At 43.7% G+C, this 72089-nt stretch overlaps 1 long non-coding RNA gene across 1 annotated transcript; it reads right to left on the reverse strand.

The window, feature by feature from the left end:
- Nucleotides 1-17764: 17764 nt before the first annotated feature.
- Nucleotides 17765-26360, reverse strand: LOC134477519 (uncharacterized). Its single transcript, XR_010049543.1, has 3 exons — nucleotides 26128-26360; nucleotides 22928-23045; nucleotides 17765-18640 (listed from the first exon to the last, which is right to left on the reverse strand). It is a non-coding gene; the product is annotated as an uncharacterized LOC134477519 (long non-coding RNA).
- Nucleotides 26361-72089: the final 45729 nt, after the last annotated feature.

Consider the following 72089-nt stretch of genomic DNA (forward strand, 5'->3'; position numbering starts at 1 on the left):
GACAGAATTTTTTTGCCACTTTAAATTTCACTTTATTAAGCCTTTGACACCAGCTACACCACTTATCTAAATTAGAATCTAGTTTTAGATGGAGTCTGATATTGCAAGAAATTTTATGTTGAGGTACATTCAATTTAGTGTGTCCATATTTCATGATGCTCCATAAAGAGCACTGTGACTGGTAGTTGTACTCCCGTAAGGTACAAGTTGAGTAACTCTCGATAGATCATCTTAAGTCAAGTGAGACGTGTGCATCTAAGGATGAGGGTCTCTGTCAAGGTACACGTCTGCACGCCTCTTCTGTTCACTTCTAAATGAAGCATAAGCACACTTCTACCGAGAGGAGGGTCGCTGAGCACCCTGACCTCTCTGCCTTAATTTTTTCATATTTAGTCATGTTTTCTTCGCTTCCTTCCTCATCTCTGTGGCTTTACCATTTCCCAAACCTGGATTTCAAACATGTGATTTTCCCCCTCACGTATTGCTATGTCTTTCCTGCACGGGCACCTCCCTCTCAAGCTCTTTGGCTTCATGGAGACCCTTTGCTAGAGTTTGGGTATGTTTGTACCTTGAACTCATGCAAGAGTTTAACCTATGGAGTGTTAGGTTAATGATACTAAGTAGATTGGAAACCTAGTCTCACTGTAGTGTTTAGGGTGGCTCCTTTGGGAATGATTAGCATGCAATCATCAAGATTCAATCCTAGTGACTTTATAAGGAGAAAGAAAGAGGCTCAAGCCAACTAGGAGATAGGTGTATGTTCTTGCCACAATGTGAAGGGCCTATCTCATACTGGTTGGACTTCTGCCCTCCAAAACTGTGAGCAAAATAAATCTATCTTTTTTATAAGGTAGATTGCCTCAGGTATTTCATTATAGTGATACAAAGTTGACTATTACATCCTTCAAATTTTGACCTCTTTCATTTCCTGTTTTTGTTCAGCACCTGCTTAGCTTTACTTCCTGCCTATCCTGGGCTAAATTCCGAGATCTATCATTATAACGCCTTCACAAGTGACTTCATCTGCTTTGTTTCTCTCTCCTCCACTGAACTTGTCTTTTAAAATTTCTCTCAGTGCTGCTTTCATTTTCTATGCTGGCTCTCAAGCAACTAAATATTAACAGGAGAACATCCCTGAAGTATTAATTCATGGTGATACATTTCAAGTGGTTACTCATCAGTCTTGGCAACTTTATGCTGCCTTTCTAGTGCATTTACTCTTCATTTTCCAAGATAATCATTTCATGCCTCCATCTTCTTATTCCATATTTATTTCCAGTTGAAGTTCCTTTTTTGAGTGTGAACTCCTTCTCGAGCATACAAACCCACTGGCATTGGCATGGTCTTCTGCCTTGTACAGTGGAGAAAGGATCACTTCCCTATGTAAGGTCAAGTTTTAGATACTTTGGTTCTGTCTCTCTTTATTCTCAAAGATATTTCTTTGCTTGCATCATTACGTCTTTGCATCATCAATCTCTCTCACTCCACTAAATCATTCACATCATGAAAACACGCTCCTACGTCTCCCAGCTTAAGGAGCACCAAGCACAATAGCCTTTCTCTAACCCCGGTGCAGTTTAGCTGGTGTTTATGCTGGTGAGTGAGGCGGAGTTGTTTAGCCTTGCACATATTTTCTGGTCAAGTCATTCTAATCTGAATGCTGCTTCCACACGCTACTGGAATTTTCAAGGTCACTAGTAGCTTTCTGGTGGCCAAAATGCTCCTCATCGTGATTTCTCAGCAGAATTTGACACTGTTGATTTTACTTCTTTCTTGAAACATGAAACTCTTTGTGGATTCTGTGACTTTTCAACCCCTAATCGTCTTTCTAACCCTCCCGACTCCTTCTGGCTATCTTTGCTCGTTTTCCTCCTCTAAGCGCTGGACTTGTTTGAGTCTGGGCCAAATATTTGTTATTTCTCCTGTCTGTGTTCTTTTTCTAGATAGTCTCATTCTCTTAACTTTAAAATGCCATGAATGCGCTGACAGTTACCGGATTTCTCCCCAGCCCTATCCTTTGAATGCCAGCATACATATCCAGCTACCCATACCTTCACCTGAATATCCCACTGATCCCATAAGATGTCCAAAAGAGAGGTCTCTGCTCCCACCTCTTCACTGAAAGCTGGTCCCCCCTCCTCTGCTGCAGCTCAGTAAATATTACTGCCACCCGCCAGCTGCCTACATCTGAACTCCAGACTGCTCCTCATGCTTTGCTTTCTCTAACCCCAACCTATTCAGTCCTACAACAGCAATACATAGTGACCTTTTAAAAACTATTAAATCACATCGCCTGCCTGCATAAAACTTCTCAATGAGAAGTCCAACTCTTTCCCTGGGTGGCACTAGGTACCACGTTCCCATTCTGTCTGTTCTAGAGACTCAGGTATCATTTAAATATTCCATAAATTCCCCCTCCTGTGGATGTGGCCTCATGATTGGCCCTGAGCTACCTTCTGTGGTTTTATTATATAGCGGGATTTTTTCACAGCTTTCTAATAAGACTCTTCTCAGAGGTCTTCCTTACAGTGACTCAAGAACCCTCTTTCCCCTGAGGGTCTACTGTAGTCCTTGATTTCTTTGTTTCATTGTACTTAGCATAATGCTGAGAGGTTTTTTTTTTTTTTTTTTTTGGTACGGGGATCAACTTATTCTTGATTAAAATTCTGTGAGGGCAGGAGCCATGTCATCTGTATTTTTCATTGAGTCCCTATGACTGTCACAGTGCCTGATTTAGAGAAATATTTGTCGAATGAATGGATGAACAAGGAATGTTAATGAAGTTGTACACCAAACACAGCCCATGCAGTATATTTATGTATCTCACTCCACTTTCAGATCTGAGCCTCTTCCTTTCTTGGACCTAAGATAATAGCCCACACTAGAGCTGTTCAAACTGTTTTTTATGAGAGATCAGTGTCTTCCCATAGTGTTGCGTTCAGATTCGTATTGTTAAGATTTCTCTTTCCTCTTAAAAATCCAGTAAGTAACATAGTTTTGTATAGACTCTAGGGCTGGGTGGAGTCTGCACAGTGCTGCCCATGAAGTGTGTAACATGAGCAAGATACACAGCCTTTGCTAAGCCATTTTTCTCATCTGTAAAATGCAGCGTAACATCTGTTTAATCTACTTCAGTGGGCCATGGTGGTTACTAAGTGGGGAAATGCAAGTCAAAGATCTTTATAAATTGTAAAGTGTTGAACAAATTATTTCTGGAGGTTTCATCCAACTCTGCTGGTCAGAAAAACTGTGACTTTCTGACCTTTCCATGGAATGACTGGAAAGTGTCTTTCTACAGTGCTTTCTACAGCCACTGCTGGATGGGGCTTCCTGAGTCTTGTGACCTCCTCCTGCCCCACCTCCCAGGTTTTACTTGTTTCTTCCAATAGTGAACTTGTCAGCTTCCGTGAGGCACAGTGCTGTCTGTTAGGACGGCCAAAATGTGGGGTCCCCTGGCCTTTATGTCAGGATGGTCTCCGCAGCCAGTGGGCGGTATTTCCTGTTGGGTCAGCTGAGGCTGCTTGCCTGCCGCACCTGCTGTTCAGCTCACTGCCACTCCGGTCCTGGCAGAAGCGCACACAAGCTGTGGGACATAGCTCCCGCTTCCGCCAGCCTTGCCTTTTCAGTAGCTAAACACAAGCTGCATTTGGCTTTACCCATCTCAGGTTCCATGAGAAGAGATTCTCTGAGCTTGTACGAACACTGCTCAAGGCCCAGTGCTCAGGAGGACGCTGGACATAACGTGTTGACCAGCAAGTTTCCCAGCTCCCCAGCTTGGGGTCCTTTGTCCCCCAGGGTGCTTTTCTCATCCAGAGCCTTCAGAGGGCTGGCAGCATGGCTTGTGGCACACCCATTACCTCCTGTACCCAACCCTACCTTTGTTCTTTTTTCCCTTCTCTTCCAACTTCCTGTTGTCCAGAAGGTGGGGAGTGTTTGTGGGTCTCTCTATCTACTCAGGTTCTACATTCTGGTTCTCATATTCAGCTGTGGTCCGTAGCTGCTCAGGGCATGTTGATTGTCAAGGAGGTCATGATTTCTGAGTGGGTCATGATTTTCATGCCACACACTGTACTGCAGACCTGTCTCTGCTTTTTACAGCTGGAAATCCCTTCTTCCAAACTGAGCATAAGATAAACTTTACATTCCTTACCGTGGGATTTAAGCCCTTCACAATGTGTCTAAGCATTCTCTCTAGACTTTTTGCTTTCCACATCCTAAGTCCCTGTTCTGCCTGTCTGCTCACTGTTCACTAACCACATCCTACTTTCCGGCCTCAGTCTCCCCGTCCTCCCAGGCTCACTGTGAGATGCCGCCTCCCTTCATTTGGCCCACGCTGCTCTCTCATCTCTTATCAAGGCACTGGCTGTCTGCACAGCACGGAGTGGCATCTTCTCTGCAGCTTTGCTTCATTATTCTAGTGTTTTTGGTTTTTTCTGCCCTCCCTATTAGATTTTAGGCTCTTTGAGATTAGATTTAGACTCTTTGGGATTTTTGCATAAAACATGTGCATATTTGGGCACCAAGACAAACTTGAGTTCAAATTATATTACTACCAATGATCAGTTACACCATCTTTGGCAAGTTACTTAACTTCTCCCATCCTGCATTGCTTCACCTATGGAATGAAGATCATAATGGACTTACTCCTTAAGATATAAAGATGAGAAAGAAAAATAGTGATGATCTAGGAAGTTTTCTAGGTTGATTCACAGGAGGAGTTAAGAGGAAAGGACGGAGTCATGAGCAGACTTGTCCAAAGTGCCACATAGAGTGGCTGGAGCCGGTGCTCAAGTCTCCTGAATGTTAATCGAGTATTCATTCCCTAACCCAGTGCTGTAGAGCATCCCAAGAAGGATCTCCCATCAGGAGAGAGGACAGAGGCTGCAATAAGAACCTAAGCAAATAAAATTAGTAACAAATATTTTTATTTGCTATAGATAATAGAAAGGATGGGAGGTATAGGGAAATATACTTTTTTTTTTTTTCTTAATGGAAACAAAACCATTTAAACAATAAAAGCAGCCGGAAGCTGGCATCTGTTACCCTATAAAGTCACTGTTTTCCTAGCCCTGATGTCAGTCAAGTTAAGCTGAATGGTCCCTTGCTAAGGAAATCATGAAGCAAAGGTACAATCAGGTAGGAGTTTGGGCCAGTGACGCTCAGAGGTCCTTTCCAATACTTTGGCCAGGCTAGTCTAAGACATGCAATAACGCACCACTGTTTTCCTCCCGATCTCTCTGCTGCCCAGCCACGTGGGTTGAGTAAATGTTCCCCATGATGTTTCTGCCTTGAGCTGACAGTGGACCAAAAATCTCTGAAACTGTGAGCTAAAGTAACCCTTTCCTCTTAGTTTGTCTGTGTCAGGTACAGTGGCGCCTCAGTTCAGGACTGCTTGTATTTGTAAACAATTTGATTTGCAAACAGAAGTGTTCAGCAAAAGTTTGTTTTCATTTGTGTACTCTGGATGACAGAAACAACCACGGTTGTCTTTCTGCCCAAACATGAATGTGGCCATCTTTTCCAGAATTGTGGAAAAAATTGAGGTCATGAACCAAGATACCTCTGTATTTTGTTCTGTTGATGAAAGGTTGACTAATATAGGTGAATATGATCACCCTTATTTTAAAAGGAATGAAAAGAAGCATAAAGAAATTAAACAATTTGTTTATGGTCACCCAGCCAGTGAAGTGAGAGCTTGGATTTGATTCTCTCTCTGCCCTAAAGCCTACTGAAACCCCACTGGTTGTCACTGAACAGGAAGACAAAGCTATGCCCCAAAACCCATTCACTATAGCCAAAAGACATCTATGTGTGATGAACCTGATCTGGGAGATGGAGAGTGGCAGAGCTGCCTAGGGAAAGTGAGTGGGACTTGTCAATTACAAGATCCTAGGAGAGTGCCAAATAGTTTCAAGACCCTGTATACGGAGCTAACGTAAGGAGGAAGAGGTGGCCAGCAGCTACTCAGAGGGAGTCAGAGCCTGACAAATGGAGAGACTTTTGTGAAATCAGCAAAAGAGGAGACACAGACACTTGACCTGGTTTGGAATTATTGCAAATCCATCAGGCTCTGTGCAAATTGAGACCATAATTCAGATTGCTCATATCGTCACCAGCATCCCCATTTCCATTAAAGCCCGCTGTCCATTTCCCCTGGGCCTGGCTCAGTCTGGCAGCTAATTGAAGGGGTCAAGATAGTACTAAATTAATAAGCTGCTCTAGAGAGGTCAGCTCCCAACCAAGAGGCTGTGTTTAATCTTGGCCGGTTCTTGCCTCCTCATCTTCAGCCTCAGGTCCTGCCTCAGCAGAAAGATGGTCATTAGTAGGTCATCATAGATGATCACCAGATGGAGGGTCAGGGAAATGGGTTTGGACCCCAACTCTGTGCCTTACTAGCTCTGTGACCTTGGGCAAGTTGTATAAATTGAAACCTTGAGTTTCCCATCTGTGAAATGAAACAGATAAAACACACAACTGTTCTACCTACTTCAAAGGATGGAATTAAGCTAATGCTGGACATGGAGGTGCAAGTGCTTAGAGGTTTGTAAAACGCTATATACTCCATAATTATGGCTGCTATGTGGCTGATGCAGGGGCTGCGTGCCTATCAGAGCCCAACTGATGTCAGCACTGATCTAGGATGTCCTCATCTCAGGGTTGGGGCTCTGCCTTGCTCCGCAGTGGATCATGCCCCCTCAAGTGCCAGTCTCTGCTCTGAGGCTGGCCTCTCTGCCCTCTTCCTGACCCTACATCCACAAAAGAATCAGTGAAACAGAAACTTCCCTGAACAGCTGTGTGATAAGCCCTCCTCTGGCCAGTTTTCCATGTATTAATCAACTTTACTTATCCTAAACAAGCAAGCCTCTGGGGTGTACAGCATCATCTTCTTTTGCAAGGGGAAGAAAGGGAGGCATAATGTGAACAATCTGCTCCTGGCCACTCGGCCTGTCAGAGGAGGCCTGGGCTGCATTCACTCTGTCTGCTCCAAAGCCTGTCTCTTCCCAAAACACTTGCTGTATTTGAACTGACCTTTCCACACTCCAGGACTAAGTCCTGAATTTATTCCCTGTGCCTGCCTTCTCCCACCTCAGTCCCCATTTGGGAGCATTTGCCTCCCCGCCACCACCACACGCAGTGCCATGTGTCAGCTCTTCCCATCTGTGGCTCAGGGATCTGGAGTCAGGACATCACCAGCCACCGCTATGACGTGGGCTTCTTTTGTAGGCCATGAAAAGTATTCTGATTCAATATTTTGAAAATTTCTTTTTAAATTAAACTTAATGGGAGAGCAACCAAGAGGGAGCCGTTTCTTTACACTAAAACAGAAATAAGCCAGAAGGGAAAAAGTCATTCTAGGAGGTCATCATGAAGCCGTTAGACTCCTGTCCCCATGTGGACACATTTGAAGGATGGCTGGGCATGTCTACCAACTGCAAGTGTGTGCAGATGCCAAGAGAAAATGATGTCAGTTGTCACAGAGGATCCACCTGCCAACTATCAGAGTGCCTTTGCCAAGGTCACTTGATTTTCCATTTTTGTTCAAGACTGTTTTTTCAAATGTGTATTTTGACCAGGTACTAAGACACTATAAAAGCAGGCAGAGCCCCTTAGTGACACTCATCGCTCACCCTCTAATTTTGAGTACAATTGTTTGCCTCCTCTCCCAGAGAGAACAAGTAGAGTATCAGGACAATCACGGCCACAGAAAAGGCTCTCTTTACTCAGCTGGACGGGCCAGGGGCAGTTTAGCACCCACAGGACTCAGCTCTTATCTGACCAGCTGACCAGGGTGAAATTTCTAGGAGAAGTGGCACACTCTTTGCTACCAGCCAAGAAAGACATGGCTTGCACGGCTCCCTTTGCTCATCTGAGACATGTCACTGATGGTGGCATCGGCCCCAAGGCTCTACGGGAGCAACCTGCAATGCGTATCACTCTGATTTTGCTACTTTCCTCCTCCTCCCCCCTCCTCCTCTGCAGTTTGGGTGTTCCTTGGGTTCTGGTCCCAGCCTGCCTGTACTTCCTCTCTGTATTTTCCCCATTTCTTCTCCCCCAGGCTTCCCTCACAGGCTGACCGTGTGGGGGTTACTCCTCAACATTCAAAGTTTTTCCATCTGGCCACCAGAGCTCCTGGACACCATCAACCGTCCGTCCACTCAGGGATGACACCTGCTGGTCAGAGTTGAGAGGCCTAGTGCGGGTATCTTCTTCCTTCCAGGCCTGAGCTTTATAGCTCGTGAGTGTGTTTTTGGCAGGAAGGAGGCTTTGATGTGTTTACATATATAGTGGACATCTATTATGCCTGAGGGGGCTCCAAAGGCAGCTGTGGCTACAATACGGACAAAGCCATCATATCCTCTATTGGGATGACCTCAGGGGTGTAATGTTTATGTGAGGCTCTCCAAGCCCTAATTTAAGGCTTCTTAATAAACACATGATGCCATGCTGGCACTTTGAGCTTATCAAATTCTCCAGTAGCTGGAGGGGGGGCACTCCATCCTTCCTATGGGATGTTCCTTCTGACTAGTGGTTACCACCGTGGTGTGATGGCTGTAGGAACTCAGTCCACTCCTTCCTCTCCATAGGAGTACAGGGACTATTTTAGTTACTTTCCTCAATGCTGAGACAAAATATCCAAAGTTAAAGAAGGAAAAGTTTATTTTGCCTCACAGTTTGTAGAGGTTTCAGTCCATAGTCTGCTGGCTCCGAGGCAGAGTGGCACAGAGGGGCATCATGGAGGAGAAGCAGTTCAGAGAGGCAGAAAGCAGCAAAAGCGGTAAGTACCAAGTAACGAGCAGTGACCACAGCAGCCCTCTTTCTGTCTATCATAGTCTATCCACTCCCAGACTATACCAACCAGCCAGTGGACCAATTTAGTAGTCACACACTGTAATGGTTGATTGTGTCAACTGGAGAAGTCTAGGAGCTTAACTAAATTGACTTAGCAATTTTATATCCCATGGGAGCTCATCACCTGGCTGGTATAAAGGGAAAATGCGCAAGGACAGATCTGCTTTTGTTTTTCAGGGAGCTCCAGTCCTTGCCATCAGCTTGGACATCATCTCCTGGCTGTCAGCACAGACTCTTTGGCTTCTGGCACAGACTCATCAGCCTCCTGATGTAGATCTACACAGAACACTGCAGTGAGCTCCGGACCTTGAACTGAACCCTCAGTTTCCAGCGTGCAGACACCCTCTGCATGCCTCCTCATCCAATTACAAGCTGATCTTGTAATCTCTTATGTATTTTTATATCTTGTATTATGTCTGTTTCTCTAGTAAAACACTGACCAATACACTCTTAATCCTAGATCACATACTTCAGATACAGCCACCTCTGAAAGGCCCCACCTATGACTGCCTGAGTCTTTGGGGGGACATCTAGACACAAGCCATAATAAGTACCTTTAATTGAGAAGGACTTGGAACCAGCAATGATCTTACCAAACTCTAAAGCAAAGAGTTACCCCATGCAGCAAGACAATGGAGTTCATGCTTGGATAAGGAATAAACCAAAGCTTTTCTAAGAATATTGACATAGCTAGAAACTACTTTCTAAGTGTCTTCTGGGTACCAGGTATTCTCACTGAAAATCTTCTGCTAGAAAGTACTTTGCTTCCAATGTTTGAATTTTGATTTGTTAACTAATATCTGTGGGCCTTAGAAAACTACGTAACCTCAAAGCTTTAGGTCTTCCAACTAGAGGTGAGAAAACCCACTTCTCAGAAAAATCTGGACACTTACATTGACGCAGTGTTTGAAGTTCCCTTAGTAGTGCATACTGAACACCCAATAATGATCACTCTTTCATGGTATCCATTTCTTTTTCTATAAAATAAGCATGACATTGTGAAGTCAAGTGGCAACAATATAGATTAAAGAATGTAGATTCCTACACACACATTTGCAGACGCTAAAGGCTGTGTGCTGTGGTTTTTATGGATTTCCTTTTTCTCTCTGCAAATAGACTGACATGTCCCCTCACTCCTAGTCTAGAGTGAACCTCAGGCCCCCAGCGACCTCTTCTACCTTTTGAGTCTGGCTTCACTCTGGCAGATGACGGAGAAGAAAACTCCAGGCTGTGGCACAGTGTGATCCCTGCAGTTCCCTCCCAGTACCATGCAGACTGGCTTTTGACTCCTGTTGTGAGGCCTCTGGGGGGCCAGACTGATTAGCAGCATCTGAAAGTTGGCGTGATACCGAAGGTCAAAGACAACTCTCAGCACTATTCTCTGCACCCTTGTGAAAGGCAGAGCACTAGAATGGTTCGTACACAGGAAGGCTCTGCTCTCTTCCTGTCTCCTCAGATTGCTTTTCTTTTCTGTCCCCTCCAGGGTCTTGTGCACCAGCTCTGCACCCGTTCATGACAGCACAGTTTTGCAATTATTCTCTCCTTCCATTTAGTTTGTTGGTAGCTGTTATGACTTTGGCCTACCTAAATGCATGTGGTATAAAGGAAAATGTTCAGGATTTAGCATCAGAAAACTCAGTTCTGACACTTCGTTGCAGGGTGATTTGGGGGCATAATAATTTAACATCTTTTTGCCTCTGTTTTCTTCATTTGGTAAAATACAGATAGTTACATTAGATAATAGGCATAAAACTGCCTTGCAAATAATGAATGCCATATAATACCAGTTACAAACCTTTCTTTCTAGCTCAGATCTGTTTCTGCCCTGGTATTCGATACAAGAAAGGAAGAATAAAGCTAGCATTTCTTTAGAAATCACTAAGTCAGGTGTTCGTACATAACCATAGTTTTCATTTAATAAATTTTATTGTCTTATAAATATTTAACTTAATAATTTATTTATTTAATAATTTATTGTTATGGAGATAAGAAAACCTTGGCTTAGTTCAATGTTATTTGTTCAGCACCAAAGAACTATTAACCAGAAGACTGGAGTTCAAATCTGTCTGACCCTGGGGCTTTTCCATTGGTAGTACGCTCAGAGAATTCCCTCAAATATGCCTCCATCCCAGTTCCCAGGATCTGTGTATGTTACCTTTTATAGCAAAAAGGATTTTGCAGACATGATACGTTTTGGAGTTTGAGACAAAGGCATTATCCTGGGTTATTCGTACGAGATGGGTGTAATTACAAGCATCCTTATAAGAGAAATGACGATGTGAGTGTGGAGGCAGAGATCTGGAGATGCCACACTGCTAACTTTGAAGTGCAGGAAGCAGCCACAAGCCAAGGGATATCAGAGACGCTGCACTGGGAGCTTGTAAAGCAAGGAAGTGGATCCTTCTCTGGAGCCCCAGCTCTGCTGACACCTTGACTCTAGGTCAGTGAAACTGATTTTCAATCTCAGCTTCAAGAAGTATAACAGACTCATCTATTATTTGAAGTCACTAAGTTTGTGGTAATTTTTTATGACTGTCATAGGAAACTGATATGCCATTATATCATGTTGTGTCCTTAGTTCAGCATTTTGTATTCTCTTTACCACCCAAAATATCTAACTTTTAGCCTACCCAAAGCTCTTTTATTTCCTGAGCAGTTCTTCCCAGTCAAAGGAATTGTCTGATCATTATTAACATGTGTCTGGGCTGGGGTTTAGCTCAGTGGCGTAAGTGTCTGCCCGGCAAGCATGAGGTCATGAGTTCAATCCCTGGTACCAAAAAAAAAAAACCAAAGTATGTCTGTTAGGCAAGCAACCCTGTAGAAGACACTGTGAATAATGCCACAAATGATCCCCAGGGAGCTTATGGGCTCTTTGTGATATAACCTCAGTGACTTCAAATAATAAAAATTGTTATTACTTCCTACAGTTTCTGAGGGCCGGAAACGTAAGAGTTGCTTAGCAGGTATTTCTAGTTCAGAGCTCTCCTGAGGCTTCTGTGAAGATGCCCTGGTGCTTGACTGGGGCTTCAGCATCTACTGTCAGGACAGAAAAAATGTTTTAGGTTTATCATGAGAAAACGTGGTTCTTAATTTTTTTGTTTTTAATTCTCCAGGATGTGGCTTATGCCGTTGTTGGTGGACCTCAGCTGCTTGATGTTATTGGCAAGAACTTCATCTTCCCACATCAGCCTCTGAGAGTGCTGCTTGGGTGCCCTCCTGACACCACAGCTGGCTTCCCCCAGAGTTAAAGGAGAGGAAGGAGGGAGGCAGGGAGAGCAAGAGCGAGCCCGGAGACAGCCGCCAGTCCTTAGAAACCACAGGAACTCATTGCATCACATTTATGGGGCCTCTCCCTTCCCTGCAGTAAGGACCAAGACAAGGAAGGCACAGACTCTGGCCGGCGGCCTGGGGAGACCTCTGGGAGCCAAGCCTGGGAGAGCGTAGGACATTAGGGAAGACTGACACCACCTCTTTAAAACGCAAGTGGTACACCATGTAGACAATTTCGAGAATGCAGAAGAATATAAAGAAGGAAAGGACAATATCACAGGGCTAGGAAGGGGCAAAAGGAGCCCTCCATGGGGAGCCACAGCAGGAGCGCAGGCGAGGAGGCAGGGTGCCCTGTGCTGAGGACGCCTCTTGGAAGCAGCAGGTACCTAGAAGGATCTAGATTTTATTACAAACAGACGCATGTCAGAAATTATTACGGGATACGAGATGGGTGCACCCTAGCTCTGGCCACTGGAGCTGACCTGTAGCTGGGCAGGTATTTGAGAAGAGTCAGGCTTGAGGAAGGGATTCTGAAGGGGCAGCGGCCTCTGCACAGACAAGGGGTGTGTGGCGATCCGGAGAGATCTGAGGAGGGCGTGCTGCGGGGAATCAGGCAGGCAGAGCACCAGTGTTGGGAGTAAGACACACCAACTCAGGGCAGAAGGAGCAGGAGAGAGAGCCAAGAAAGTGTTGGCGTAGCAGACTGGTGAGCTGCCGGGTCTGGGGGCTGCTGTCAGGGAAGAATTCTGAAGGCACAAAGGCTTTGCAGCCTAAGTGACTAAGTAGCAAACGCCCCGTAAGGACGGATCTGACAAACAATCAATTCTTCCTTTTCTTCCTCAGAGAGTCAAAGAAACACTAACGGTAACTGTTAATCACCATAGCTACCTTTAGATGAGTTCTATGAATCAGAATGTGCTGGTTTTTACACGCATTGTCTGCTCTCATCCTGAAAAAATTCCATGAGATATTATTTTCTGCACTTGATAAAGTTTAGACTGTTTATAATATAAAGCCCCAAATAACAGTGATTAAGACGCAGAAATAATATTCTTTCCTGTAAGGGAAGTTCAGGGACAGACAGCCTGTGGCTGGTATGGAGTCTTCTTAGCATAATCAGGAACTCAGAACAACTCCTCCTCCTTGTTCCTCAACCTCACCATTTTTAAAAATCTTATTACCTCACTGTCCAAAATGGCTGCTGGAGATCCAGCAGTGACATCCAAATTATTGTATCTCAATGCTAACATTCCAAATGACATCCAATAATGACACTCAGTGAGCAGTAGAATGGAGAAAAACCAAGGGCTCATTTCCCAGTAAACTTAGGTCTTGGTTAGAGGAGCCTCCCTGGATGCTGCATGCAATATTTTTTCTTTCATTTCTGGCCAGAAATTCTTCATATTGGTCACATCTGCCTTCAAGGGAATGAGATACTAATTCTGCATATTTCTGTTCCAAGGAAAGTCAGGACCTGTTTCTAAAGATGAAAGGAGGCTGCATAGCATATAAGGTAGCACATAGCAGTTTCCCCCACATCTCTGTTACACACGAGGCTTGGAAGGGGCAACAGGTCACGTGCTGATTATTAAGAGAGCTATTTGGAGACTCTCTGTGAATTAAAGTGTTCTAAGCTTTTAATATATCTTATCTGATTTCATTCTCACAAATATTCCATGTTATTATCTTCTTCATCTGATAAGTAACATTGTCTGACTCCAGGGAAAGAGTGAGAGTGAGAAAGAGAACAAGAGAAAAACAGGGTGAATAAAAGTTTACGATCGCCTTTGACTTGGACCAAGGGGTAAGAGAGGAATGCATGGCGACAGAGGAGTCAATAGCCCAAAACTATTCCTGACACCTAATAGGTTCTCAGTACAAAGGCAGTAAGTGAAAAATACAGTCCTGCAAGTGCATGAGCAGTGCTTTAAGCCTCAGCAGAATTCCCTGAACTAGGTGAGCTGAGAGCCAGCCATATTTTCTCCTACTCAAGTTGAACAATTCCTATAGGCTGATGGAATCCCAGACTCTGTGTGACTTAGACAGGGTCTGCTATAGCCCTTTAATTTGGAGGCAAAGAAGTAGGATTTTCTTTCACTGAAATAGCTCAAGAAATAGCTGATTTTACATACCGTGTTGCTGTGGACTCTGGGGAGGGTGGAGATACTGGGGAGGAGAAGGGCCAGTGTATGTTACTCTGCTCAGGGTTCTGTAATAGCCCAGAGATTGAGTGGTTCAAACAACAGAAATTTATTTCCTGAAGCTGGAAGTCCAAACTGAAGGTATCCTGCAAGTAGGATAGGCCCTTGGTGAGACTTCTCTCCTGGACTGCAGACAGCCTCCTCCCGATCCACTCCTGCACAGCCATTCTCATCTACATGCATCCCTGGTGCGTCTCATCATATAAGAACGCCAGTCATAGTGGGCTCTATCCTTACAACTTCACTTATCCTAAGTAGCTCTTTAGGCTCTCTTTCCAAAGAGTCCCATTGAGGGTCAATGAATTTTTAGAGGACACAATTCAGTTCATAGCAGGGAAGAAAATTCAAGACAAGCCAAAGTATCAGATCTTATAACCCCAAAGGAGTTTGAAAGTAAGATATCCGTAGTCTCCAATCCCCCCAATCGTTTGCACATCCTTCCCCCAAATTCACCAGCACCTCTGATGCTTCTTTACAGAGGGTCTGGAATTCTTGGTGGTAGCATTGGAACATTAAAGGGGCAAAGTATGGTGGGATTCTTGGAAACACTGACCCGACTGGGAGATGCGTGGTAGCCTGCAGTGGACCCCGTGGAGTGATGTTTTGTCTTAGATTTCCCATGTACTTTTGACCCACAGCATCAGGGCTCCCTTGGTCTCCAGTCAGTCCTTAGACAGTAGGTGTCCTTCCATTTTTTTGCAGGATGGGAAGAGACACAGAGAACATAGGTGAAAAACACTTGGTCGTCTGATAGATCTTGCTTGAATTTCATGTTCACCACTTACTTGAAGTCAGCCAAATATCCATGCTTAAAACTAACCACTAAGAAATTGGACATGTGCATTCCATTGTACTGATGTGTTTTTCTCACCTAACTCTTCTCTGTCTTTACAAGAGAATCTACTGGATATTTTGGATGGAGAGACCAAATCCTGGAGGCTGAATAGTGGTCCCAGACACAGCCCATCTAACAACGTGATAGTGCGGGAAAGCTTACTTTTTGCCTCTGTGCCCTCTGTATTCAATCAGCCCATGTTGAGTAACTTTATATTTCTTTAGAGGATAATTTTGTACGGTTTTGACTACAGGGTTGAAACTGTATATTTTGAATCTGTACAATTTTATTTCAATGGGCAGATCTTGTTATAAAGCACTTCCTCTAATTCCTCTAATCCTTAATTATCTCTAAGACTGCAATTAACATTCAACTTACTGCAGTTCTCCATTGTTTCTGCACCAAACTACAGGAATGAGGCTGCGTGGCCTGCATTTCTTCCTTAGAGAAGTTAATAGAAATTCAGACGTGGAGCTGGTTGGAGCTACCAACCGTGATGTCTACGGCGCTGTGTTCAAGGTGAGTTTTTGTGGGGAGATACTGCTGATGGGGAAATGGATGGCAGCTTCACAGAGGTGGCATTCATTCTCCCATGCACACGCAGACCAGGCCTGTGTAAGTGGGTTGCAAGCCACTGGCAGTGCTGCTGCATAGACGGTACTCCAGGTCTTTGGGTTGGATAACATGCTCGCTCCACATGGATTTGGAAGAAAGAAAATGGAAAACATCTTTTGAATTCTTTTCCTCTCCCCACACTTCCTTTTTAAAAATCTCCTGTAGTCAACAGTACAATAAGAGCTTATGGGGAGTCCTGCAGCTCCAGAAATTGCATGGTGTTACTTTAAAGAGATTCTGCATGTCTCTGGGTTAAACACTTCGGATATGTTACTTATGTGCTTGCTCATAGTTTCTCCGTTTTCTGTTTCTTAGATGTGTGGAAGTAGCCATGTATTCTGCAAAACAGAGGGTGATGCATTCCTAAGATGCTTGACTGGGCTTTGTAGCAGATGCTGCCAAAGTCCTAGGCATATCCCTTTGGTACTTCCTTAATACCAGAAAGGCTTCTTGTCAGTTCCCAGCACACTTTCTTGTTGACTTTGTCTGGTCACCAGAGTGCACTCTGTCTGCAATTGCAACTGATTGGACATGTGGGGACGTGAGCAGACAGGGGCCCCAGCCTCTCCAGTGTAACTCTGAGCCACATGTTGTACAGTGGGTCGATTTCCCAGCAGGATTAAGGCCCTGTTGTTACAGTGGTAACTTGTACTTTACCTTACCCCACCTCCTCCCTCCTGCTGATGCTTTTGGGCACCAATTTTCCAATTACTTGCTAGAAAACTCGGACCAACCAGCTTCCCATTACTGAGTACCAGATACCATTTGGGGCTGGGCATCCACAAAATATAGTGGTCATGACTATGGGCTCTCCATTGTAGTGGGAGCCTGACACCCCAGCACTCAAAACCCCAGAGTTATCATGGTACCTCTGTGACCCTGGACAAGTTACTTATCATGCTTGGTGCCTTACTCTCCTCATTTGTAAAATGAAGTAATAGTCCCAACTCACAGAATTGCTGTAAATATTAAACTAAACTTCCCATGAGAAGCACTTGCAATGATGCCTGGAACATAGTGCTAACGTCATAATAATTACCATTATTACCTCACTCAGTACCACTGCCCTTCTCAGAGTGCTCCCGGTCGGCAGTCTCCATATTGTTCTTAGCTTGCTGTGTATTCTGCACAACAGAGGCTGATGCGTTCCTAAGATTTGTGTCTCAGCTTTGTAGCAGATACTGTCGAAGTCCTACCCATGTCCTCCCTCTGGGTGCCTCCTCTGTGAATCTACACCCATTTTCCTTCCCTGCCAGCCTCATAGGCAGGTCTGGTAAAGGCTGGCCTCTCCATACCTCGCCACAGCCTTTGCTGCTCCCTGAGCTCTTTCTTGGATGGCAGTAGTAACCTCCTAACTGATGGTTTTACTCTGTGAGTGTCCTCTGATCCCTCTTCATACGGCAGTCCAGTTCATCACCTTGTACCCATTCCCTAGCCAAATTTGCTCAAAGAATTCTCATTTTCTGCAGGAGAAATTTCAAACTCCTCCCTTGACCTAATAAGCTCTTTAATGTCTTTCCTGATTTGACCTCCATCAGTCCGCCCAACCTCACCTGTTCTTTCTCTACTTTGCACAAAGCATTTTTAATGTGACCAACATTAGATTTCTAGCTTCTTACACACACTGCAAGGTGTGACATAATCAGGCCTTTGCTTGTGCTAGTTGTGCTGTCTGCAATGCCGTCTCTCTTCATCTGAGTTGGCCCATTGATTTTTGAACTCAGTTTAGATGTCTCTTTTCCCAACAAGCCTTCCCTGGATGACCAGATTGAGTCTAGTGTTCCTCCCTCTGTGACCTGAGTGTCTTATACATCCTGAAATCACCACTCGTCCATAAAAATATTTCCTACTTTCCTCTAGGTAGATGATAAACTCTCATAAGAAATCTAACTCGTCTTCACATCTCCAGAATCCAGCACAGTTCCTGGCACATAACCTGTGTTAACATATCTTTATTAAAGAAAGCCAACACGCAAGGAGACAGAAAGGCTTGCAGAGAAGGCAGCATACAGACAAAGCTTGAAAGTGGCTGCTAAAATGGGCCTGGACCAAATCTCTGTCCAGCGCTGTGAGCTCAAACATACACATTCTCTCTTCCAGTGCTCGGCTGCCCGCCTCACATCCCTGGCTTCATTCCAATTGGTTCAAAGCAGTTTCTGGCTCACATTGTGTTTCACTGTTCTCTATGCCACAGAGATATTTACTGTCACCTTGTTGTCAGGCCCAGGAATCTCTGCATGACTCCCAGAGGTCAGGGCCAGCTCCAGGGCTCACAGCAGACAAACAGACTGTGAGCTGGGGCTTGCAGGACAGCATTTGGATGGAAACACGAGAAACCCAAATCCAGGCCATCTTTCTGCCTGCTGAGCACACTGTTTATTGTTCTAGCCTCACTGTGTAGAAACGTCAGGCCCTGGCAGACTTTCCTCTCCTCTGGCGGTATCGTCAGGCTCAGAAATCCATTGTGGCCACGCAAGATGGTTTGGAAGAATCTCCCTTCTTTTGCAATTTTGAGACCTCATAAGCTATTAGTTGATTTCAAAACATTTTTTCTCCCCAAGAGTTACAGGGAGGGCAAGTTCAGGGTCAGCTTGGAGAGCTGCCATGGCAGAACAGTGCCATGTGTACCCTCGGGGTCTGCAGTGTCCTGGCTGCTCAGTCCACTGCGGAACAGGTGTCATCACTGCCAGGTGTGGCACAGCCTTCAGACCTAGACTTTCCCACAATTTGCCTTACCTGATTGCTGGCTCCAGTTCACACCTCAGAGGTATTTCTCATTTTTCCCCCCAGAAAAGTCCATTGAGAGTGCCTGTGGGTTAGGCAACAGAGACGTAAGCAAACTCTGGTCCTTCCCTTCAGGAATCATAGTCTATTTGGAAAGAGAAAAAGTAATTGCAAATAGATAGTGTCCTATACTAGAGCCAATACAAGAGGGGAGAGAATAAGTGATTCTGCTTTGCTGGGGGTAGGTGACCTTGAACAAATTGAACAAATTTCGAAGCCGGAGCAGTAATTCACCAGATGACCAATTGGATCCTTTGTGTTTCAAGCATCCGGCTCATCATTACCAGTCACTAGCCAACAGCTATGCACTCCAGTGATGGTCTGCCACACTCAAGAGGCAGAAGCTTCCTAATTTGCCTTCATCTGCAACTCACAGCATACACAGCTACCAAAGTTACTTTATTCCCTTGAATGCTGAAGCCTCACAGAAGATTTCAGCCTGGATCAGAGTTCCTGTTTGTCCTCGGCTTTGTACACTCTAGACCTGTCCCCAGTACGGACTGCGGTTCTAGCCGGGAGCTGCCAGGCCCAATAGTCTGAGATATAAAAGCTGTGCGCGCTCATCTTGACTTCCAAAGTCCAGAATGTCAGCAGGGCTGGAGATAAAGGAACTGTGCATCTTTACATCTTTTGCAGCCTGGCGGAGCTGCTCTTTGGGGGCCAAAATGCACGCGTGGAGGAACTGCAAGCTGTGGCTGCACAATCTCTGTCAGAAGGAGCTGAGAAACCAGCCAGGGCTATAATTAACAGGACCTGTAATTGGGCATAAATAAGAGCCTAGGCACTGACAACTATTGTTATTGAAATGTCATGTTTTTAATGCAAAAATACTGTTAGAATGTGGGGAAGCTGGGTGATATTAATGTATGCAAATATGCTTTAATTAAAGCTCAGCAACGACTAGCTTTAAGTAAAGGGCTTGATTTAAATACTTAAGCAAATATTATAATGGCTCTTATGACAGGCGACATAAATGGTAAGCGACACTGCAAACAACACTAGGAAAAATCAACTCCCAGACCTCCCTGTGTGTAAGATGTTGACTGAAGAAAACAAGAACAAGTCTCAGAGTATAAATAGTCCAAACTACTCTGTGGGACAACAGAGGTTTATAGGAATGTAGTCCTTGGGTATCAAGGTCTTCAGAGGGCAGGGAGAGAGCAACAGTCCCAGAAATGATCTGCTGACCAGCTGCTCCCTCTGTCAGACTTTCAGCGTCTGAGGGGGACAGTCCTGTTGGTTCATCTCACTGTTCCTGGCTACCAGCTCTGTGCTCTGCACATGTTGTGTTCTCAATATATATTTGTTAAGGAGAACTCTGTATTTTTATCTCAGAACAATATGCACTGAGGAAATCTGACAACCACTGATGGATCTCAGGTCTATGCCCTGACACGTTGGCACACTGGCACGGCGTCTTAAATGCACTGTTATCCTGTGTGTCTCTGTCTCTGCTCTGGCCTGAATCCAGCAGTCTACCTTCTCCACAGAGATTGAATCAATGTCGTATCTTCTAGAGGGGAATGTGTGCTCATTAGTGGATGCCTTAATTACGGAAATCAGCAAGGGCAGAGCTTGAGGGGCCTGAGTCCTTGCTTTGACATTTAATATTCTGAAATTCAAATATGCTTGTGGGAAGTAAAATAGATTATTACATTATAACAAGCAAGAATCATTTCAGTGAGGGTAGAAAGAGCCTGAATAAATAAATGTTTAGAGTTGATGGAAGACTTGTAAGTAGGGCCTTAACCTATACAATTTACCGATTCATAATGCTAAAACGCTAAGTATTTAGTGATACTATATGATAAATATAAAGCGTAATTTTATGTAATATTCCAAGTGGCATAAGAAAACTCATGCTTTAAAGAAAGACATATCTTTACTTTTTTGTGATCATGCCTTCTCATTGGCATTTTCCTCAACAGCAAAAACTAGGGCTAAATTAATAAAGAGCTTGTATTATAAACAAACTCAGTAACTTAATAAGCATTAATAGACGGTAGAAATTGTTTATGAAGCACTTAAAAGGCACTAGGTATGTAACTGGCAATATCTCATTTCATCTGCATAACAGCCATTCATGGTAGCTGTTATTATTTCTCTATGCTGTAAAAAAGCTATAGATCAGAAAGATAAAGTAACTTCCAGGTCTTCTAATTAGTACAGAGGAAAGGCAGATTTTAAAAGAAAATTGAGTTTGACAATCCTTGACTTATAGTTAATGTAATTATTGATATTGCTGGATTTAGAGTCACCATTTTACCATGTAGTTTTTGTTTGTTCCTTCTATTTTTGTTATCTCTTTAATTCTTTGAGGGAATTATTTGAAAATTTTTTGCATTCCACATTAATTTATCTACTCCTTTTTACTATTTTTTTGTATTTAGTGATTGCTCTAAAAATTACAAGATACATACTCTTTTACATTCTAAACTGTTTATAACTGTGTAAAATGCAGAAAACTCGAAAACATACAGATCTCTGTAGACTTATCTCAGATGTATACTCAGGCCCCTTTACACTCTAGTTATTGAATATATCAGTTACACATTGAAAACTCACTAAACAGTGTTATAATCTTGCTTTCAAGAGACACACATAGTTCAAAGCTTTCTGAGGAGAAACATGCATATATCTATCCAAATGTTTATCTTATCTTTTGCTCTTTCTTCTTTCCTGAGGATACAAGCTTTTCTGTCATCGTTTTCCTCCAAAACTTCCTTGGTGTCTCTTTTAGAGTAAATCTGGTTATGGATTTTGTTTTCCCTGTGTCTGATGATGTGTTTATTTCACCTTCACTTGCAAACAATATATTTTGCTGGGCACAGAATTCTGTATCAACAGTTCTTTTCTTTGAATGCTTTGAAAATATTGTCTCATTGCCTTCTGGTCTGCATGGTTTCTGATGAGAAATCCAGAATGTTCTAGATCTCTGCTCTCTTGTATATGGTATGCTGTTTCTCTGTCTTCAATATTTTCTCTTTAGTTTTAAATAGTTTGTGTGTCTAGGCATGGTTTTATTTCATCCTATCCTAATTCGGACTTTCCTAGCTTTATGAATCTGTGAATCTATGTTTTTCCATCAAATTTGGAGTTTTCAGTCATAATTTCTTGATATTTTCTCCTTTCCTTCTGGGACGTCAATGATCACTGCACCTAAAATCACAAACCCCTGGGATCCGTTCTTTTTGTTTGCTTAAATTTATCTCCTGTCCATCAGATTAGAAAATTTCTCTTGATCTATCTTTGAGATCTCTTTAGGCTACTCGGTAATTTTTAAAATTTTAGGTGATTTAAAATTTCCATTTGGAATTTGTTTGTTTCTACTTCTGCAGAGAACTTTTTTCTTTCCACTGTTTTCAAGTATGTTCACCTTCAGGTTATACAAGATAGTGATAGCTACCTTGAAGTTTTTGATAATTCCAACTTCTACATCATTTCTGAATTAGCTTCTGCTCATTGTCTTTTCCTTTAAACTTGGTCACATTTTCCTGCTGCTCTGCTTGTTAAGTGCTTCAGGCCAGCGCCAATGCCCTGTTGTGCATTTGATATTCTGTAAAAACCGTCCAGAGAATCCTGCTTCTTGCTGTGATTTTAGTCCGAATCAGTTAGAGTCAGAGTGCACATTTAGCTTTCCCCCTTTCAGGCAGTGGTGCCTGTCTCCGTGGATTCTCAGAGCCTCCACTGTGCTGCTTTGGGTCTGTCCCACGCGTGTGTGGCACAGAACTGTCCTTCCAACTCACTTGTGCTATTCACAGAATTCGAGATTTTCTTCTCCAACGGTGTCATCTCCCATATTTCTCTCATACTCTGCAGCTTGCAGGATTTCCTTTCCCCAGTTCCTCTGGCCAGAAAATGGTGCTTGTATCCCAGTTTCAACTGCAAGAGCCACTAACTAGCTAACTCCCCGCGTAGAGCTTGCCTAAAGAATATTCTGAGGGAAGCCTCGCGTCCTCATGGCTTGCTGCTCCAGGTGTTAAATGCGTTTTTCACACCATGCTGGCTTTTTTTACTTTGAGGCCTCCTGGACATTGCTTTTTCTATTTTGTCCAAAGCTTTTAGTACAATCAGTGGGTGAGATGAGATTTGCTGGGCTTCCTCTACCTTCCAATGTCCTCATTGTAAAGATTGGATTCGAATCCGGGCTTGTTTTACCATAATGCCTCTGTTTTTCACACATCACACTACCTCTGATTTTTAAATACATGCATACCAGATTGGCCAAAATGTTTTCAACAAAGCTCCATCAGCCTTCTTTGCACATGGTGTTTTGCATTCAGTAAAGGAAATGCAACCAGCAGAAGCCAGCAGTTAGTTATCTTTACCAGAGGAAAAAATGAATTTCAATAGGATCTGCTCACTTACTCACCAGTGGACTTCTCTATGGATGGCAGCTCCTCTTCACCTCCACCAATTCACTCCACGTGGAGCAAAAAATATTCTGAGAATACTTGACTTGTTTACGTATGGACAGAGGATGAGAGAACCTGAAAAGGGTAGGGGAGAAAGTGGAGAAATTGCAGAATGAATGCCAACAAAGGCTGCCTTTCCTGTCTCATTCTGTAAAAGGAGCACCAGAAATGCAAACAAATGAAGTAAATTCCCCTCCAGGGAAATGGATTTCATTATAGAACAATCCTGCCCCAAAATCTGAAAAATAATTAGTAGCAATGCACTGAGCTTCAAACACGCACGGAATTAGGAGCTGTGGGAGACAGATGAGTGAGCAAGAAATGAAGAGTCCTACATATTCATAGCTCATCGTCGCATTTTGTGTGTGAGTGTGTACTTGCTGTGCATTTGGTATCACTTGTTTTCCTCATCTACACAGAATAATTCCGAACTGCACATATTTTACTGTTTCAATTAGCAAAGATTACTATTTGTTTTTCTTTCTTTCTAAGTACTTTCACAATAATTATGCCTGTGATGCAAGAGTTTTGTGGGCTACTTTCTCATTTTCAGGCGCTCCTTGAACAAAATACAATAATAAGCCATAATAAAATCAAGTTGGTTCATTGGCGAAGACTGGCCTTTCTTAACAGACAGGCCATTAAAGGTAGATTGTGGTAGAGGATCAGCAAGCAACCATCATAAATGGATCATCAGGCAAATTAGCAAAGCATTTACTACTCAATGGTGGGAGACAGTCCTTTCCAATAACTTTCCCTAATGCCGCCATAATTGGGGAAATATCTGCTGCTGCACAGCTGTAGAGGTTGTTATATGAATGCAGGCTTTCTGTGAGGCTGGGAAGCCCTGATTAGGTGTGAGCATCTCAGGCAGCTGAGTACTCTTCCATACTCCTACGGCTGCTGGGGCTCTATTAGAGTTTGTAGAACAAGCTGGAAAGCTCTGTGGTTAAGAGCATCTCCTCCAGGCTTATATTTATAGAGTTTTCAGAAGCCTGCTTCTTATGGTTTGGATCTTAACTGTCCCCCCCAGGCTTATGTGTTGAAAGCTTGATCCCCACTGATACTACTGTTGGAAAGGAGTGGAAACTCCAGGAGGTGGAGCCTCGTTGGAAGAAGTAGGTAGCTTGGGGGCATTCTTTTGAAGGAGAGAATTTTATCCCGGGCCCCTCTCTGCCTCCCGTCTGCAGTGAGGTGAGTGGCTTTCCTCCATCACCCCTTTGCACCATGAGGTTCTACCCCATCTCAGGCCCGAAACCATGGAGCTGGCAGACTAGGGACTGAAACTTCTTAAATCTTGAGCCAAAATAAACCATTCTTCCTTCTCATTGTTTTCCTTGAATATTTTGTTACAGAGATGGAAAGTTGAAAAAAGTCACTCACGTGGTTTTTGAGATCTGGATAACATGAGGAATATTTCACACTACAGCTATGCTTTCAGGAGGGAGGTTCAGAAGCACAGTTTGTTTCTAACCTTGTTTCCCCCAAGTTACCTACTTCCTCCAACAAGGCTCCACATCCTGGAGGTTCTAACCCTGCACAGGTGAAGCCTATCTCTGAGACTCCTGAGCTTTGGTAATTCTATGCGTAGAGAACTACTATTACCTGAATATGACAATAATCATCACGTCCTTTTATATTTTATCAAGCACTTCCACAGGTATAATTCATCTGATCTTCACATTAACTTTGGGGGTAGAGTATTCTCATTTTATAGCCTAATACGCTGGAGCTCCCAGAGGAAAAAGCAACTTGCCTAAAATCAGACAGTGAGCTAAATGACAGTCTGAGATTTTAATGCTGCTTTTCCTATAACTGAAAACACACCTCCTAGCTGCATACCATCCACTGCTCAGCTTGTGCTGTAGACTGAAGACCTGTGCAGATCATGTCTTCTGCGCAGCATGTAAACTCCAGCCAGTCAGGGACTAACCCAAATGCTTCCCTCACCCCGCATCACACCCAGCACCTGCCATTCTGATGTTCGGGGATTCCTCGGGAATCTGGGTTAACTGAAGACGTGTATTTAGGATGGAAATTGGAGGATGTCAGCATTAAGAACAGGGCCTAGTACATGATAGGTGGTCTGAATCGGAGAGATGAAGGAGTAAATATACTAAAGAGCGGTCATGTGAGGGAAGCAAGGAAGTAAAAGACACAGAATGAGGTAGGAAGGGAAGTAACCGAAGCCAGCAGGAGTCAGTCTTGTGGAGGTCTGGGAAAGGAGTCAGTCCCGCCACGTGAACAGAAAGGATTTTTGGAAAAAGATTCAGACTAGGGGAAGGGTTTAAGTTTCAGGCTTTCTACAGGGCAAGCTTAGGAAAATTCAGCAATGCTTGATTCCTCCAGGGAAGAGGAGAATGTTGGGTACCCCTCTGTCCTGAAGTGGCCGCCTGGAACTCTCTGGGGTTTGGATCCAGATGTCTTGGGGGGTGATCTAACTCCCTCTCTGGTCATTTTCTCAATCTCTGCATCTTGCCATCTGAGTGCTCACCCTGTCTGTTAAAGCAGAGACAGATTTAAAATCAAAGCTTCTGAGAAATCTGGGCCATGGGGATTCCACTGGGAGGTGTCAGGAATTCAGGTCAGCATTTCCTGTTCCTGTGGTGAGAAGTCAAGGCACTTCCCTCAAGCAGCCCAGGCTCCTTCCTTAGTTTGCACAGGTGAAGCCTATCTCTCAGACATCCTGAGCTTTGGTAATTCTATTGAGACTAGATCATTCAGAGGCCAAGAAAGTCTTTCTACAGCTACCTAGAGTTCTCATTAAGAAGTACAAGAACTCTGTGGCACATAGCATGCAAATCATGAGCACTGACTGCCAATGTTAGCTAACTGAGGCTTCCTGAGCCACCGGGGACCGTGGCTTCACGTTTCAGGACCGTCCACGCAGTCTCAATCCTTATCCTTCGTTTCCTCAGTCGGTGTGACCCTCTACTTACTGCCTCATGCCTTTTCTCCAGCCTCCGCTTGCTGTCTTCCACTCCTGATCCCTTTCCAACCCTTCCCCTCCCACTGTTCACTCTGGAACATTCGTTCAGTTCAGTTTCCTGTATTTCTGGGCTCCTCAATCTGACCTCTGATCAGGTAGGGTTCACTACAGGAACAGATTTAATATGAAATATGTATGATATATAAAGGATTTACAAGACAGACTTACAGTGGCTGCCTGCAAAATCGGGCGTGGAGGAATCCAAAAGGGCCATCTATATGCTGCAGAACCAAGGATCAGTCAAAAGTCAGAGGCCTGGAGCTCACCACAGAGACTCTGTGAGTCTCAAGCAGGAAATAGGTGGGTCTGTGCTGGGAGCCTGGAGACTGATGTCCAAAGGTGATGGTGAAAATTGGAGCTCCACCAAAGCAGACCGGAGACTTCCTTCTTCTGTCCCCTTGTGTTCCATCCAGACTATTGGTTGGTGCCACTCTCAGCCAGGGTGCCTCTTTCCTCTTCTGTAAATCAGTCATCTAGACACGCCCAGAACTGTGCTAAACCACTCCCCCAGACGTTTATTTCTATCCAAGTTGACACCACAGTTAGCTATCATGGTCCTTAACCAGGCATGGCTTTTCCCTAAGGTTGCTATTCGGTCACTGCACGAATGCTGGAGGGGCTGTTGTCTCTTTCCTAAGCCCATCATTGCCAGGTTCAGACTTTCGCCTTAGCAAGAGCCTCCGTCCTGTATGGTGTGAATCATGGGACTAAATAACTTCTATTGCTCCCAATCATTTTCATTTATAGATTTAACTGTTAAACATCATATTTATTCTTATTTTCTGTGTTCTTGGTGCTCTGGCATTCAAGGCCTTGATCCTGAGGGCATTGTCTTTTAGGACTGAGATTGCTACAGGTAGACTTCTCTGTGAGTATAACTTTGATATGAGAACTGACCCCTCCAGAGCCCGTATCTCCATCCACCTTCTTTCTCAAACTCTCACACACCAAGCTGATATTTCTACACCATCTTCCAGCTGGGAACCAGACAAACAGGGGCTGGCATTATAGTCCAAAATCACTCAGGTTATCTAACAATCTTAGTGTACTGACCCTGCTGCATCTATTCCTTCCCTCTCTCATTTCTTCTCATGAAATTGTCAACAAACATTGTAGGCCATGCTCCACCCTCTCGTCCTTCTCTCCCCTGACCATCCTGGGACTTTCCCACATGGCCCTGCACGACATGCTATACCTCCTGATTCCACAGATCTAGGAATAGAAACCTCTCCTTTATGTGTTAATCAAAACATGAGAGAAGTAAATGCTTAAGGGATGAAAATGTTTACTACCCTGATACGATCAGTACATCTTGCATATACTGAATTGTGACCCAATACTTTATAAAAATATGCAATTAAAACAACAATTTAAAAATGTCTTCCTTCATGAGCAGCATTTCCATGGCTGCTCTCTTTCTGTCCTATTAAAACAAGTCCTGGGTACATTCTGGACACATGGACACTCCTATGGGCTCCGGTCTCTCCTGTCCCTCTTTTCTACTTTAACTCTCTGATCATCAGCAGAGTGTCCTACAAGGGGAGGGTAAATGGATACATGTGTGACTAGGTTTCAGCTCTGGCTGCGAGTGTATCTAGACCAGTCGCATCACATGTTTGAGACTGTTTCTTCATAGCGGAGTGGGATGATGACAAGACCCAGGCTGCAACGTCAACTAACACACACCGTTGAACAAATATATAAACACACAGAACCTGGAGCCGGGCATAGCAAGTGGCATTAGTTTCCTTTCTTTTGTTACTTGAGGACACTGAATGGAGGGTGAGTTCCTGGCGGGAATCCTATGAATCCAAGAATTTATTTTTTTGTCTCAGTTCCCAGCTATCGGTCACTGTGTTTCCTCTCATCCTGGAAATGATTAGAAAGAAGGCAAATGCTGATTTAGTAGGTCCAGAGCTCAACCTGAGTCCTCAGAAAGTTTTAAATTTTCATTGTTTTTCTTCTCTCAAAAGAAATGATGATGCAAGGAGGCCGTTAGCGTGTGATTTCCAGGATGGACCTGGGTCACCTGGGCCAGACCTTGGCGAGCCTGGTACTATAGGAAGTGTTTCTTAGTATCTCTTAAATGGTCAGGAAGAAGGAGAAATGAAATCCTCCCCAGTCCTTTCTTTCTTTGGAGCTGTACTATTTATTAGTCAGAGTATACAAGTTAAAATTCAGTTCTCTCCTCTTCTCGAGAGAGGTCTCCAACCTCAAGGGGGCTTGAGGAGAGGAGGAGGGTGACCCTCTCATCTCCTATGTGTGGTGTGGTGCAGGTCCAGGCCTTTAAGTATTTAAATATTGCCCAGGGTCTAGATGGAGAGCCAGCCCTGAGGCTATGACTGGGGTTAAAACTTACTCTGCTGGTCTCTCTACCTAGTACTGAGAATGTCTGAATTCACTGGCCACTGATCAGTTAGCAAATGGTGCTGGGTGCACAGCTCTGCCCAGAGTGTTGTTAGAGACAGAGAATAAAAGGAAGCATGAAACACTTGCCACTTCCTTCAGCAGTTTCTGGCCTCACTGGGAGACAGGCTTAGTACAGGTCTTGTGGTCTTGGGTATGAGTTAGATGTGAATTTTGAATGTTGTAATAGAAAATTTCTATTACACAGAAGTTAGGCAAATTATGCATTAAATAGCAATGCATTTCACATGCAGTCATACCAGAAGTAGAGGAGCAGGTGAAGGAATTTCAGAGAAAAACTTCAGGCAGGGGTTCAGAAGGAGAGGTCATCGCGGGGTGCACTAAAGATTGAGCGGGGGATCAGTCCCACTCATTGAGAATTTCTAATGGGCTCAACCCGACAGCAGTTCTTTAGACAGTTGCACTTTGTGAGATAGTCCCTGTTACCCTCACCTCACTTTGGAATGAGGAAATGGAGGCAGAGAAAACTGCTCAGGTTATGAGGCTCAGAAGGGAAAGGAGTAACTTGCCACAGAATGCACATTCATTACCCTGCACTGGGTCGCTATATCAGATTCCCAATCTTGTGTGCATATTTCACCAGAGTTTGTCCACAGTTCTAAACATTGATTTACTTGGTCTAAGGTGGAGGCGAGGTTTCATTAGGACAATGCAGCACTTTGTTTCAGATGCAAAGCCAGCATGGAGAATCTCTGCGTGTGATACAGTGAATGTCAGGTGGGTGGGAGAGTAGCAGGGGTCAGGTTAGTGGTACGTGAGGACAGGTGAGCGTCAGCGTGACGAGGAGAAAGAGGTAATGGCTACCGTAGGCTGGGCACTATATCTAGGCTATTTCATTTCATTTATCCCAAGAATTATTCCAATTTTACAAATGCAAACACTTAAGAGGTCATATAGCTTATCTTGTCTGGTGGCAGAATGAGGAATTAGACTCAGGTCTATTAAATAACAGACCATTTAGTACAGCACACATGATGATGAGTCATGAGAAGCACCACAGGTTCTGGCAAATTTGTTATGTAGTGAGCATAGTTTGTGTTATGCTGCAGTAACAAGTAACCCCAAATTATGAGAGCCTCAAACAACAAAGTGCTAGAGTTATTTCCAAAAGATGAAAAATATTAACAAAAGATGAGAAATATAAAATAAAAAGCGGCCTTTATTCTGAGAACACGGAGAGAGATGACCGGCACCCCCACTGCTGGCGTCTGGCGATCTCTCCGGCGGACACGTGGCGTGAGGACCTGTAAATAGCCTCGGTTTGGGGCGGAACCTAAGGCGGGCATTAGGGATACACAGGTAGCCCATTGGTCTTAGGTTTGGTGCCATATATAAATTTCCAGGAGCAGGAAGATGGCGTCACAGGTAACTTCCTAGGGGCAGGGGAGATGGGGCTTCCTGCTTCCGGTTGTGGCTTTCCTGGCTACAGTGTCCTATCTGGGCCAAAACCCTTTCACAAAGGTTAATTTTTTATTCTATGCTCATCACAGGTTCACAGGGCTGTTTGCTCATCCTGTTCACTCAGAGCTCCAGACACATCTCTCGTGCTAATAGTGCCAGAGACAGAACTCTGGAGGACCACACATCAGGAATGAGTATCACTTCTACTTTCAATCCATGGAACAGAAGCATATGTGTATTACACATCAGAAAGGGAGAAAAATATTAACAAACAGCCTGGACATCTATCACAGGGTGGTAAGAAGAAACTGTGATGTTAGACCACTAGCCTGGAAGGGGTTGGCAATGGGGGTAAAATGAGGGGACTGACTGGTGATCCCTGGTGCCCTGGGAGACTGGTGATGAGGTCTGCACTACGGTTTAGTAGTGAGAGTGGGTGGGAAGGGTCCTTCCCTCAGAGCTGATGTAGGATTTGCTGATGCTGGATTTGGGGAGGCCAGAGTGTCAACCATGACTCCTACGCAAACACAGTGGACTAAAATAATCAAGAGGCCCATTTTAAGACTTCGTCACTGTCCTTCCTATTTCTAACTCTTGTGTTTTAGCTTCTTGTGCCCTATGGTGCTTTTCTCTTAAACACAATTTTAGAAAGTATCTGTGCTTAGTAACACCATAGCAAAGCCTCCCCTTCTCAAAATTTATTAGCTAAAACCTATTAATAAAGTTTAAAGGGCTATTCTAGGGATGTTTCATTTAAAAACTTTCAAGTCTTTGAAGACTAAGTTAATAAATCTCTCATAAGACTTCAGGATAAAATGAAGAAACAGCTACTTAATGAGAACTGTGTTCCTATTACTGTTTCATGGACTGGCTGTAGCAATGAATAACAAAGTCCTTGCCCTCAGGGGGCTGATATTCTCCAGAGGAGGAAGACGGATCATATGCAAATATAAGACACTCCAACAACATCAAGTACAATGGAGAAAAATAAAGGAAAATAAGGGGATTGTGAGGTATTAGTGCATACAAGTGTGTGTATGGACGTGTGTGTGTGTGTGTGTGTGGTATAGGTGTGGGTAATCTTCCAAAGATACCTCCGTGTCCAGAAATATAAAATTCCTTTTAGAAATTCCCTTCAAAGCTCAATCTTTCCTGGATGAAAGATTAGAGAAAGATGAAAGTCTGGAGATTTTCTTATGCTTGTCTCTCTGGTGTTTCTGGAAGCCAAGCACATAAATCACCTGAATGATCAACACTGAGATTGCCAAACCAGCGCAGGACACAGCCTGATGTACTTTACGGGGTACCTACAGGGCGCCTGGCCCCGGGCAACCATCCCCAGGCTAGGGCAGCTCTGCTCGGTCCCACACCCTTGCTGCGTCCTCCTCCTGCCTTGCTTTCTGCATGTGAAGTTCAGCAGCCTTCTCCGCCTGATGGGACGACTGCTGAAACAAGAGCCCTGTGCCCTCTCAGCAGCCTCACTGGGCTATCAGTGTGATTCACTCAGAGCGATAAAAAGTGACTCCAAAACTGCTGGCATTTGAAACGGCCCAACATTTGCAGGATGCCTGGCCTCAAAACCTGCCAGAAGGTTGCCACTTCAACCTCAAATGGAGCCAAATAAATAAGCCAAAGCACATGTGCATTGACCTCTTGGGGAACGCTGTTTCCCCACAGAGCTAATACTCTCAGCACAGGCTTCCGAATCCCTATTTTTACTTCTAAAAAGCAGTGTCCACCCACCGCACCCCCCAGCCATGCCTTTGCCTTTGGAGCCCAGCAAAGGCACACAGTGGATTTCCTTTTCTGTCCGTACTTATCATTCTCCGGGGCTGGTGGCAAGGGCCACTGCTCAAACAGTTAATATTTTTCTTACATAGCAGGGGTTGTGTTCGGAATTCTAAATGTAAAGATGTCAGGTTCTACATTTCAGAGAGGAGCTTGGGAGATCAGCCATGGCATTCATCTGCCAGATTCTGGCTTGCAATAAGAGAGTGGGGCGGAGGGAAAGAGAAACTGTCCAGGACAAAACCCAACAAAAGAGGAAGCTAAAGGCATTCTGGTCTCTTGGTGAGAACAGCAAATGAGGCTTAGGAGACTGAGATCTGTGCAGCTCTGCTGTGAGTAACTGAGTGATTTAGGTGAGTTACACGGATTATTTCTGCTCCTCCATTTCCTTATCTACTTAAACATGGCCTTGAGTATTGGTTAGATGTGAATTTTAAGTGTTGTAATAGAAAATTTCTTCCAGAAGATTAGAGGCAAAGTGCTCTGCTGACACAGGTATATTATTGCATTTGTGGAGTCTTACACTGTAGCATGAGGGAGCTGGGTGGCCAAAGTTTAATTCCAAGAAAAATCTTTGGATTAGATGAGCAAATTCTTTGTAGAAAGAGATTATGACTTACATGGGATCATAAAATAATAGGAGCCAAGAGACCTGAAAGGTCTTGGCCTCTCCTCCTCCCACATGCAAAATCCCTCCTGCAAAGTCCTGAGATCTCATAGCACTCTGTAGCGTAAAACATACAATTATTTGCGCTTGTGAGTACTTTATTTTAGATTCAGGGGCTGGGCCTTTTTTTTTTTTTCCTTTTTAATCCAAAGTTGCATGAAACAAGATGAGCACGTAGTGGGTACTCAATAAATGTTCTGTAAACACATGACAGTATGAGCCTTCCTTGCAAAGGAACGCTCTCCAGTCACTGGTTTACAAGTCCCAGGACTGGGGCACTCTCTGCTTGATCATGCAGCTCGTTTCATTTTTGGTGGCTGTACTTTTGGAATGTTCTTCCGTGCTAGAGCTGAAATGGAAGTCTTCAAATTCATTTCTGTTTTGGGAATATCCCAGAGTCTTGTGAGGCTACAGGATGTCCGAATACAAGCAAAACAAAAGCCCTTCCCCCCAAATATGCTTGAAGTGTTTTAACCTCCTTAGCCCCAAATGTTCCTGTTTCCTAATCTCCTCCTCACTCGGATCTTCTTTCTGAACAGACTGTGATTTGTAAGTACCACACTCAGTTATCCAAATATGGTCTCACTGGCCCACAGTTGAGAGGGAAATGGGCACTGGAGTTGTAGGAGACCCAGGTGCCTTGATGGATACTTCATGCCTGCTAGCCAGTTCCATTTAATTAAAGCTGTAAGAAAAATCTACAAGATGATGATCATCTCTATATTTAAGGAACTAAGGCTCAATTTTTCTGGACTGGCAGTGCTGGGGCTTACGCTCAGACAACAGGGGCTGTCTGTGTCATCACTGGGGCACAGTATCTGACACCCATAATTTAAACGAAGAGAGGTTTAATTCAGCTCATGCTTTCAGAGGATTCCACCTAATGGTTGGCACAATGGTAGAAACATCGTGGCAGAATGGCATGATGAGCAAAGCTATTTCATGGTGGCCGTGGAGCAGAGCAGGGATGCAGTGCCCAAGAGAAAAAAGACACAAGAGACCAGATATTGTACCGAGGTCACACCTCCGTGGCCTGCTGACACACAGAAGTGTGCTTTCCCACTCCCCTTGGTGAGTCCAAAGCCAATCAAGTTGACATAATTGACACAATCTTATCAATTTCCATTCATCGTCTACTTACCACACACCTAGCTGTATGCTAGGATTCGTGTTTCGTCCCGGAAATGGAACTGTCTCAGTGCAGGCTCCCTTTAAAACATCTATCCCAGTTCAATCTGGAGTAAGCTATGTTAACGCAGCATTTTACAAACACCTTTGTTCTAGAATTATTTCATTGTACAGAGTGTGTGTGTGGGTGCATGTGTACAAGTGTGTACATGTGTCTGTGTGTCCGTGTCCCCCAATACTATGACCTCCCAGTGTTTCCCTTGGTTTCTATTCCCCCTCTAGCGTCAGAACAGGTGTTCAATGGAATGCCCACCATATGATAAGCACCACATGAATATTTGTTGAATGCATGAAGTACTTATCTGCTAAATCAAAAGTTCTGCTTTCTGTGCCTAATAATAGAATTCTAAGAAGGAAAATGCAGGGAACATGTCAGAGAGAACAAGAAGATGCCTTTCTAGATGGCAGAAAAATCAAGTCATCCTGAGCCGCTGTCAGACAGAGAATTTCCTGAGACAGTATCGTGTCCAGAAGGCCTGTGACTTTCTCTGGCCTGAAACCTGCTGCCTACAAATGGAGCCTCAGGTTTGGGCAGCTAGTGCACCCTTCCTTTCCTACTGAGCTGCATCTCCATGTGTTTCCACCTAACTGGTGGCCAGGGAAGGTGGCTTTCACTGTCTCCCCTATTACAGGGTTAATTTTGGTGTGATTCCATTGGTACAATTTTATCTATCATTTTTAATTTGTTACTCTAAATGTGGATTTTGGCCACATCGTTTTTGTCGACCATCCTAGTATGGAGTCATTCACTAACTTGATCAGTGTTTTCTGATTTTTTTTTTTTTCACATTCAAACAATTGATAAAACTCTTGAGTGTAGAGGGCCAACAGCTCAGTCCTGGGGCATCTCGCTGGAGGCAGACCTCCCAAGGCATCTTAATCAACATTCTTGAGTAGCACTCTAAATAAGATTTGGCCTCACCCCAATATTACATTGGCTATATTTTTAGTTGGACTATACAAGAGTATTACAGCAGTCATTGCCAAATTTCTTACTGAAAGCCACAAACGTACCAAAAGGAAATAAGATAATTTGGTTTGGATATTTTGAATGGAAGAGAATCATAAATATCGACACTTTATTAGGATTCAGAAACTTTCCTTAATTATCTAGTTTGGGCTTTTACTGAGATTCAACATGGAGCTTTTGTTTTGGGAGCTAAAATAACATCCTCCCATTTTACTTACTACTCCTTTGGCAATCTAATGAAACTACTGACCCTACATCCAGCATGTTGTTTATGCTTATAGAAATCTTTGTCTAAAAATCATTGATGAAAGCTATCAGTGAGAATTATCTCACAAGTGGGAAGGATGATATAATGCTTCCAATGGGAAACTAAACCTTCAAACAGTGCCTCAGTGCCTAAGAACTCACAAGTATTGCTACCGAGACACTCCGAGCAGTCCCAGAAAGGAATCACAACGCCAGCTCTGTGCTGGTTTTGCTTATTCCTTGTCCTGCTAGTTCCAGAGATAACACAAGCAACAACAATCACACTCATATTGCTGTCACCACTTCTTTGTGGCAAAGCCTGAGCTCACTTCTGGAATTAAAATGAAGCTCTATTTTATCCTGGATCATAACTAAATTAGAATTAATTATGAAATAATTATGACTTACATCTACACAATCATTGTACAGAAATATTTGCTTTTCACTCTCACCTCATTGGTGACAGTACATTCCCCCACTCTATGGATAAGGGGCGTGGCTGAGCATTTGATTGGTCTTTTTTGGTGGGTGGATTTAACGGGGGATTGACTATGTAGGTGCCTGCTTTGGCCAATGAAATTGATCTGTTATAATCATGAACAGATCATTAGTGGATTATCTGATTATTACAAAGGGTGAAAAACACAAAACACAGTGCCCAGCTCTCTGCCACAGACCTACAGCTCGGCCCAGCCCACCTGACTTCGGGCTGACCTCAAATCCATAAAAAATTCTCAGGTGCTGGAGTTTCGTTGCATGGCTTTGTTCTAGCAAGATGGGGCACATCTGTTACACACATTGCACTGGTGTCTACAGCGTTGGGCACATAGTAGATGCTGAGTAAAAATCTGTTGAACTGCATCAAATGTGCTTGCTGTCACCAGGCAGCATGATAGAAAGGCTTTTGGTGATGGTCCCCAACTTGTGATATGAATTTTTACGCTCCTGCTCTGCGTTGCCGTTCTTCCGAGGTTGTTAAATATTTACATATACACCTTCCCACACAGATCTCTTCACTGTCGGTCAGGACCTACTTCCCACTTCCTCTGCCTGGAAGGCCTGAGCTATTTTGAAGCTGAATCAATTAAGAGCAGCGAGGCCCTGAGGCTGCAGGAATACCCAGCAGTCACAGATCCTTAAAATGTACAATCCCGGGAGAAGCCTGCTGAGATGCAGGTACTTTATTGTACAAAAATTCCCTGTGTTCATGTCTAACTACACATATGGCGGGTTTCCTATGAAAAGGCGTTGAGTATTGTTGGTGGTAACTTCTGTTGGAAGACAGAGGTAAACTTAACGACATCCTGGAGGCTGAAGTTCAGTTGCTGAGTTATGGCAGAAGTCTGCCAGTCTGAAGTAGGAGTGAGGCGGAGTTGGATCCTAAGATGGATCAAGGGAAGGGCACTTGGAAGGAAGAAGGCATAGCTTAGGAGCTGGGAGGTGTTGCTGCCAGGGGCTGGGCCCAGAGAGGAAGAAATGATGATGCTTCTTTTGGCAGCAGAGCTGGGAGAGGACACAAACGGGTCAGGTGGGTTATTGAAGTTCTCTCCTATCATCTGTGAGGTGCAGAACTCTCTGCCTCATTGCCGATGAGGTTTTCAATAATGTCCACAAAGAGTTGGGAAGTGCTGAATGTGAGTGACTACTTGTGAAAAAGTAAAGGAGCTGCACCAGCAGGATCATGCCCTTCACGTCGGAGCTGGCTGCTCTGAGCACACGTCAGCGTCTTTGGTGTCTTTCGAAAGCAGGCCTCCTCTGGTTTGACTCACCTAGTGCAGGACTTGATCTGGGGCTTCATGGGTTGAAAACCTTTCTGCAGGGGGGCTCACCACAGGCAAGGGAACAGGACCAGGAACACCCGTGGAGCCTCAACTTCAGCCCCACCTTCCTTCTCTGTTGGATGATTACAAACTTCATTGAGGCCTGCAGGGCCCAGACATTTGTCTGGCACTGAATAGGGATAGCAGATCTCTGGGCTACACGGTTGTGATGCTGATTGATGTGGTCATGTTGAGGCGCGGCCAGGTTGGAGAAGTACATTCTTCCTGGACAGAGGGCATCCAGGTTGGAAATACCTTATGGAATCTTGGTGAGTGACTAGACAATCATCAGACAGCAGAAACAGAGGCTCTTCCTGCCCATGGAAAGCAAACAAAAGTATAAATTCAGGATATAATCAATGGTTGATAGTTCTATAAACTGTAAACATTAGCTCCCCTCATTAGCTCTCTATATAGGACATCCTCAGCCACCCTAATAAACGGATACCCTAAGGATAAACTCTGTGCTAGGCAAGCTTTGCAAAGCCAAGACAAATCTTCTAGTTCTCTTGTTTGATAGCCAGAAGCTCCTCCTATACTGAGGATGCCGCCAGACTCATAGGTAACTAAATGAAAGAGCATTTGTGACTGGTGTATAAAGGACAGGGTAGGCAGGAGGGGATGTTGCTTGGAGATGGGGCTGCAAGGGTGGATGACCAAAGTTAAGAGGATGCAAACTCTTGTCTCAAGGTTCCTGGGGAGAGCTCTTTCCTCAGCATCTGCTCTCCCACCAACGGGTACGGCTGCTGAGTTACCCTGTCTCCTAGCAAAACAGCACTGCAATGGACATAGCCCAGGTGACAGGGAGAGAGGGCGAGAGGCCTGGAGAGGGGAATCTTCTTCACAGCAAGTAGAAGGTGGCAGAAGGGGAGTTCAGAAACACAGTGAGATACTAAAGCTCATAACAAGATCTAAAACACATTTGATTCACCAATTCTCTTTTCCAAATACCAAGTGGTAAATAGCTACTGTGTGTCTGGTAGGATGCTAGGCATCACAGTACACATATGGATCATTGTTTTCTTCTCTGCCTCCTTCTGAGTCTTTTCTGGGTCTGGCCCTCAGTGTGCGTATCTATCACCTTGCTCCTTTTGACCTGTTCCAAGATTCCTGATTCGGAATTGGAATGAGAACTGACAGGCTAGCAACTCAGTTCTCTCTCCGGAAACTGAAGATGTAGAACAGGAGAGTTCTTTAAGCAAGGCTGCACGTCAGTGGCAGGCAGAAATGGGCCAGGCCAAATGGGAGTTGAGCCTAGCCATCTGGGATAAACAACAATGGAATTCGATGACAGACAGCCGTGCATTAGCTCAGAATTCTTGGGGAGCATGCAGCCTGCAGCGGCACGGTGATAGCATATATCACCTCTTCCTGGGTAAGGAGAAGGAGCTGCGCTTTCTACTTATTAATCACATCTTCCATTAATCAGGATAACTCACCATAATTGTGATTACAGTTGGGAATCAATTAATGTTCACCTTAAAATAAAGTGTAGAGAGGAAAGCAATTAACGTAATAGAGTTAGAGCATCAAAATGACACAAATGTTATTGACAATTATGAATCACAACTTGCAATTTTCTGTCCTCCGCTTTTCTGTGGAGAGGTTTAAGTGGAGGAGGGGGAGGAGCATCTGATTTTCCAGGTAAAGGTTTGAGGTCTGGCTCTGTTTATCATTGTTCCCTGAAAGATGCATGCTATAGCTCCTGGGCATCTTCTGTCTCCTCCTCCCCGCTCCATCTATACCTAGCAACCTCCTCGGACCAAAAGGAGCAAACCAAAGAAAGGCCAGTGTTTCCTTATTGTTAAGACAGACTGCTCCATCACTGGTGTGGCCTAACTGGTCTCCCCACCCTCTGCCTCTCACTCAAAGCAGAGTCCGTGGTCTTTCAGACATGGGCTGCTTGGCCATTCATTTGAAGGGTGTTATCTGGAAGGGATTTATAGCATTAAATAGAAGTAAGCTAAGCTCATGCTTAGGCTTTTTCTGCCTCCTAAGAACCTTGAGAGGAAGGTAGCATAAGGGTTGTTTTGTCATTTTTGAGTGAATAAATCACTCGCTAAAGTCACACAATGAGCACGAGGCAGACAGGAGCCCAGACTGCTACAGAAGTTGTTACAAAACACCTTAGCTGGTGGATGCTCCCGTTAACGTTCGAGGGAAACAGTCTCCTTTTCTGGACGGAATGTTCCTCAGTATACTTGAGATGAAGATACAAAGATCCTAGACTCAGTCCTCTCAGAACTGGAGTGCCCTGCAGCCAAAGCAAGAGAAAATTTCAACTCGAAGGATTCAAATTCAGCAAGATGAGTGCTGAGAGCTAATGGAACCCACCTGCTCATTCCCCAGGTGAGAACGCTGGAGCGTGGGGGTGGGGTGGACAGAGATGCATGATTTGGGTCCACTCTCGGGTTTGACAGTGCCTCAGTGCCTCACTGGGCGGGGGGGAAAGGGCGGGCTATAACAGGAGAGAATGAAGATACAGCAATTGAGAAGGAAGTCTGGTCAGCCTTGGAAGAGTCTTCAGAAATCCCTCCAGGCAGCCAGATCTGTACCAGAGCTGAAGCTCTGGAGTTTGGCCCCCTAGATCTCCTTTCTTCCATCTCCAGCAAGACACAACACTACCCACTGACGGGCGTGAGCTCTTGGGCTGCTTGGATAGGATAGCACCATGTAAGAATGGTGCAGACATGTACACTTTATTTTTACTTCCTAGTTGAGGGCTTGTTGCAGTCACCCCAGCCATGCCCAAATGCCAGATGACATCAACCTGTGTGGACAACTGGGATAGACCAGTTAGTATGATACCTGCCACCTTCCTGTGTAGTCTTAATTCAGTTGCGGTTTTGATTCAATTGCCAAGTAAACTCCAGAACATTGATTACCTACAGGCATCGAATTTTTATTTTTTTTCCTTTAAATCTATATCTAAGTAGAAAACTTGCATAGGGGACTGTTCCGGAGTGATCAATCCATAATCCTACCTACAGGCCATCCCTCAGATGCTCCGTCCTAATTAAGTATAGCTTCTCTTCAGATCAATGCCCAGTGCCTTGCCCACTAGCAGAGCATCAAAGGCCTCCAAATCCACTAGATGGCAGTAGGCAGTCAATCATGTAGAGTGGGGGTTCCTAGAGAAGCAAGTCCCCAAGGAGCAGCCAAGCACCAGGATTTATAATGAAGTCCAGAGTATCTAAGTATAAAGATACTCCTTCCCCTCCTCCATTGCCCAAAGATCACTCTGACTCTTTTTAATTATTATTTAAAATAACAGCTACTCTGGACTAGGCTGTGCAAGACTACAGCAGAAAATATACAGAGGCTGATGTCCAAGAAGAAATACTACGGGGAAGGTTTGAAATGTCCCTGTTGAATTGAGATGAACTGTCTTCAGCTGTGAGCTCCACGTCAAGGAAGCCCTTTCAAGCCACAGCCCTGCAGGCTTTGAGGCCTTCAAATCAGGGATCTCTGCCAGGCCATGGATCCTAAACCACAATTTACCACACAACTGTGCTCAGCTCAGTTGAACCAAACCCTAATATTAATTTATGGAACCACAAGGCTATTTCAAAGTTTGTGTTCTATTCTTCTTTTGAAAAACCCTTACTGAAGGGTGAGTTTGAGTTGGAACTAAGGCCAAACGGTTCCTAAAACTGTTAACTGGGATTTTAGAATGTTCTCTGAATGGGACGTGAGCTGGGTCTGTACTTCACAGCCCAGGTGCCCTGGCTGAGACATGGTTTTTAAAAAAATCCTTATTTTAGCTGAAGCCTCTTCTAATCCTGCTCCAGCCTTCAGTTTTGGGCAGCTTCACAATAGGGTTGTCAGGGGCTGTTCCCCTAAGTCAGCCTTTCATACTGAGATACCCCAAACTTCTGCTGTCAACTCCTTATTAGGTTATTTTCTAGTTGGTCTTGGCCATTTCTATAGAAGCCAGAGAGTCTGGTGGTTGGAGCTGAGATTTATGTAGGATACTTGTCTAAAATATAAACAGGAGTTCCGAGAAGGGGAACTGCTTTGCGTTAACAGTAATACGAGGCTGGGGGCCTCCTGCAAGCTGAATTGGATGTTTATCCACAGAAAAAAGTCCCTGCATCATGCGGCCCTGTGTGACCAGAGGAGCCCGTGCTGTACAGATGGCTTGCGAGCTGTCTGGTCTGCTCCTGAGCCTGAGGGAGGTCTCCTGGGCTGCTTTCTTCTTCCACTATTCCTCACCTGGGTAGTTAGGTGCTGAGCAGGAATCATAGTGTCAGATTAAAAGGCATTTGTTTCTAGCTTTCTGTGAGCCAATCATGTGCATGTGTGTGTGTGTGTATGTGTGTGTGTGTGTGTGTGTGTAGATACTTCATTTAATCCACATAGCAACCCTCTGAGATCCTTGCGAGTCTGACTCTTGTTCAACTGGGGAGAGGGCTGTAAGGAAAGGGAAACAAAATTATGAATATAATTTACCCTGCATATGAAAGCAAGTAATGATTCAGAATGACACAAAAAGAAACCTAACACTTTGAAAGGGACTCCAGACTTGGAGAATCAGGTGTCTCTCTTATAAACACTCTTTAGATGTACCAGAAATGCTGACATAGGAACATTTCCTGCTGGCAACCTGGCCTCCCTTCTTGCTCCCCAAACATTCCTCATCATAGAAACTCCCAGCACGCAGAGGACGATGAAGCAGAAAGTGTGCAGAAGTTTTAGACTTGCCAGCTTCCTGGTACATTGCTCTGCATTGGTGTAGGGATTCTTGTTTACCCTGGTGTCTCTGGTGGAGAAATTCTGTGACTTGTAGAGGAACAGGCCTAATAAGGTAAATAGCTAAACTGTAGAATCAAAATTTAGGACTCGCACCCTGAGGTGCTTTTCTGTGCCGTGGGCCATCTCTCTCCACGCCACCAGACTGCCCCGGGGCTCTTGTGGTTTACTTTCCAAAACGCTTTGGTCTGAGTTGCAAATTCTACAAACCTCTTTCCTAGTTCTGCAGCCTAAGACTTGAGTTGTAAGGAGAGGTGACAAGGTGGTCCTTTCGCCAGATGAGTGCTCCAACTTGTGGCAACTCCCTTCCAATTTTGGGTAGTGCCCCACTTTTGCATGTTGAACCCCGTTCTCTGCAGACTTCACATCTCTGCAGGGATCTGACTCTCTAAAGGAGGCCCGGAGACAGATCCATGGCTCAGCGCTCTCTGTCAAGGCCTTGCAGCTGGGCCTTGGTCTTGGGGGCCTTTTTCCTCTCTCACCTCTGAGTGTCTTTCCTCTCCACCCTGTCGTCTCATTCCTGCCTCCCTCTCCCTATAAAATCTTTCTCTGTGAGCGATGATGTACCGCTAGTGACCTCTGTCTTAGAGCAAATTTAAAGCATTTGGTATTTGGTATCCTTGAGGATGAGTTTTAATTCTCTATTAAGGAGCAAAGCACTAATTCTTTAGTGGCATGGGAAGCTGGGAAGTGGGTCAAAAATGTGACCTGAGTTGTAGACAGAAGTAGATGGTTTTCTCACATTTTTGAGATTATACTACAGAGGCAACTGTTACACTATTATTTTTAATTTGTAGGGGGAGGAAGACAGAAATTTAAGATGAATTGATTATTTCTGGCAAAGAAGGTTTTTGCCAGGTTCTTTCACAAATGGGTCTTCATTCAGTCTTCAGTGGAACCCATACGGTGAATATCATCATACTCCGTTAGCAGCTGAAGTAGCTAAGGTCAGAGATGGGTATATGGTCACATAAGAGCACTGCCATGCTCTTACAAGTATCTGCTTAGTTTGTAGCATTAGCGAGAAAACTGAAATTTGGAGCAGCTTTCCCAAGGGTCCTTGCCATGTGCAGTGGCAGCTTGTAAATACTGTACACCTGAGATTTCAGGATAGACTGGTACAGAGACCAAATTAAAGTGCTTAAAACTCAGTTTTCTAGATCTGTTTAAAACACCAAGAAGAGCAAGGAGAAAGGGACAGGGCAGCTTAATTCAGGAAGGGTACAAGCAACTGGAAAGGCCTTCCTCCCTGGTCACACGAGGCTCACGTGTCCCCCTCTTCTCGCCTGCATCAGCCCTCCATGCTGATGGTATGGTTACGATGGAAACTAAGATTTGAGGTATCTATGGTGGTGCACACTTGTAATCCTGGCACTCTGAAGGCTGAAGCAGAAGAATCTCAAGTTTGAGCCCAACCTGATCAACTTAGCAACTTGGAAAAGGCATCTCAGGCTAAAGCATACATTTGCAGTCTGATAGGGAGCTCACACACAAGAAATGTGGTCAGTCAGAGCTATCACTTGCCAATTTTCCTCCCTAAGATCCATGTCTGCGATTTCTATTTCTTGCACAGAGCATATGAAGCTAAGACTGCACTATACTGATGTCAGCCTAACGGATTGAGGGGTGACAATGCTTTCGGCCCAGACGTGACAAGATCATGATTGCTTTCTTCATGACTTTGCATTTATCTATAAGCCACACACCTATTTATTGCATCTTACATTTCAATTATTCTCTATGCCTTGAACATGTCTTATAGGTTACCAATTTATTATCTATAATCAGCATATCATATGAATTCTTTCTGTGTCCCACAAGCTGCTTGCTCACTCACGATCAATATTTCACTTATCTGATGTGTTTTGCTCATGTATGACTTGCTTTCTATCTCTGCTAGATTTAGCTGTCTGCTAGCTTTAGCTCTCTAAATACGCATAGCAAAATACCCTAAAATGTAGCAGCTTAAAATAGGAACTCATATTTTTTTATCTTTCCTAGTTTCTATGGATCAGGAGTTTAGAGCAAGATGGCTTGATGGTTCTGACTCCCAAGTCACTGTGAGTTTGTGGTCATGATGTAACCTAGGGCTTCTGTCATCTAAAACCTTAAATGAGATGGCACATTCACATCTATAATGTCACTAACGTGGCTGGCAAGCTGGTTCTGGCTGACAGGCGGATCTCACCACGTACTTCTCCACAGGACTGCTTCAGTGTTCTCATGACGTGGCAGCTGTCTTCCTCTATGGCAAGTAATGCAGGAGGAAGCAACATCTTTTACTACCTACCTTCAAATGTCACACACATCAGCTCTGCAGTATCATACTGATTATGCCGTGCAGATCTTCCCAGTATGGAGGAGACTATGAAAAAGCCAGGAGGCTAAGATCATTAGTGCTATCCTGGTGGCTGGCTTCTATAATGAATCCTAAGTTACATGATTCTCTCCCATTTTTCTTATTACTTCCACTTATCCAGTTTGTTTCCATTGTTATTTTACAAAGTTGGCATTCTAAAATAATACAATAAACTTATGTCAAAGTCCTACAGTTAATAGGTGGTAACCACTTCTGAAATTTTTACTTTCCCAATCTGCCTTGTTAGGGAACTGTCCCTATCTCATGCTCTAAGTCTTGAACATACAAACAATAAACTACAGCAATGAGTGATAACAAAAGAATTGTAACGTAACCGTCATCACTGTTACCATCACTGAAGGTGCTGCTTAAAGAATTGATCTTTGCAAAGTCCTGGGGAACCAGGAAGAAGCTCTGACCTAGCAGTGTTGTTCGAGGAGGTAGTGTTCTTCTGCTCTCAGTGACTGGTTATTTCAGAAGCTGCAGCATTCTCTGGGTAAAAAAAAAAAGTAGTATGTCTGAACACCACTTAGAAGTCTTTACTTAAGACACCGTAGTTTACCTGACACCCAGATAGGCAAAGGCAGCTTGTATTCAAACCTACAATGTTCATGAATCCTAACCACTCATATGGCATTTTTCACCATTTTTGGTTATAATATTGTTCCATATGTTTGTCACATTTTGCTTCCATTTATGGGATTATATTTGCTTATAATCAGTGGTGTCTCCTTTTGGGGAGCCATATAGAAAGAAAGGTCACTCTTAATACATGCCTGATTTGTCCCAGAGCTTCTGCTGGAGGCCTTTGCCAAGAAAAGCAGTTGCTTTAACCTTACTGATGCAGGTGTTTTATGACAAGTCACACAGAAAGACTACATCGAGATGTGCCTGACTTTGCAAAGGCCTTCTAGGATTGTTTATAATTGAGTGAACTGTCCTATGGCTGTTATGATCTGTCTCATGTTACAACATGGCTTTATGTTTTGGCTCTCAGGTCTCCTCCCTTGCCCTTGGAAGTCCTTGGGATCATAGACTGGGATACACATAGAATTGGATTTTCACTTATTCATGACTTCTTTTATTAGGGAGTGGTATAAGTCTTTTCAAAGGAGATTCATTTTTACCCTTCCGTTCTTAGTATTGTTAATTTAAAAGGATGGTAGCTTTTGGGACTTCATTGTTTGTAGAGATGTTTATTGATGTTTTCTTTGCTGTTGTTTACTGTGATGATTAATGTTCTGCGCCAAATTGACTGGCCCCAGAAAGCCCAGATATTTGGTCAAACAAATGTTCTGGGGATTTTGGTGAGGGTGTTTAGGGGTGAGGTTAACTTGTTGGCCTAGAGTATTTCAGATTGCCCTATCTAAAGAGAGTGGACCTCATCCCTTGAGCTGCAGGCCTATCTAGAACAAAAGGCTGATGATCTTCCTCGAGTGGAAGAGAATTCCTTCTGTTCGATGGTCTTTGAACTGGGATATTTTTCTTTTTTGTTCTCTTGTGGGTTCAGACTTGCTTGAACTGAAATATCATTTTCCCTGGCTCTGAAACCTACAGGTTTGGACAGCAATGACCCTGTCAGCTCTCTTGGGTCTCCAGCTTCTTCATTCATCTTCAGATCTTGGGACTTGCCAACCACCATGACTTTATGAGCCAATTCTATGAGACATCCTAGGGGTTTTGTTTTTCTAGAGAACACTGTTTTACACAGCTTCCTCTCATTTGATTCCCGATAGCTCCATTATTCAGAAAATCATAACATGTCTACTCGTAATACGATGCCATTTATCTAAGCAAGATAATCTCTGTTCTTTTCACCACAACTGTTGCTAATTAGTTGAGGGTTATTTAGCTGGTGACACTTAGCTTTAAGCATCAATAGCCTTCAACCCTTAGTGTCACTGTCCTGGGGCATGATGCCTCTGGTCAGTATTAGTTAATGCTGGATGCCAGCTAATGCTGGACACTGCTGCTGTTCTTCCCAGATGCTCATCTCTGGAGGTCTTCGAGACTAACAGCTCCTAGTGTTTACAGCACTTTTTTGAAGTAAGCACTCAGACCACACTCCTCAGGACAGCCTGAGTAGATTTACAGGACTTTCCAAGCCCATAACTACTAGAGTTTACCTAGAGCAACTACTTCTATCCCTACCTAGGTACCAGAGAGGTTACTTAGGGCAACCTAGGGGTATAGCAATTCAGACCTGTGATTGATCTAAATTTGAGCCTGCTGACTGATCTAAACTCAGCCAACTGGTTGGTCCAAATGCAGTTCTGCTTAGTTCAAATTCAAGCCTGCTAAGGTCATAGCAGACATTTCCCAGAGTGGGTGTAAGTCATCATGTTAACAGTTATTCCAGATCCTTCCCTGATCTTTGCCACATTAGGGCCCATTTCCCAGCTGCTTTTTCCGAGAGGTAACAGCAATGTCTGGAGCAGCAGGTGTGGGGGAAGCAGCACTGGAGCTGACAGCTGAACTGTGCCTTCTGTCAGGGTAGCCCTGAGAGTGACTGTGAGGTAATGCTAGGTGTGACAGGAGGACGTTAAGGATGGCCTTGTGCCAGGCCACCCTCGGAGAATCATGGGGGAGCTAAGGGAAACAAGAAGGAGGGGTCTGGGAGCTGTTGGCCATCCTCATAAGAGAAGGGGGGAGTTAGGCACTATTTGTCCATCTCACTACCGTTAGCAGCACTGCGCCTTTGCTTGGGAAGCTCAGTACAGTTCACCATCCTGTCCTCAGTCACCATGTGGTGTAATGAAACCTCTTCATTTAACTCCTGGTCTATCACAGAGACTTTAAGATGCCATCATGGTATGTTTTTGAATAAGAATCCTTAGATGATTGTGATGAGTCTACCTCCCATGTAAAAGGTAAGGAACTAGCTTCCCAAAGATGGCTTCTCAGGCAAACTCCAGAGTCTGAGCACCATATTCTGAGCCCTTGTCAGGAACTAGGCATGATACTTTCAGGATTGTAAGCATACATGCCATTGAAGTGGCCCTTTTCCAAGTAGGAGGTTCAGCATCTACTGATGTTATTGCTTGCTGATGCATTTTCATTACTAATTTTAGCCTCTCTAGAGATCCTTCCACCAGGTTTCACAGACAGTATCTACCTCTGAGAAGGGGCTTCAACAAGGAGTCCTGGGCTGATTGCAGAGGTGGTGAAGTGAGCCTTGCATTAATGTCCTGTTACTCTGAGGCACCTCCCTCTGTTGCATCCACGTTAGACACTTGAGCTTTCTGGAGTTTCTTGTAGTCATGTTTCCTCCAGAACCCTGAGATTGATCCCTGAATCTCTCAACCTGTAAAGTGTTGTGACCAGTCTTTCTTTAGATACTTGCCTATGGAAAATAACTTTTATCTGCTTATAGAGATCTCATTAAAATCCAGAATCTGTGTGATCTAGATCCCTTGATGTTAGAAAAGTATCAAAAGCTCATGCACTTCAAATTTTAGTGTTTGAAGTAGTTTGTATCCTGTCTGGACTGAAACTGTCTTGGCCGTACCACAAGTAACTATGTTCCAGTGGAAATGGTGTACCTGAATTACAGCTTCCCCTCATCCACGAGCTCAGAGAAAGCTGCTTCACTAAGGGTGAATTTTGCATTTATTTGCTGTTTCTAACTTCCCTTTACCTTATGACTACAAACCTTTGAGTGGATGAGGAAACCACCTTCCCTGGTTCATTGATAACTCAGTGTGATACAAATCAGTGAATCTAGAGTGAGAGAGCTACTATTTTATTATACAGCCTGATAAATTTCCGTTTCAGTACATGAAAAAATGTGCGTTTTTTCTTGTAGGATCAGCGGGCAGCCCTATGTATGGTTTTGATCAAGGTTGCTTATTCATCTGCTTCCTCCATCTCCTACTAAATGACTTCTGGGCTGTAGATAATGGTTAGTGAGAAGACATTTCTCATTAAGACCCGGACTGCTTTGGTGGAAGTATCTGTGGAAAAAATTTAAGCAATTGTATAGGGTCAGCATCTCAATCTGTTCTGAGATTCAGCAGAAAGTCTGCCTCTTGCCTCTGTAACATGGATGCTGTGGCTCAACTCTCTCACCTTTAGTCCTGATGCTTGTCTCCCAGAACTCAGAATTAGTGATAATTCCTAGACTCTCCCTTTCCCCTCCTCTTTATATTATGCAAACGGCCCTCCTTTTCATCCCAGCAGCTAATAATATGGCATTTGTAGAGCCCCTTTTATATGATTATATCAGTTGGATGTGGGCCTGCTGACTGTGGGACTTCTCACTGTTCTGTCAGGGAAAAAATTATACAGACTACAGAGGAGTCTTTTGCTTTGATTGATTCTCTGTTGAGATGGAGGCATCCTTCTCTGCTGTCAGAGATATGACATTCCACCTGATGGCACCCAATAGAGCCCTGATACTTCTGTCCAATCCTGAGTGCGAAGGGAGGATATTCAGAGGACTTGGTACCAAGCCTGCCACTCCCTGGCAGTCAACATTGCTTTGTACCCATTTCTCAGCTCCCTTTCTCTCCATGTTGTTTCTTGTGTATGCAGTAAAGGTCTCGAATGACCACCTCCGTTATGGCGTGGTTGTTTTAGTCTTCAGGATGAGCAAAATCTGGGCCAACCAGTGGAAGATTGTGTTCTGATCACTAACTCACATTAGTATCTATGTTTTTCCAGTAGCTGATTGATGGACTCTGGTGCGTGCTAGAAATTCCATCCTACTCTTCCTACATGGAATATAGATTAATATGTTTTGTTCCTTCCTTTTAGCGATGTCTTTCCATTTTTCATTCTACTGGCATTTTGTTCTTTGCCTTTGAACCTGAATGTGTTTATTTTCTACTTTTTGAAAAATTTCTAGTATTTCTATGAGTTCTGTAAATAGGGAAATCTCTCATTTGCTCAGTCAGACATCAGCGATGGACATGAAGCCTGATATCCCCTTCCAAACACAATTCTCTTTTCTTCACTGTTCAGATAAACTCATCTGCTTCCCCCTCCATTGTTCTGAGCCCTGTTTATCTATGACAGGATTTATCGGTGTGCACCAGCATATAGTAGATTATGTATTCCAACTTCCCTTTTCGGCAGCCTGGAATAATTGGCAGAAGCTTTGAAATTTTCATTTTCCCTTTTATGCTCTCCCATTAATCTCCGCCCAGGGAAGAGAGCATATAGAGATTTCCGTCCTCTCCAGTTATGAATTATGTCTTCTTGAAATGGCAAGAATAATTGCTTTAAATATTTTTTCTCTATTACAATTACAAGTAACAATTGTGGAGTACTGATTGTGAATTACATTAATTAAATTACAAATATGAGTTCATTTAATTCTTGTAACACACTGAATGTAAGTTTTTCATGCTCATACACAGGAGAGAATACTGGGACCAAGAGAGGTTAAGTAGCTGTCTGGCCTTACAACCACTGAGCGTTTATAGATCATGTGTGGTCTCTTGTATTCTAGTAACATATATTAAGCTAATCTCTCTTACCTTAGCCCCTTCTCTAATGTCAACTGATTATGTACCTACCAATGGCATCTCTCCAGTGTTCCATAATAAATGTTATCTATTGATGGAGGATTGAAGGCATGAACACACACACACACACACACACACACACACACACACACAATTTAAATGCCTCTTAAAAAAGGTAAAAACTATTCCTGCTTGTTGGCTATTGAAAACAAGCCATGGGCCACCTTTGACCCATGGGCTATGGTTTTCCAATCCCTGCCCTAAAGCATCATCTTGAACCCCCCCAGCCACCCAGGTAGACAGCTGGTATCTTGCCACGTGCACTTGGACACCATGAACACTAGACGTGGTATAGGCCATAATGATTTAGAGGCAGGCAAACCTGTGCTTCCTAAGAGCTAGTCATGTTCCTGCCCCCACCCCATTTTCTGAAGTGAGAATTAGAAAGGAAAATACAGTTATGTTTTCATTTGTTTTTTAATCCCTTGGCATTTGTCACACTGAACGTTCTGGGCCCCAGGTGAAGAATCAGTGATTTGTGCATCATTCTTCTCCTCCAGGCTTTCAGGCAACAATTGCTTTGTGGTTCTTTCTGAAAGCACTTATCCTAAACCAGTTGGGGAAAAAAAGAGGACCTCAGAGTCAGGATCTTTAGTTCCTTACTTTGGTGTTTACTATGGAACATCAGACAGACCGCATTGGCAGGCAAGTGATAGGTTAAAGCTTAGAGATGATAAAGGCTAAAATGAGAGCGATTGACAGAGAAATGAATTTAATAGACTTAAGGAAAAGACCTGGCTTGGTCAAGATAACTAGAAAGGGCAAAAACCTAGGCTGATTCTATGTGCCTGCTGGGGTGACAGAGAGGCTGGTGAGGCCAGAGAGAGGCAGGAAACACGTCAGGAGATTTGCAGCGGGAGGCGGCAAACAGCATGGGAGGAGTTCAGTTTGAGGCCACTGCAGCTTTTCACGGGGCTGTCAGGCCAGCCTTCGGAAATGCAGGTTCAAAACTAATGAAAGAGCTCTGCTAAAGAATTTTGAATTGGCCTCAGGGCAACTTGGACCTATTGGAAACACTTGTTCAGAGTTGTGTCTTCACAAAAGCTCAATTTAGAAAAGTGATTTTGAAGGAAGAAGGAGGAGGCCTTGTAAACTAGGATAACATTTCCAGCATTTTTTTTTTATTGGTACCGGGGATCAAACTCATGACCGCCTCTTGCAAGGCAGGTGCTTATGCCGCTGAGCTAAATCCCCAGCCCCTCATTTCCAGCATTTCTATGCAAAAGATACTTTCAAGAGAGAATCGCATAAACATAATTTTTAAGAATCATAGATTTTTTCTTTTACATATAGCATGTCCCCCAATATTTCAAGAAATTCTAATTGGCCATTGGAAAAATTCTCCTCACATAAATTAATCAATTGTTAACATTTTTGTCATGTTTTCTTGCTTTCTCTCTAATTATAAAGATTTTCCTACCATATAACCTAATTTTAATTATGACCACACTTTAATATATCAATAACCACATTTACAATTTATACCTAATTTTAATTATCACACTCAGGACATTTAATGAAGACACAAAGTTTTATCTAATGTCTAATCCATGCTCAAATTTCCATGATTGTCCTAACAATGTCTTTTATAGTTGTTTTTCAGTATTCAACCAATGGTCAGGCATTGAATTTAGAGAGTTATGTCTTTTTAATTTTTAATTTCGAACATTTTCCCTCTGTTCTTTCATGACGTTGACCTTTTGAAGAGTCTAGACCACTCGCTTTGAGGAATGCCTGATGGTTCAGTTGTGTCTGACTGCTCTTTAGGATTAGGTTCAGGTGAGCATTTTCAGGGGCGTATTACACGGGTGGGGCTCGTCCTGCTCTGGGCCCCACATGATAAAGCACAGAACATTAACCTGTCTTAGCATTGGTAATGCTGGCTTTAGTCAAAAGTTAGTGTCTGCTACAGGTCTTCATTACAAAAGTAACTATCCCCTTTTCTGCTGGGAGATACTTTGAAATTCTTTGATTATCCTGTTCTCTAAAAATCATTCACTTCATGTCTATCATCCATTGATTATCCATGCCTAAATCCATGTTTACACTATGATTGAAAAATGGGGATTTTCTAACTCTATAATGCTTGCTATATTGCTTGTTGGCATTTTTCCTTAAAATAGAGCTTTTCTTCTTCCAACTATTATTTTTTAACATCACTATGGACTCATGGATTTTTACTTTAGTTAAGTATACTATAATTCATCATTATCACCATTATTTTTAAAAAGTGACATGAATTACATACAGTGCATGGTCTAGATCTTAAATATATATCTAGATGAGTCAAAAGTCATACAGATATGTGTATGTGGCATATACACCCACTTACAAGGGGCAGTCAAGCTACATGGTGAATGCTTGAATTTAACAAATGTGTTATTGCCATTAATGTCCCTCACAGTCCCCCCTCTTATCTTGAATGCACTCCTTCCATTGTTCTGGAAGTTCTCTTTTTTGAGTGTATTTATGAGGTGTGATTAAAAAATATAGCCAGTGTTGCTGCTGAGTGCCATTCCACAGATAGGCGGCTTCATAAAAATACCAGGGTGTGTCCTCATCCGCTTACTCCCCAGAACTGGCACTGCACAATTTCTGGTCAAAATGAACTTGAAAAGTAAATGTTTTGAATCAGTTCAGGACACTGAGGGAGCCACCACACTGTCCCTAAAGACACTGCTTCTAGAACTATTTCAGAAAGTGACAAGGAGCTCTCTGAGGTGGACTGGTGGCCATGCAATGTATTTTTAGACTTAATGATACATCGTACTTTTTGATCATACCACAAACTGCCACACTAACCGGGGCATTTCTATCGCTGCGGGGAATTTCTCCCCAGTCATCTCTGTTCTCCATTTAGGGTATCAGTTTTTCTTACTCTTTTTAGTGCTCAAATTGTTGTAAATTTGTCCCATGAGAGCCCGGTTAGATTGGCTCCTGGGTCTTTCTGTCACATGCCTGTTAGTTTTCGGGTAATTCTTGCTTTCTGGCACACTGAGAGGTTCATAGTTTTGATGCCCCAGACCATGGGGACCAGGCATTTCTTCATGAATCCCTACCTTTGTCGGTTGGTGATTAGGATTGGAGGTTTGGTTGCTGAGCATTTTCTAGTTGCTGTGATTTGCCACAGAGCAATTTCCAAAGGCTGCCATAACAAAACTAGCACACACCGCTGAGTGGCTTAGCAACCACTGTTCTCTTCCATAGGTTAGAAGTCCAAAATCAAGGAGTTTCCAGGGCTGTGCCCTCTCAGAAGGATCTAGGAAGAATCAGGTCCTTTTGTGTCTTTTTCTGGCTTTTGGAGGGTGCTGACTAACATTAGCATTCCCCAGCTTCCATCTGCAGCATTCTCATCTCCACCTCCGTCTCTGCAGGGCTGTTTCCTCTCTGTGCCTTCCCATGATCTTCTGATAAATACACTCCCGTATTGTCCTTGGGCTATTTCGGCACTTTCTGTTTCAAATTCCTGATCTGAGTTTTACTTTGATTTCAGGATCCTAACTGTTTTTCTCCTTTCTGTTTGCCTGATATAATGTGCCCATCTTTTATTTTTAGTGTTTTCAATCATTTAGTTTTAGATGTGTCTTTTGTGTGTACTGCACCCTTGGCTTTGCCCTTTGGCCAATTTAGATAGCTAATATACACTTACATTTGTTAGTGTCACTAATTCCTTTGGTTCCAACATTGTCATATTCCTTTGTTTTACTTACTACAGGCATTGCGTGGCATTTACTGTACTTCTTTCTGTTACCTTCTTTTCATTTTTGTATTTCTTTCAAAATTTAAGAAATTGTTAGGTTGTCCTAGTACACTACATTTTTGCAACATTTTCTCTTCCTTAGATCTATACTATTTGGTGGTCAGGTTTAAATATAATCTTCGGCTTCTTTCTACTACCTCTGTGACAACCATTGGCTTTATTCTACCTTCTTATCTTTCACGTCCACATTCTTTTTGAAAGTTACACTCTTACCTGCTTTCAAAGAACATCTAGCGTTTGTATTATGACCTTCCACCTTTTCTTCACCTGGGTTTTAGTCTTAGGGAAGCAAACACGTTAAACATTTACTCCAAATCCTGGTTTTGAAGTCTCGCAGATATCCATTGCTGAAACGAAGCTTGAAGGCTGGCTCATTCTGCAGACCTGGTTTCTGAGCGCAGACTTTCTTCTACGCATTTGAAATTTTCCTCAAGCCTAGATATTTGAAGGACAGCTTGACTATGTATAAAATATTTGTTCATACTCTTTTCCTGAGTTTCTTGAAAATACTGTTCCATTGTTGACAAAGGTTGAGAAGCCTGACTTAAATCTTTTCTTTCAAAGTTTTATTCTGTTTGATTTTATTATGTATGATGGTATGAACAGCTATTTTGCAGAATCAAGACCTTATGGCAGCCACTGCTGATTTAATATCATCTTGCTTTGAAGTCCCCCCATGCTTTTGTTCTTCTGTTTCCATTGGTTCTATCATGTTGTGTCTTATTGGATTTCAATATGTGTGATAGTATAAACAAATTTTCTATGGAGAATGAGATAATATAGTAGCCATTGTTCATTTTCTGTTATTTGGTTCAGAATGCCCTGTAATATTTTCATTCTCTTGAGTGGTTTTATACTATTTTGTTATGTTTCAAACTATTGTATGTGAAGGTATGTTCAACTATTTCAAAGAAAGAGACATCATGATAGCTACTATTAATATCCATTGTCTTGTTGGAAGTGCTGTGTTGCTTACATTGTTCTGTTCTGATCTGCTTGGTTCTGTCCTCTTTTGTCTTAATCTCTTTAAAATTAAAAATAACCAAAGTTTTAAGTTGTGTCTGAGATTTAAGTAGCTCAAGTCAGTATTTGCGGGCACATAGCAAAGCTTCTCAGTATGCAGATGCAGTTTTTTTTATTTCTGAAAAGCTTTCTTAGATGATAGGTGTAGATATTATTTCAGTTTTTTTAAGAGATTCCAATTACATGTTGAACTATCCTCGCTATCTCCTATCATAATCACTCTTCTAAAAATTCTTTTTAAACATAATTTGGTTTCTTGACTGTTTTGTGGCTTTCCTTTGTGTTTTTTTAAATTAGATTTCTAGTCAAATGTTTCTCCATTGGGTACCTTATAATTTACTTTTCAAATTTAAAGTATTTTGTCTTTTTCTTTAATTTATTTCTTAAGTTTAATCAATTTTTCTTTCACATCTGTCTGATTGTTTTGTCCAGTTCTGTTCTTAGGATTAAAATTTCTCATTTGAGTTGTTTTCATATGAGCTTGTTTAAGGATGTTTACTCCAAATTGAAATGTTGTTTTAGTTTTCTTCAACCTCATGATTGGCTTTAAGGGAGGGAGAATTTAACTGAAATATTTTATAACTCACTTTGATTTTTCTTCTTCTATTCACCATGTATGCTGCCAATCATTTTCTGGTCATTTAGAAATATTTTCCCATGTTGGTAGGGATTGGGGGGGGGGCTTGGCATGATGTTTTATTTAGGAATACCCTCTCACTGAGATATGAAATATAACTTCTTTATTACATGGTGCCTCCGATGGGGGAGGGGTTGGTTGGCCTTTGGAGCTGGTGATCTGTTTGTGTTTTCATAGGACAGTTAATGTTTGTTTTTACCTCCTGTTTCTTTCTCTTTGGCTCAAAGTCTCCAAATCTTGCCTTTTTGAATTTCTCTCCTCTTCCTTGAAGGTGGCTTATTCTCAAGAATGTCATCTCTGACTCTTTGTGGCTTTTTAAATTGATGTCTTAGTAGCCAGTGCTCTGATCTGGTCTGCCAAGACTCTGATATGTTCTCATCATCTCCCTGCTCTGGGTGGCAGTCTCTGTCTTTGACTGTTAGTTCTCTCCAGGCCTTTTTAATCCTCTCTTCTCTGATGTGTATTTTATAGGTGGATCTGCTGATCTGTTCAATTTCCTGGCTTATGCACAATTTTAATTTTATAACACTCTTGGCTTCCTACCTCTGCTTTAGGTTATGACCGGTTTTATTTATTCATGTGTTGATTTTTATGTTTATTATTCATTTTGAGGTTGCATGAATTGATTTGGATTTAAACAATTACTGTTACTCCCTTAGAAGATGGAACCTTGGTAAAATTTGAAGTTTGAAATGTTTTTTAGAGGTTATTTAGTTCAAACGCCTCTATTTACAAATGAGAAATTTAATAATGACAGTTACTGGTTTGTGTAGAGTTATATAGGAGTAGACTCGAGGTTACTGCTGTGCCCTCCCACCTTGTAACAACAAAGACACCCTTTTAAACTGTATATAAATATCAAAGTATGTATAAAGTATATATAAGTCATACTGTGTGGAAAAAAATCCTCAAAGTCAGAAGTCTCAGGGGTTTCCGTGCATGTATTTAGTATCCTGGGAGCCTGTAGAGTACAGCTTTGGTTCTCCTGAGTTGCTTGAAATTGAAGCACATGGAACTACCTTTAATTCTATTGAGTTTTCATTTCCTGGAAGAAATTATCTGTCTATTCTTATCTCTGATAGCGATGGAAGGAAGAATAGAAACTCTTGGAATCTGATCTAAGATAGTGTGATACTTATGTATAGCAAAGTTGAAGAGAAGAAACCAGAAAACAGAACTTTCTCCCTTCCACTCTCCTAGAGTTTTTAAGGATTGTTTTATCACCAGTCTTCCCTTTGATCGCGCCTCACCCCACAAATAAACTGAGGAAGACCCAAGCAATCAAGTCTAAAAAGCTGGCTAAGGTCTACTCATCCAACTACTCTAATAGTGGAGTTATGATGTGTTAGAAACTGCTGGATTTGGGAAGAAGTGGTGAGATATAAAACAAAATCATCACCCACAAAGAACCCACTGTCTAACAGAACATATTTGTACACATTATGCAACCAGTGCCTTAAGTGCTATCAGATGTAAAAACAACTAACAATGGAATCACAGAGGCAGAAACAATGCCTCTGCCTCAGAGAGCAGAGATCTTTGTTAATGAGGAGGTGTTTGAGTTGAGTTTTAAAGCATGAATAAGGGTTTGCTAGAAAAAAATGCAGGAAAGGATAATTCATATTTGGTGAAATGGAAGAAGTTGGGGAATGTTTAGATTAGCTTTGCCTCTGTACCACAGGCGAGATCTCAAAAGGCCTACTTTATTTAGAGCTTTACTAGAAATCAATATACAGTGGTATAAAGCCTTGGTAGGTCAGTGCATGATGCGTCTTGTGATTCAGAATATGGGGAGGTCAGAAGGTACATGCCTGGAAGGAGGGGATGAATTAGGAAGCTTATGTCGTACAACTGAAAGGTAGCAAAAGCTTATACCTGATGACTTCCAAATCTGTCTTTTCTCTTTATGTGCAAACACTAACTACTAGAAGTCTTTAAGAACCTCAGCTCAATTTGTACAAACCTAAACCCATCATTTCCTCCCTCACCCCTTAATAGTTCTTCCCGTTTACAGTTGTGGCAACCAAACCAGGTATCAAGAGATTATTTCCCCTGTGTACATCTAGTAGTCACCAACTCTTAAAAATTCAAGTTCTCAGGGCTGGGGATTTAGCTCAGCGGCATAAGCACCTGCCTTGCAAGCTGGTGGTCGTGAGTTTGATCCCTGGTACCAATAAAAAACAAAACAAAACAAAATTCAGATTCTCAGAATTCTCTCTTAACCCTTATGGCCACTTCCTTGGTAAGGATAGGAGAAGATGGAACAGATACAAGCTCAGTAACGGCCCCCAAAGAACTTGACCGAGTACAAAGGGAGACATGAGGTAATGCCAAGTGGACTCATTTATCAGATGAAAGGAAATTTTGACATTGCTTTTCTGTTTTTTGCTAAATCTAAGGAAGCCTGTACCTCTGCTTCATTCTTTCTGGGGGAGAGGGAAGGTCTAAGAAGAGGTGTGGCTTTGCAGTTAAGACAGTAGCTCAAATGTGCATGCTCACCTTTATTTTCCATAGACGTGATGAGAAAGGGCGTGAACACATGGAGGAGAGAATGATTGTCTGCTGAATTCTCAGGTGATTTTGAGTTTGGGTGCTTTCAGGACTAGGAACTCTGAGCTCCACCTATATGGCCGACCCGGGAGGGCTATGCTGCTGTCTTCCACACAAGTCCTCAAATCCTCTGACCAAGTGTTCCAGGGTGCGATTGGCTTCTAGCTGACAGGCTCATTCATGGGGTAGATGGTTATTTCCTGTTCTCCAGCCATGACAAATTGCTGATTGCTGGCACCACTGATGAAATAAGTAAGGCCTCTGCCACCCCAGCTTCTATTACTTTTTAATATGAGTTACTTTAATAGAAAGGCTTCTTTCTATTGCTTTGCCTCAGCACTTCTGAGGTCATAAATTCTTCCCCCTCCTGTCTGCTGTTACTGGCATATCAATCCTTTCTAGTTCTGTGAGCACTAAAATTGAAAGAAAACAATGTTGTGGCTTTATGCATTTTTAATCTAACAAAATCCCTGCTTTGAAGTTGAGGGAAAGACTGCTCGTGGCAGAGAGGGATGGCTGGGGAAAGTCCTCAGAGGGGCTGCGTCAGGGGGAGCCTTGTCGGCAGCCTGAGTCTCCATCCTTAATCTTCAGGGAGGATTCCGGCAGACTGTGTGTGTGCTTCTTAGGGATTCCAATCAGGCTGTAAGTTTTTGCCACGCATTCCTTTTCTTCCACCTTTCCTTGAAGGACATCAAGACAGCACCTTGGATGGGATGATCTGGTTTCCCAGCTTTGGAGAGAATTCATTCATCATTTGATTCATTCCCGGGCTCCAGGATAAAATATTCAGCTGGTTGTTTGACAAGGAAGGGAAGGGAATATCTCCATTCTTAAAAATATCTTTTCAAAGTAATTCCCTTCAGCATTTATTGATAGGGTCCCAAAAGGCTGATAGGAAGCTCTGTTTCACCTCTAGCTCTGGAGAGAAAGCCTGCTCCCTTGAGGTGGTAAAAACTGCAAGTTGGCTTAAAGCCCAAGAAAGAATGAAATGAAATGCCCCTTTAGGCATGGCCCAGAGGCATGATTAACACGACTGCTCATCAGCATAAAATATCTTCAATTATGAGGGATTAGGAGGTTTGGGAATGCGAAATGCTAGCACAGATGAAATATGAGCATAACAGTGGGAAACGGTCCCGGAACAGCAGTGGCTGAGGCAGCCTCCAGGTGTGCTAGCCCTCAGAAGACGGGGAGCACAGCTGTGTGCTTGGTGGAAGGGACCACTTTCCCCATTCTGCATTCTAGGAGCTTCTGTACTGTTAGGAGGGGAAAAGCTGCCGAGCGCAGTCTGACTCACCTCCAGCTGACAAAGGAAGAGCTTTGCAAGGTCTTTTGCTTTCCCCATAGCAGTGGTGGCTGATGAAACCCTGCAAAGGGGCAGTGCAGGATGACCATGAGCACGCCTGACAGAGAGTGGCCACTTGGATAATTCTTCCAGATGCTGTCCTATGAATTCATGCACATTAGGGAGAGCGGAGCATGGGAAGAGCGTGCTGTGCTTGCATGGAGTGGAGAAGAGCAGAGCCTTGAGTGGGCAGGTGACAAGCAACCAGGCCAAAGAGGTAGAATCATTAAAAATGTTGAGGAGCACTATGGAATAGAAAGCAGTGAAAAGGGAGTAGAGGGCCTACCTGCCCGGGGGTAGAAAGCCCACAGCTATTTTGGGGGACACTTTCTATTTGCCCAGTGCTGTTATCCATCATACATTTAGCAATGCAGAGAAGGCCCTGTTGAGCCCAGATCTAGGCTGGGAGTATAGGAGTTAGAAAAAAGCAATGATAAAGAGTCTGAGGTTGCATGAGGTAACGTTTCTTAGGTGACAGCAGGGTGGAATTTCCAGGAATATCTCCAGTATCAGCGGAAACTGTAGAGAACAGAGTTATGGTGTAGAGTGGGCTGTGTGGTCAGGAGGCCCTGGGTTCAATGCTGATTTGAGTTAGTTACTTGACATTCGACCTCCTTATTCCCAGCCATAGAAAGGGAGTCATAACTGCTTCTACTGCGTGAAGTAATTGTGGGAGTGACAGGCAGTAATATTTGTGATGCTCTTAACACAGTGCTTGGCACATGATGAGCACTGACTGCATTTTCATTAGCATTGTTATCACCATCAGAAAGGGGCTGAGACATGAATGGGGAGTAAGAGACATGGAAAGTCAGGGAGGTGACAGATGAAAGGGAGCTGATGACCTTTCAGGCACAGTCATTTGGCCTGGGGCTACTTGCCTTCCCCAGGGATATAATGTTATGCATGCTGTAGGGACCTTCAAGGGCTCTGTGGCCTCCCAAAACTGGGGAGGGGCAGGAAAGAAATAGCAACTGAGGAGTGTGACCTGAGTGCTTTACTTTATACAATTGGGATAGGTTGGATCTGACACACGGTCAATGAACAGAGCATGTGATTAGGCACAAAGGCATTGGTTTAAGGAACATGGGTACAGATACTTGCTATTTTCCCTGTGGTGGCACTGAAGAGGTGAATCCATTGATATCTAATTGGTCTTTCTGTTTCCTGTACAGAAGCTCTGTATTTGGACTTGTTTACCAAATGGCTTAAAGCATCTTGTAAATAAGGCTCAGAAGTATCTGCCTTCCCCTTTTACTTAGGAAGGGCTCACAGTGCAAAGTGAGAGTCATGTAGTCATCCTAGGAGAATGGAACGGGAGCCTCTTATTATTTTGAGACCAGTGCTGGTCATTGTTTTCTGTGACATTTGGTGGGAATGGCCCCATTACAAGTGATAAACAGAGGTGCCCCAGGGACTATGATGAGAAGCATAGGACCAAGATCATTGGGATGATAAACATACAGCAACTATTTGGTACCCAAGTCTAATGCCATTTAAGCCATCAGACATGCAGTAGAATTGGAATAGTTGGTGTCCAGGTATATGTGAATTAGCCAGAAGTAGCCCTGAGACTAGGAAGTCCCAGTACCTTCTACCTTTGGAGCCACATTCACTTACATACGAAGCCCTTCAGAACCTGACTTGATGAAGACAGAGCTCTCAGCTGAAGGTCAGTTGACTCAATGAAACGGAAGGCAAATCTGATAGTGGAGAGCCTGTCACCCGAGCTGAGAAACAGTGGCAGGGGTATAGCTCTTTCATATTTGTCAAGAAAGGAAATTATTCATTGTCTTTAACCCCCTGTTACTCTATTTTAGGGTGACTACAGAACAAACAAACATAGGCCACACTAAAACCTAAGCTGGGAACTTGGGATAGACAACATGCCCCTCACAGAGCTCTGCAAATGTCTGTTGAATGGATGAACGAATTACATCTGCAAGCACCATATTCTTCCAGGCCCAGATTTGATTTGATTTCCATGCCCAGAGGCCAGATGTCTGCTGGGAGGTTTTCCAAATCTCCACTCTTGATCTTTCCTTAACTCCTCTCAGGGGATCCAGAGAGTGATTCTGGTATCTGGCAATCAGCAGCATGGCACTGTGCCCTGAGAGTGCCAATGCACTGCTCATACTGGCCTTGGATCTGCTTCCTTGCCAAGCAGACTTTACCACCCAGATGGCATAGACTTGAGTTCCAGTCTACTTGGAAAGGCCACTTCTTGCCAACTCCATCTCCAAGGGGACAGTCTTGGCAGAGCCCCCATGCCAATCTACCCACAAGTTTGCCAACCAAAAGGTGGTACGTGGTCTTGTCCTGCAAGCAGCTCCTCAAATAGGCAGCAGATGGGAAACTGGGGTAGGGGGTGGGGAACAGCTGGATGACATTTGCTGCCTAATAGCTCTTGAGGGATTTGAAAATCATTGTTTAATTTCCCTTCTTGCCTTCTCATGTAAATAAATGTCCCATACCAGGGGCATGGGAAGCAGAAATTTTAGAGGTCGGTTCTCCTCTTCACAAGCTCTTCTGTCTTTTTCCTGACAGCCAATATGCACACACACACACACACACACACACACACACACACACACATTTACATGCAAATGTACACGTGTGTACCAGTGCATACACATCCATCCACTTCTACCACCAAGGGAACACTGGTGACTGTAAACGAAAGCTTTCTTTCATTTAAGAGCAGACATTTCTGTATTTAAGAGCAGACTTGTTCTCTGAAGTCTCTTTTAACACAAATCTAGCTCTTTGGGGCTGCAGCAGGAAAACTGGATCCAGGATACAGTAATTCCAGATAGTATATGCTCCCCTCAGTTGGTTTTCTGCAGCTGTGGTTTGCTAGGAATTACTGTATCCCACCAAAAGGAATAGCAAAAAATACATATTTAATAAGAATATCTTTCTGCATTTTTCTCTCCAAGACATATGGAGGGAGGAAGCTGTACCATAGGTACTATCTCAGAAGCAAGGGACAGTTGTCTAGGCAGTCTGCTGACAGAGGAGCTGGCCTTCTGGGAAGGAGAAGGGAGCTGGGGGTGTGGAGAGCTGGAGATGGTTTGTGTTCTCCAAGTTCACACAGGAGAGTGTAGTTTGGCTGATGCTTCTTCATCGAAGAATCTAAAGCCCACTTCTGATTAGATTCATTAGCTCTTGGCTTAAAGGACAGGTATTCTGTTCTTTCATGGTGAGTCTTTCATGGTGATTTCATGGCGAGTCTTTTCCTATAGATAAAAGGGCAGCCGGTTCCCTGGGTAAGGGCCAACATCTCTGCAGCCTTCCGGGCTCAGTAAACACCCTTGACTTCAATCTTTAATGATCCTTAGATGCCCAAATACTAAGGACTATAGATCTATTTGCCTTCTGAATCCTGTCAGCAGTGTTTCAGTGATTTTTGTTTGGGGGATTTCACACAAGTATGGCTTGTATCTCTCCTACCCTAAGCTCTCAGTCCAGGCAAGGCTTTAGTTTTTTTCTTCTTCCAGGAAAGAGAGAGAAAGGACAAAACTTTTCTAACAACTGTGGCCTTTCTTTTGAGATCACCTACTCTAGCTCTCAGCAATGCTGTGAATCCTCCTCAGGCCAACCTATGGGGTTAGGAGAGCTCAGCACAAGAATTACAGCTGCCCGAGAGACCACCTGACCTTGACGCATCAGGCCCTGGAACGAGGCCAAATCTCCACTTAAAATGACAATCCTGTCCAAAGTGCACAATGACATGTTAAAAATATGTAGATGGATACAGATGTAACATGAAAATCTATGTTTTCCCTGCTCTCCCCGTCAGAATCAGGCATGTTGAAGGTATTAATTGGCATTCTCTCCAGAGGAATCCTCCAGTTATGTGCTTTGGATCCCAGACAGGAAATGTGAATCATGAATCAATGCAAAATTAATCCAGGCGAAATGAAACGCAGTGATGCAGCCGCGCCATCAGCCTGGGGTGGACGGCCTGGAAGACGGCCGTGGCGCTGCCTTCCCTGCTGCTCCTTCCCTGACCTCTTGGCTGTCTGTAGAAGAGGACACCTTTGTCTGTAGGGGATGGTTGCCATGGGACCCAGGAACTTCCAAAAGCAGAATGACTTTGGCATAGTCTTTTATTTCTGAGGAGCAGCATAGCAGGGAGGGGGTGTCCCTGACTTGGAGGGCACCTGGAAAGCTTGGCAGGCACAGACAGAAGGCACAGATGTGCTCCTGCCTCCCACCTCCACCGGGCTGGCTCTAGACACATGCAGTGCTGGAGGTGACTCAAACTGTGATCTGAGGTCGTTTGTGTCTCCCCGCCCCTCAGACACCACTCCTCTTCCAGGGCAATGAAAATGCCCCAGACCGAATTCCTTCTTCACTAAGGCAGAAACAACCTTGCCTTAAAGAAAGGTCTTAATTTCCTAGAAGCTGTCTCAAGGGTAATTCCTGTCTTTTTCCAATAACCTTTCAAATTAGACAGGAGAGGAAACCTTTCTTCCTTCCTGTTTAAGGACAGATGACTTTTCAACTTGTAAAATATAGCACCTTTCCAAGGCAAGTTACTTCCTCTGATCTTTATAGTGTGATGGGAAATTCCTGGTCCTGACAGATTCCCTGAATGGAAGTAAACAATAGCTTAGAAACAGCCTATAGGTTTTTCAGTTCCTACTGAGCTGATCAGGAATGATCCTGCAGTTTCCTTGCTCAACTCCAGCAGTTTCTATATTTCCTATATTTTATGTTTGCCTTTGGACTTCTGATGTCTGCCTTTTAACATCTAAATTGAGACATGACCCACTCAGGGTAAAATGTACATTCATTATACACGGTAGAGCTCAGTGAATGTTTCCATGTGGTCAAGCTGAGTCTCATGCCCAGCGCCTGCGGAGGTCTCCTCTTGCATTTATCTCTGTAGGTGAGATTTGTCTGTTTTCAGTTTTCACATGGACAGGATCATATGACATTTACTGTTTTGCACCTCGGTTTTGTCATTCAGCTTTATGGTTTTAGGATTCTTTTATGCTGTTGCATACCTCTCTAAGATTTTTCTCTTTGATGCTTTGTATACTCCATTATACAAATATATAGAATCTATCCTCCAACTAATAAACAGTTGTGTGTTGTTTTGGGTTTGAACTAATAGATCCAAAACACATATTGTTCCCAACACTTGGTTTTATCTCTTTTTGTGCCAAAAGTTGTTTGCAGAGGAAGTTGCGGCATGCCTGCTTACTTGGGGGTCCTTCCACTTTAAACACAGCAGAAGTGGCCTCAAACCCTACTATTGAGAGATTAGGGTGAGTAACTCCTCTGGGCTGTACCAGTGTAAAAACCAGAAGAGTCACATTCTAGGGATCCTCTTCCTTCCATGCAAAGTGGGAGGGTTGGTTCCCTACACGAGGCATAAGGGGAAAGAAAGACGCCCTGGCAAGGAACTGACTTGGTTTGAGTCCTCATCTGTTCCCTACTGTGAGCGCTGCATAGCTGTCTACTCGTAGTGGGCAGAGCAGATACATAGTAACGAATGCATGTTAGAGCCTGGAGGGTGGGCATGCACACGGTAACTGGAAAATTCTTCCAACCCTGCTGTATGTTTGGAAATACTAATAATAAAACATTGGGGAGGAGAAGAAGAGAGATAATGCTTCTTGGCTCTAGGGGCACCAGATCTGAGAACTTAGAGGTAATTTCTTTCAGAACACGGAGCAGCTGAAGAGAATAAGTGCCCTTATCATTCTGGCCTTCACATTCCACTGCCCACTTGGTTCCTGTCTCTCTAAACACCTTTAGAAGAAGTGAGAAAAAAGATCAAGTAGAAAATAAGAGAAAACAGGGAGAGAACTGCTCTTTGAATTCTAGCCTTCATATTACGTTGCTTAGTCTTCTTGGAAACAGAGCGGGAATCTTCGTGTCACTCTTCCTGCTCCCCATGACCTGTGGCCGGTGGCAGGTGGAATTGGCTGGACCGTTTACTATGACCTAATGCCTTCTTGAGCCGTATGCCGCAGCCTGCCTGGCTTCTAACTTTGCTGTCATTCCTCACAAAGCCGACTTACTTTTATCCTCTTTCAAAGCTATCTCTTGTTCCCATGGCAACTTACTGGGGGTCTTCTATCACCATGGGAACATGGCTGCTGGGTTTAAATACACCTTATCACCACAGCATTAAAAAATACTGGGAGAGAGGGAGACTGGTTGTCAAGGAAACAGGATTCAGGTCTTCTCCAGGAGAGAGAGGCTATGGAAAGGAAAGTGCTATTGGGGACTGGAAGCAATACCACACCCAATCTTGGTCCTGCGGGGATAGCTGTGTGATCTTTGTGCAAATTGTATGGTGCGTGTGCATGTGTGTGTGTGAATATGTGAATCTGTGCAGTTGTCTTTCTATCGTTGCAATCTAAAGAATCTCAAGGGAGGCACCTGGAGGATTTCAAGGTTCTCTGAAACCCTCATTCTGCAGCTTGAGAGTCTAGTTTTCTGCCTCTCATTCTTTCTGTGTCTCTCTCACTCTTTCTTTCTCTCTCTGTCTCTGTCTCTCTTTCACACACATGCACTGAAAGGTTACCATGGGCCCCTTGCTTGTCCTCAGGGAGGTAGCAATTTTGTGGCAAGTGGGCCTGAAAACCAAACCAGAAGAGAAACCAACAGCTTGGATCAAAGAGACATAAAAGGAGTTTAAATGGAGGGAAATACAAGTTGCATTTATGACATGGAAAGAAGTGGTGTCCTAAAGATGCCAGTGCTTATGGGCCAGATGTGCTTTCTGGAGGCAAATGGGACATTCAGGCAGTCACTTCCTCCACCAGCAGGGGGTTGAGTCCTGTGGGCACCTACCTCACCTGCCTTTCTCCCAGCAGGCAGTGGAGCTCTGCAAAGTGAAGAAAGGCACTTGGACCCTTTCTAATGAAAAAAATAAAAATATGGAAGATGCACGGTAAGCTCTAGATCATAGGCTTCCAAGGACACTCAGCTGTGCACAGTGAAGCTCAGACCCTGTCACTGCTTTGGGAGGGTCCAACAAACAAACAAAACAAATGCCACCTAACAGAATTTTATGTCAGTACTACCCAAGTGCGTAGGTCCTTATGTACCTCTGGGAATTGCATCTCTAGCAGGCTCACCCCAGGAAGAACTTGGAACAAACTTGTCCAGGCCCAGCTGACGACTCTCTTGGTGGTTTCCAAGGACCCTATGACCTTAGACTGTCTGTCATGCCCTTGCTGGAAGTCACTCACGGTCACACCCACCCAGCTAACCCCATTCCCACATCCTCCCCTTCCACAGACATGGAGTAGAAAAAAGACAAGAAAGCAAGTACTCTCATAAAGTTCTGGGTTTTAATTGGAGCTTCTCTATTTTCTAGCTCTGTGGTCTTGGAAAAATCCCTTACTTAAGTTTCCATTTCAAGAATTCACAAGCTGACTCTAAGGCTTAAATAAGGTAATGAATATTAATGTGCTTTGCAAACTATGGGTGCTCCGGCCCTGACAGCGCATTTCAGTTCTACTGGGGAGGCTTTGATGAACAGAATGGCTCTGAGGGAGGTCAGTCTTACTCAGAGCTGGTTAAGTGGATATTTCTGGTTATGAACAGGTGACACTGATGATAATGTCCACGCCCAGCTTCCTTGGGTCTCCTCCAGACCCTCGCATTGTGTTTGGCTCATAGTAAGTAAGTTCAACAACGGCTGCTGATAGCAGGTGTGGTAAGTTGACTGAGATTTTCGGTGCTTTCCACATTGTTCTGTGAAGCTGGGCAGGTGGTCAGCAGTGCCCACCATATCCCTGGGGATACAAGATCCCTACAGCAGTGAGGGCCAAGATGCTCAAGTCCACACTGCGCTGTAACATCAAGAGGGCCAGCTATTGAGGGAAGGTGGAGGGGCTATGAATTGCAGACCTCGAGGCCTGCCATGATTCACAGTCTGGCTCCCAGCAGATGACCTCTCCGTTGCTCTCAACTCCATTATCTTGAACTCCCTCCCACGCTGGCCACTGCCCCATTTTCTACTCTTAACACTTGTGCATTTGGCAGATCAGCCTAGTAATAGCTCCAGCGAAGACAGATTATCAGTCCCTGTCCAGAGAGGACCATTATTCATGACCTCACTCAGAGTTTTATGAACGAAAAACACAGCAAGAGGATGACTGCCTCCTGCTGCCACCCGAGGGGCGCTGCCTGGGATCATCAGTGAGGGCTGGATGGGCTGGACCAGAGCAAGGTGTAGGCTGCTGATGGAGTGGGATTCAGACAACAGGATGCAGGGGTGTGGCTGTGAAACAGGGCAGCAGCGGGCCCCAGACCAGGCTGTCAGCATTGCCAAGGGCAAGAGGCAGAGGAGCTGGGGCAAAACACAGGGTGTGCATAATGTGCTCTCTGGTAAATAAACCAAACCGTCATTTTGTAGTAAAATTTGAGTAAGAATATATTTTGATGCAAATTGTGCATGAACTTTTAAGAAAACTATTGAAATTGGCAATGTTTTTGTCGGTGTTTATTCCTCAGGTCATGTTCCTAGCAATCTAGGTGTATGAATTTATTCTCTTTTGCCATTAGAGTCATTCACCCAGTCTTTCAGTCTTTCATCCAGTCCTCCATGTGATCATTTCTTGCTCAACAGATACTTATTGAAGACAGCTATGTGTTGGATTTAAGAGATTGAGCAGGTAGCAAAATACACACAAACCTTGATTTAATGGCGCTTAGACTATTAGGGGACACCTAAAAAGCTAAGCAAGCCAAAACTCTCTCTTCCCACGACTAGGCCATGGGTAGCAATGAGTCTGCTATCATGAAAACTGTGCAAGCAAAAGCAACAAGTCCTTATTGAATGAATGAGGAAGGACAAATTTCTACATCAGACAAGAAGACAGACAGAGAAGACTACCTTTAAAATGCATTGCAACCGGGGCTGGGGATTTAGCTCAGCGACATAAGCGCCTGCCTTGCAAGCAGGTGGTCGTGAGTTCAATCCCTGTTACCGATAAAAATGAAAAAGACAAAAACAAAAAAATGCATTGCAACCAATGACTCCATGCCATCTCTCTCCATTCCACTTTCCACTTGTGTCCTTTGTAGTCTTTTGATCTGATCCCTACCATGTAAAACTCAGCCTTCTAGTGCAGTCTGGGTGGCCTAGTGTCCCTGAGTCTTTTCCTCACCTTTGTCTCCCTTGATCCACCAGGTACCAGAATCCCTAGAGACAAAGAATTTGGGGAGCAAAAAGGAAAAGATCAATTGTCTCTTGATAATGGCTGGAGGAAAAAAAAAAAAAAAAAGAAAGTTAAACATTTCTCTCGTGTTGCTTTGGCCACTGAGCACATTTTCTTCCAACATAACAGAAGGCCCTTCAAAGGTTAACTGTTCCAAATCAGAGAAGTCTGAATTCTAGCTCTGAAATTTAGCCACCTAAATGGCTCAGCCCAGAGACAGGAGGGAGAGTTGGGTGGATAGCGCTGCAGACTCTTGTCTCACGCTGAGATCACAGTGACCATCTCCCTGAGCACCTCCAGTAGAAAGGACGTCTGGAAGTCCTTAGATATCTGAGACATTGGTTTGGGTTTAAGATAAAATGTTCCAAATAGCACAACTCCCTGTGAAATGATATTCCTGCTAATGTCCTGGGAGGCAAGGGCTGTAATGTACGTGTGCGTGTGTGTGTGTGTGTGTGTGTGTGTGAGTGTGTAGCATTTATAAAATACCTGCCATGTGCGATTTAGCCATGCATTTAACCTCACAACAGCTCATTCAGAGTAGCTGACACTGTTACAATTTATGAAGTAACGAAGCTAACTTTTCAAGGATGAAGCCTCTCTGACTCTAGGTCTGATGGCTCTTCACTTTAACTCTCACACACTATGAGCTTCAAGGGCACAGTCACTTCCACTCCCAACTCCTTCCAGGTGGGAGAGGACCTAGCTCTAAACAGAAGACCCTTTGGCCAGAGTCACCCAGGTGAGGTGCTGCTGGAAGCAGCTGCACACCCCAGAGTGCTTAAGGGACTGGTGGCTCTGGAAAGGAGAGAGAGCTGGCCCCAGGCAGCCCCCATCTCCCGGTTGCTGAGGGACCGGCTGGTGTGAGTTTCAGTTTCCCTGGCCGCTATGTGTTATCTCTGAGACTCCGGTGCCAGGGAAGTCCAGGGCTGGCTCCCTGCAGTGACAGCAGAGAAGCTTTCCCTTCCCCTCACCGCCACTGCCTGACAAGCCCTGCTCAGAACCAGGAAGACAGAATTCCTCACTTTACCTGATCAGGTAGGTATCACCAGGCACAAGTTTACAGGACTTTTGACTCTGAGATGACTCTCAAGGGAAGAGGGACAGTAAACCTGTGATGTATCTTCCATGTCCCATTTGGTCTGCAGGGCAATGACAAGGACAAGAGTGAGCCAGAGAAAGAAGAGAGGGAGAAAAGAGCAGGAAGCGGGCAGGGAGTGCATACAGTCAGGACCTGGGGGGAGCCCTGGTTAACAGGCAGCAGTGAGGTCCTGGGAAGGTGAGTTGAGCTTGGAACTGTCCTTAAACGTTCCCTGTGAATCTCTGCCACTCAGTGATACTTACTACTTACGTTTCAGAAGTCCAGCCCCTCTGTGCATTTCAGGATCTTGCAAAACAGGAAGCAAAGACCACATAGGATCCAGGACTCTGGAGTTTCTGGGACTCCCTGAGCTGGGGTTAAGGCAGACATTATTGATGCTTGTGTTGGGCCTGGATTATTTCTGAGGTCACTGCAGCAAGAGGGATGTGCCATGTAGCCCAACCAAACTTTGTTGCTTTAAGAAATAAGAAAATAAAAAAGCTGATGTCCCCTGATGGTTTTCAGTGATTCAGCCCTTGCCTCAGTTTCCCTCAGATTATTCTGCTCAGTTCCACCGGAAAGGATCCTCTGCCCTGCTTCTGCCTTTAACAATGAACTGAATGACTCTGTCTCTACTGATTAAGTAACGACCTGCTTCATTTTCTCTTCATTCTTAACAGGGACAGGACCTATACTACTAGGGCAAGCAATGCACAAAAAATAAGGCATCAAAAAGCCTCAATAACCAACATAAACAATGTTTTAATACAGTATTTAGAAGCTAAAAATTAATGCAAAGATCCTTGGTAAACAGAGCCACTCAAAATTTTAATAGATACCGGACTGATACTAATTTCCTTAGGGCTCCAGGTACACTATGGCCCAACACTGCCTGGCTCTACATTTTGTGCTTGGCATTGTGGATGCACTGGAATCAAAGAGAAGTGTGTCCCCACTAGGGGGGCTTCCAGTCTAGCAGAGAAGAGGAACCAATGAGAAATCACCAAAAGCTGATCACTGTACCAAGGACAAGGGGACTTTCTCATTTTTCTATGAGCTTGACTTCACAACAATACCACTGAATCCAAACCATTATCAACACCATGGGCAAAAGCCGCTTTCTGTGAGGGTGAGCCGAGAAGCGGGGAAGGGCCATAAAAAGCACAAAAGGATGCCAAGATTATTTTCTGTTGTTGTTTGTGTTCTTGGAATTATGTTTTGGTACACACTAGGCAAGCACTCTGCCACTGTTCCATCTCCTGCTCTTTTTATTACTGCTATTATTTTAAATTTGGAGAAAAGGTCTCATTAAATTTTCCCAGCTGGCCTCAAACTTGATCCTCTTGCCTCAGCCTTTTGCATAGCTGAGATTGTAGACATGTGCCACTAATGCTTGGCCTGGGTGCTAGGATTTGATGAATTATATTTAAGTCTCTCTTGGACAATTCTTGATGTTCTAAGATGAACCTCTGTCCACTTAGCAATTAATAACCGCTATTTAGCCAAATGAAGATTATATATTGTAATATGTATTCTATATATAATTTCATTCAAATGAAGATACCTGATGACAATATGGGAGAGATGGTGGGAGACAAGGAACCAGATTAAAAATGTTGACATTGTGAACATCTCTGATGGAGACAGGGTAAGACGGTGAAAGAACCAAAGTTTGATGAATTGCACCTTCTCTGTCCTTGCAAGCAATCTGAGCAGTGAAAGAAGATTGACAGGACACTGGCTGCCAGCTTTCTGGACACCTGCACTCCTGCTGACAAATGGAATCCCATCCTCCCCGATTAACCACTGTCCACTTACTCAGCAATCTGTTTCAGAGGCAAGGAGGCTCTGAATTATGATCCTCATATCCAGTCATGATTCTCATATCCAATTTAAACTTGCTCTTACACCGTCTGCTCTTGAATCTGTATCCCCTCCTGTATAGCTTCTTTTTCATCCTTTGTACACTTGTGAAGGCCTCAAAATACAATTAGGAAGGACTATTCATGCCTCAGCAAATCTTTTCTGCAGGAATGCTTCGAGGAGATGAGCTGTAAGTGGTCAGTATTCAGAAGTTACAAGTCAGCTCTGTAGGGACAGTTCACCTGCTGGTATCACCTGCAGTCCCGTTAGGCCACGTGGAGCCGCACCACAGACAGCAGGAATCAGGCCTGCAATTTCTCCTGGGGGCTCCTGGAGGAGTTCTGATAAAGAGCACTGTCTGTCTTCAGAGAGGCAGTCTCTTCTGTCACTATAATCAAACAGAACTTTCTCGGGCTGTTCTGTGCAGACTGCTGCTCGGGATCCTAGAATCATGCCATCTTCCCTCTCTCCTTCTATGTGGACAGGATCTCCTGTCCTGGAAGCCTTTCTTCTCTCTGAGTCCTGAGTCCAGGGAAGCTGTATCTTAAGGGGGCAGGTGGGCTGCTGAAGATGTTCGTGGCTGGAGTAGACGGCAGAATTCTGTTTCGCAGTCTGTGCAGGAGAAGCAGAGTTGCTTTAAAATATTACATAAAATTGCTTTGATTATTGACTAATAAACAGATAAGAAAGGAACTATATAATAGATTTTTTTAAGAAACAAATATCATCTCCTCTTTTCCTCTTCCCCCCAGTAAATGATGCCCAAATCTGGAAATATCAAATACAATTTGTTATTTCAGCTAAATGGTTCTTGTAACTCTGGATGTTAGACTTGGATCGGATTCTACTATAACAACTTCCACTTGGTCTCCAAATTATTCTACAACTGTGGAATTTTGCTTAAACAAATTCACTTTATAAATCACATTCCTGACCCCTGCTTAGGGTCAGTTTGCATTTTATCAGCTCCATAACTCAACCAACAATAAATTGGTTGCAAGTTTTTAAACTCTTTGATTTTTAGTTTCATTTACTATAAATTGTGGCCATTAGGTATAGGTGTCCTAATTCTTCATAAGACTAATAAGATTATTGTGTAAAATGAGTCTGTGACTTAGAAAATTTCATCTGAATATTAGCTTATTGCCTGTTGAACGTATTTGGGCTTTCTGTTTACGTAGTGGCTGCAGTCCACTGGTGGCAGGGTAACTCATCTTCCCCTGTGTTTTCTGGCACTCGGTCTGACACACTCCTGTAACACTGTGTGTCTTTACTGTTTGAATATGGTAACAAGAGATGGCCTGTGCTCCTTCAACCCTTAGAGCACCTGCTTTTACTTTTTCCCAGATGACATGTAAAGTTTATATAATTTTGATGGTCATTTGAACAAAAAGGAGGACGTAAACAAACCATTCTGCCAATTTAGATGCTAGGGGAATCTGAGTTCTATTAGAAAGCTTCCACGGCTCAAGTGTACATCAGGAGATGCTGCAAGCTCACAAGGAGAAAGGTACATGGGACTCCCAAGGCT

This window comes from Cavia porcellus, unplaced genomic scaffold, assembly GCF_034190915.1.
Source record: "Cavia porcellus strain 051 isolate PalLab524CR breed Dunkin Hartley unplaced genomic scaffold, mCavPor4.1 scaffold_9, whole genome shotgun sequence".
In the NCBI taxonomy this organism is placed as follows: Eukaryota; Metazoa; Chordata; class Mammalia; order Rodentia; family Caviidae; genus Cavia; species Cavia porcellus.